The sequence below is a fragment of the Anabrus simplex genome, chromosome 5 (genome assembly GCF_040414725.1).
Source record: "Anabrus simplex isolate iqAnaSimp1 chromosome 5, ASM4041472v1, whole genome shotgun sequence".
Taxonomy (NCBI): Eukaryota; Metazoa; Arthropoda; class Insecta; order Orthoptera; family Tettigoniidae; genus Anabrus; species Anabrus simplex.
The window spans coordinates 435,228,925-435,289,872 of NC_090269.1; the positions used below are offsets into that span (position 1 = coordinate 435,228,925).

The 60,948-nt window shown below is 38.1% G+C and overlaps 1 protein-coding gene across 1 annotated transcript; it reads left to right on the forward strand.

Annotated features, from left to right (window-relative positions):
• Positions 1–22,172: 22,172 nt before the first annotated feature.
• On the forward strand, positions 22,173–53,848 carry LOC137501027 (gastrula zinc finger protein XlCGF8.2DB-like). The gene is made up of 5 exons (XM_068227883.1): positions 22,173–22,244; positions 28,430–28,525; positions 30,110–30,183; positions 39,907–40,279; positions 53,804–53,848. Exons 1-5 carry the CDS (start codon positions 22,173–22,175, stop codon positions 53,846–53,848), a joined length of 660 nt encoding a protein of 219 aa, XP_068083984.1.
• Positions 53,849–60,948: the final 7,100 nt, after the last annotated feature.

The following is a 60,948-nucleotide window of genomic DNA, read 5'->3' on the forward strand; positions in this document are numbered from 1 at the left end:
CTGGTTTTCATACTCAGATACTTCACCTCGTAATCCAGCAACTGCACTTTCTTATGCATTATTTCCATCTCCTCCCCATTACTCTCAACATTTTCTTTTATCTCTTTCACTACCATTGTAATGCATTGTCTTACGTCCTTTAGCTCCTTTTCATGATCCCTACACATTTTCTTTTAATTGGTCTATATGGCACGCCTTTCTCACAACGTTCTTCATCGCCTAAATTTCTTCCCATCATATGGCGTCCACTGAACTCGACCTGAGTAAATTTCCACACCTTCCATTATCAGCAACGCTATCAGCACCTCCACCAGTATCCCTGACATCTTCCCTATTTCTTCTCCCTTAATCCTCTTGCATAATTCCGTTGTCTTTTTCACCTTACACTGCAAAATTCCAATCTTCAGTCGATACAGCCCCAACGCAATACCTATTCCTCAGCACTCGCTCAGCATATCCGTTCACACTGCTTACTCAGTCCAGACTGGGCTCGCCATACACTTTCGACGTAGAAAGGAAATGCTCCTCTCTAAGGAGACCAAACATACAAGTCAAATGGACAGCCTGTTTGCCACCCTGCATGGTAAGAGGCAAATTAAAAGTAGAACATCCACATAGTGTTAATATAAGTGAATCTAGACTCACAGAAACATTCAAATAATAGATAGAGCCATATGGAGAACGTTAAATTAACACAATGATCCAAGAATATAACGGAACTCCCGCTAGTAACCATGGTTTTTATCTTTTCTCGGGTTGACTACATTTTATAGCGGAATTTAGGATAATGCTGTGTAGTTTAGATACTGCACTATCAATATCATCATCTTGGACATGTAGGGGCACCATATCTAGTAGTGCATTAGATTCTGATATTAACCTCATGTTGATTTTCCTTGGTACTACAGATTCAAAGATGAAAGTGAGCAAAAACATGACAGTCTTCGTTAGAAAAGCATTAAAAGTGAAATTGACTCTATTGCATTGATAGAGCTTATAGTTTCAAAGTTCTTCAAAAGATAAATAATGTCAATCTTAAACATAACCGTGGTTTTTCAGGAAAGGACTTGTCCATGAATTTCTTATTATAAAATAATAAAATCTGTTACCTGTCACACGTTTTCTTAAATGATTTACTCCCCTATGCATTTCAAAGACCTTGAGCAAATCTATTAGTATAGAGGGGTCCAGAAAATTATAGACACTTTTTGATAGTCAAATTTAATGGAACAGAATGAAATACCGTTACAGTTTTTGCGCGGAGCGAAGGTTATTTTATGCGTGTAAAGAAGCCCCCATTAGCAGCCGAAGAACATCGATGCCATTGAACTGCTGATCGAACTGCAGCTGTCATTGTTGCCAGTGAGATATCTGCATAGGAAGCCTCGATGTCTTCTCGTAGCTCGTTCACTGTAGCTGGCTTCTGCCGATAATTTTGGCCTAGCTCAGCGGAGAATCTATCCATCGTCCAGGCAGATTTTCACCCAAGTAGGCTCTGACATTTCTGTGGTAGTGAGGCTGAGCACCATCTTCTTGTAGGTAAAATCCTTCGTTTCCGAACACCTCTCGGATGGCAGGTAAAATCGAAGTTTGCAGCATATGAAAATACACATCACCAACTACAGTACATTCAAAGAAGAATGGGCCAATCAAACTGCGTGATGACAGACCAAACCACACATTAACATGTTTGTCCACGTGAACGTAAGGGTGTTCAAGAATCCAGTATACGCAGCTGTGGTGGTTGACAATATAGTCTGAATTGCGCCTTGTCAGACCAGATGACCATCCCTCCAAACCGTTCATCCTCGCGAACCGTGCCTTCAAATCACTCGCAGTACTCCATCCTTCGATCCGGATCATCCTCGTTCATAGCGTGCAGCGATCTTGGAATGTACACTGTCCACTTTGCAGCCTTCATAATTTCCTCCTACGCTTGATCGGGTTATCCCGCTCTCAGGTTTACCCTGATTCACAGATTTCCTAGTTGACCTAGTAAAATGTTGTAACACAGCCGCGGTGGAAGCTGGACTTTTAATGTTTTTGCTTGGCCTGACCTTTTCTTATGTACATCCTAAACAGTACCGTTAGCTTCAAACGTATTACGAATACAATAAATTGTTGTACGCGTTGTAACCGAGTTCCGTACGCATTACGCCATTGCCTTTGTACCTCCATCATGTTTTCGTACTTCGAGTACCACTTCAGTGTGGTCTTGGGTTCTTCAAACGATAATCTTCTTTCACTCACTGCTGCACTGTCATATGCTGAAAAACTCGTGCCAACGGTATCGCGCCATTCATGTGACCATCATCTGTTGGGAAAAGAATGGACTGCGCTACCGTGCAAGAATTGCAATGATATGTCATGTTGTTTCAAAGAAATTAATTATCAAACAGTGTCTACATTTTTCTGGACCTCTCTGTAGAACTTTTGAATGATAACAGTTTGTTTCATAAAGAATTAATAAACATTGCCTCTATCTCGACAAAGACTGTAAAAGCCCAGAATATTTTATAGATAAAGAAAATCCATCTCATTTCATATGATACAGGCCAAGCTACTCTCCTTTAAATAATATTAACTAGCAGTTTCCCGCTGGCTCCGCCCGCAATGTACACAGTATGGTGTTGTTCGTTACTATCCTCACGTATGTGTTTGCAAAGTTTCCAGTTAATGAAACAAAGCACACGAACTGCTGTGGTAATAGAATTTAATATTATGTCAACAAAACACTTGAAAATACATCACACAAAGAAATTGATTTAAATGTTCCATGGAACAACATTACGCACCGAACTGTTAAAAAGTTCTTCAAACTCACAACTCTTCTCAGAATCTACCAATTTAAGTAGTTATACTTCAAAAGAAAGCGCTTGATCTACTGAGTCATTTGGACCAAAACAAACTCCGTACCTCAATTTGACCCAAAGATATGATTGCTTCAAAGAGACAAAAAATTGAAAAATCAAATAATTTTAGGAAGGCGGAAGTTAAGTGATTTACAGTACCTGATGACAAATGTTTGCATGAATATCTTTCAGTTAAAATAAAAATGAAGGAAATCGACTGGATAGAATGGCTGGACTGACTGACTTTAATTTTCATACATTTTTTAATATATAGATTTTGTCAACATCTGTCTCACTTGCTTTCCTCTTTCCTTCTCATATCTGCTTCTGTAAACATGATTCAGTCTACAAGTAAATACTGATGCAAAATTAATTGAATGAGCGAGGCATAATGAGATTCCTCCCTGGTTTCACGGCAGTGAACCAATGACGAAATTCGAAAAGTAAACAATTTGGCAACAAACTTAACACCTCAGTCTGAAATTCAACATTACTATTCTCTCATGCTTTTCAAGTAGTTTGTAATTATTTCTGAAAACTTTTACATAGTTTTATTACATCTTGAGATGGGTTCCGTATGCACTGGTATTAGCCCATAGAACCTCCAAACATTGTAAACTTTTCAACTTCTTAGTTGCCTGACGAACTACACTCCCTGTAATGTACTCGACTACATTATTAACATATACTGTATACAGTACTAATCGAATCATAGTTATGACTAAAATAGTCATTATCCAGTTCCGGTGCAGTTAACCTAAATCTGTTGCTGATTGTATTATGAAGAGAATTGTTGATACCACTGGCAGGGACAAGGACATCGCAGTGAGAAAGTTCACTCTTTGCACTTTCAGATGGCTGCACTCGTGCAATCAAACATTTCCTTTACGCTGACCTAAACTGCAACGCATTTGGATTATTCCTTTTCCCACCTCTAGAGCACAAAGAAGAGAAAAATAATTCCAAATTGTCTTGGCTCAACCTATGTCTCAGAAAATATTTCAAAATAGGGTCATCGATTATAGACAGTTACTCTGTTCTTTCCGGAAATGGGAGATTTTGTGCTTTACCCACTGGGTGACAGGAATTCAACATATCAAGTACTCAATCAATAATTTTTAGAGAATTAACAGTGGGTTCACATCCTGCAAATTTCTGAAGCACTAATGATTAAGGAATTATATGGCGCAACCCATTGACCTGCTAAATGTCTGGGCAGCAAGGGAAAATTTCAGTTCTTGGGCTTCATAGTAGATATGTTGTCGTCTCACAGCATGTAGACCCTCTTTTCCCTGTAGAGTAACTAGACTACTATAATACTCCCATTTAATCGTATTATTGTCACCTGCTTGAATAGTGCCATCAACGAGAACGTCCCTATCTGCCAGTAAGTTCCGCATTAACTTTAACATATGTGCAGCATCAAAAAACAATACACTTTTCCCTGCTGAAAGGATGGTTGATGGAAGCAGCACGGTATATTATCACCAGGAAAAGTTGCACCTAATTTCTGCATAATAGATTTATTTGTATGTGTTTCATCACAGACTACACATATAATTCTGACTCCCGTTTTATGCAGTTTGATAAGATACTGCTCTATTAAATTAGCTTTCATAGAAGTTGATGTTCCATCTACAAGGCAATAACTAACATGTATCTTCCAGTTACAATTTAAAGTTGTAACCATAAAAACAAGAGCTTCCCTGGCCAAGGGACAGTCATCACTTCCAATAAAACCCTGCCCTAAATTTACATAATAACACATTTGATTACCGTCCCACACAAGATCTTCCTTCATTGACATTTCACCAAACATTAAAGATGCAAGGATGTGTTCTGCACTTCCCTCTATATCCTGTGTAATTTTTATGGCACATTCCTCTGTGAAGCCAGGATTACCATCCAGAATTCATGCCCAATGCCGGAGAGTCCTTGGATGACGTTTAACTTGTTTCCTGAGGTAGTGATAAGCTCGTGAAGAATAAAACTATAGTGTCAAAAAAAATCTTATCTCCTGAGTATAACTCTGACCACAACCCTTGATGTGCAGTTCTAAAATTTCCTTCAGTACACCTGTAAACACTTGTCTGAAATTTCAGAGATTGATTCACACAGTCTTTTATTAAGTTGCAAGACTAGCTGCTGACAATTAATTAAATTACTATTCTTTCTGTTAATGTGCTGTGAAGACATCTCACCCTTTTCTTTAAATTGGCATTTTCTTCTATTGCATTCTTTCCATTTTGCGTGGGCGAGGTTTACAGTATGATCTTGTTGATCTTCAGTTCAGCACTTCCTGAAAAGAGGAGAAAAATAAAAGTGAAACAAATGAATACACATAATCCACTCTTAACATTACTACTAACAAATAAGGACTAGATCTTCCCACAAGGGAATTACTTGACAGTTACCGGATGTAGGGCAGTCTGAGGGACTATATCTCTGATGCCCTGAGACATGCTAAAGGACAGCTATACACAGTCTTCACGGACTTTGCAAAGCGTTTGATAGTATTAACAGACAACAATACGTTGAAGCAACTATGATAGGAAAGGACCACGTAATTACTAAAATAGTTACTTGCTAGAAAATAATAACGAAGTAATTGATGATAGTGTTACTCTATCACAAACAACTCGGCAAACAATCGGGGTTCCACAGGGGGATCCTCTAAGGTGCATTCTTTTTAATATGGTTAGAACAAGTATAAGTTGCATTACTAATTCCACAAAAGTAAATATTCACACATATACGGGTGACCTTTCAACGTCAAAAGAAGAACTGCAGGAATATCGTAATCATTTTGCAGCATAGGCAATGGCGGATGAATTGGAAATTAACCTCAAGAAAACAGTGTCAGTTGAATTTTGCAGCAAAGGATGAAGATTGGCAGAAGGAGATAATGTACAGATACAAATTTTAACTAGTAAATGTCAATAAATTAAAAAAGCTTGGGTTAACTCTTCAAACTCAGGTAATAGTTTTCACAACCCACATCAAAGAAAGAGTAATTCAAGCTACTCGAGCAATGCAGGTTACATAACATTTGTCCAACCTAATTCTTGCCTCCGCAATGAATTTTTCAAATTAAAAAAGGTCCAATCTCTCTTAACATATGACATCCATATATTCTGGGAATATCTGCACTACACGAAAAACCGAATACTGTAACAATCCATCCCATAGTGATGATTAAAATAACAGGCATACCACGTCGTATGTTTACTCATTTGAAATAATTATTGTGTTAATGTTAAATATGTTAAATCTCATACTTACTTACTTACTTATCTGGCCCTACAGTCCTTGAAGTACCTGGCCTTGTCGATTACTTGTCTCCTCTAGTCGTCTCTCGAAGCAGCCAGCCTTCTCCAGTTCCGTATTCCTAGCCTTCTCAATTCCGCCTCTACATCATCCAGCTTCGTAATCTTGGTCGTCCCATTGAGCGGCTTCCCTCAGGCTTGGTGACTAAACCTTCCTTGACACTCGCTGTTCCTCCATTCGCTGCAAATGTCCCTACCACCGTAATCTTCTAATCTTTATATCTGCAGTTATTGACGGATTCTTATAGAGTTCATACAGCTCTTTGTTGGTCCTGATTCTCCAGCCACCCTTCTCGTATACTGCACAATATATCTTCCTCAACACTTTTCGTTCCCATGCACCCAAGGTATTTCTGATTTGCTGTGTAATTGTCCACGTTTCGATCCATACATAACTACAGGTTTTATAATCGTTCTCTACACTGTCAACTTCAGCTGCCTTGAAATATTTGACGATCGCAACAAGTTATGGAAACTATAATAGCATCTGTTGCCTGCCGCTATTCTTGTCTTAATCACTACTGCTACTACATTATCTTCTGTGACTCTTCCTCCCAAATACTTTAACTGATTTACTCCTTCAAACCCGTCAAACTGCTCTTTCCCTCTCCAGCTGCTTTTATTTCTAGTTTTGATAATATATTTTGTTTTCTCCTTACTTATGACCAAGCCCAGATGTAGCCGCTTCTCTTTCCAGAACTGTGTAGCTCTAGCAGGTACATTCTGTTCCTCCCAAGCTTGGCTATATCGTCTGCAAATGCCATACTCTGGAACGTTCTGTTGAATATAATGCCATCTAATTTGCCTGGCAGTTTGCGCATGATCCCATGCAGTACCAGATTAAAACGTGTTGGTGATACAGAATCTCCTTGTTTTAGTCCTTGATTGATTGGAAATGTATTGGTATATCTGCGATTTGCTTTTATTTTGCAACTGGTGCTACTTAGAGACATTTTCACGAGTCTCAATAATTTTGGTGGTATTCCCAAATCCTGTAACACCTTAACACGCCCCCTTCTATTAACACTGTCATAGGCTGCCTTGAGTCTACATAAAATTGGTGAACCGTTACGTTGTACTCATAAGACTTCTCCATTATTATTTTGACGGTGAACATCTTGTCCGTTGTTGCGGTTTTCTCCCTAATCCCACACTGGTATTCTTCTGTAGTGGCTTCTGCATATGGTCGTAGTCTCTTGTTCAATATCCTAGTAAATACTTTGTATGCTTTATTAAGCAGCACTATTCCTCTATGATTATTACACTTTGTCCTATCACCCTTTTTATATATTGGTACAAAAATGGCTGTGTTCCAGTTTGTTGGCATTACCTCGCTTCTCCAGATGTTCTTTATCAATCTATGCATTTCCTTTAATAACTCTATATCACCATACTTGAACATTTCACCTCGTATTTTATCTTCTTCCATAGCTCTATTATTTCACATCTCCTTTGCAGCTTCAGTTACCTCTTCCAATGTTGGTTCTTCTTCTTCTTCATAGCTGTCCTGTTCCTCATCTTTCCACTCCTGGGTTTCATCCGATTGCAGGAATTCTTTGAAATATTATTCCCATCTTCCAATAATTCTCATTTCATCACCGATCACCTTTCCTTCTTTGTCCCTGCATATTGTTGTATGGGAATTGCCATCCCTGTTTTTATCTCCTTTATACCTCTAAACATTCTTCTTACGTCCTTTTCGTTTCTACATTCTTCAATCTCTTTCAGTCTGTTTTTCTCAAATTCTCTCTTTTTCCTTCTACACATAGTTTTTACTTTCCTTCTCTTTTCTTCATAGATCTGTCTGGCGGCCCGTGTATCCTTTTGGAGCATCTTCTTCCTTGCACTATTTCGTTCTCGAATTGCGTTCTCACATTCATCATCATACTACTCCTTTCGCTTATCTCTATCTCCCTGAACCAGCTCTGAGTCCATTGTTTGCCGTATTGCTTTTTCCATTTTTTCCCAATGTATCTCAGGGCTTTCCTCCTCCTCAACCGTTATAGCTCTTATTGCTTCTTTCATTCCTCTTTGAAATTCCTCTCTTTCTTTTTGATCGGCGCTGATTCTAGATACATTATACTTTTTATCCCTTTCTACTTGGTTATAGATGGTTGTTGATATTCTCTGTCTGAACTTAACAAAATCTCATAGTCAGTTGAATTATTCAATTCCGTATTTGTGGACGAAGATTCGGATAGTGGTGGCGTGGGACTGGAGGCTTTCATATTGCTTCGGATCGTTGGAGGAGGTCAAGTACTCTGTTTTCTTAAGATGACTGAGATAATAAAAAACTGTAGGGATGGCTGTGGAGAGCAAGTGTCTTCTGTCACTGTTGATCACTATGTATTTTTCTTCAAAATATTGTGAACACAGAAACTCTGCTTTGTGTGAAACAATTTATCACGTTTCATATTTATTACCCCATTGTTTCGAGAGTTCCTTATCCTTCAAACCGAAGCTACAAGAGGAGAGCATGGATTGATTTACAGACAGTGGCAACGAGTAAACAAACTCTGCTAATCACCAATAATTGCGCTCTTTACTGAAAGAACTTGAGCTGCCGCTTCGAAACCTGCAGTTGCTTGCTGCACATATAGGCGGCATAACTTATGCAGTTAATTTATCCGATTCAGTGCAATCATCCACGATAAGAATCACACGTTAACTAGAATAAACCGTAGTTGACAGTCAGATGTAATATGGCGTTGCTATTTCGCCTTGACACCACCCAGAGCGCTGTAGCAGACCTGGTAGCTACTCTATAGAGTGCTCTCTCTAGCTCGTTGCTCGTTTTTGATCGAGGAGCCACGACATCAGCTCAAGAACTACCTCGTTCATTTGAACGACCCAAGCTGACGAAAGATATTAAACGAGTAAGTGCCCCGAGTGACCAAGGACAAGTTCCGCTCACCTAGTGATCACTATATTCGACACCCTTGGGAGATCTACGCGTCTGGAGGTGAAATGATGATGATTAGATAGGGTGAGAGTGATACCCGGTGTCACATATAGCCTACTCCTGACGAATATCACGGAGGGTCTGCTCAAGGTTCAACATCACCATCAGACGGACGAATCACCATAAAGAGCGTCGTATGTCCTCAGTCCATAAGAACTAAAGAACTAAGTACTAAATCCAGGCTTTTGGCATGCAATGTAGTGAATAGAAAATGCGTACCACCACGTTTTCTGCATTCTGATTTTTAAAAAATTCTAGGAACGAGACTTGAACTTACCGGACGAGTTGGCCGTGCTGTTAGGAGCGCGCGTCTGTGAACTTGCCTCCGGGAGATAGTGGGTTCGAATCCCACTGTCGGAAGCCCTGAAGATGGTTTTCCGTGGTTTCCCATTTTCACACCAGGCAAATGCTAGAGCTGTACCTTAATTAAGGCCACGGCAACTTCCTTCCAACTCCTAGGCCTTTCCTATCCCATCGTCGCCATAAGACCTATCTGTGTCGGTGCGACGTAAAGCCACTAGCAAAAAAAGAGACTCGAACCAGCTAATACAGTGTCACACCATAAAGACTTGACACCTTAACAACGACAGCCACACAGGGTCTGTCTTACAAGAGCTGCACCTGACACACGGAGTTTTTATTAATATTATTTTTATAACATCGAGCAGCTAGAAGAGAAGGGCACTGCTGACATCACTGTTGACGAGGTCAAATACGAACGACGAAAGGAAGGAGCAACGACAGTCTCCACTGCACTCACGCACGTCACGATGGGATTTAATGATCAAGGTAAAGTATGTTTTGTATCCAACCTCTGATGTTCTCTCAGTTCCCGCACCATGTCTGCTCCGCGTGGTCCCTTCTTATTATCTGAACGATACAATATAGCATTATGAATGCGCTTCTTTGAGAAAACGTGCTGTGTAAGTCAAGGCAGAAAATAATTTCAAATATGTGCGTATATCCAAGACCAACTACAATGTTATCGAACATCGATACGTGACAAAATGGCTGCCACATTGGGCCACGTGTTAGCCGGCGTGTGGGGCCATGTTTACATTCAATTTGATTCGCTTAGCTTTACGAGCACGTGTGTGGTTAGTTGAGGTTATCTTGCTACTGGAAATCGCGATTTAACTATCCACCGAATATTTTTGTGTGTTGAATAGTGTTGCAGTGTCCTTCTACCGGTTCTTTTATTGGTTATCTATATATTTTGAATGTGCTAGCGATGTTTTTAGTATTTAGAGCTGATTTCAGTAAGTGGTTTTGAAAGTGACAAAATTACAGATACTACCTCATTCACTGTAATAGTGACGGAAGATTGTCTTGTTTGCGAAGCTGGATGATAAATCATTTATTAATGTTCCATCAGTGAGTTTTAAAGCTACAAGTTCATTTATATTGGAATATGATGCTTTTCCAACTCATTGGATGAATGGTCAGCGTTGAGGCCCTCGTTTCAGAGGGTCCCGCGTTCGATTCCCTGCTGGGTTGGGGATTTTAATCGGCTTTGATTAATTATTCTGGGCCGGGGACTGGGCGTTAGTGTTTGTCCCAACACTTTCCTCTTCATATTCAGACAACACACTATACTACCAACCACCACAGATATACGCTGTAGTGATTACATTCCTCCACACAGGGTTGGCGTCAGGAAGGGCAGGCAGAGGCAAATCCACATGTGCGACGCAGATCGCACCGCCGACCCCACAGATGTGGGAAAAGTGGTAGAAAAGGAAAGAGAAAGAAATTGGAGTGTGATGCTTGTGAAGACCTGAAAAGTGGGAGATCAACACAATTTGAGACTTTGGTAAGTCATTTCACAAGTTATTCTGATGATAATCTTGATCTCACTGATAAACTTCCTCTTTTGATGAAACTTTTGAAAAAAAATTGAGTTAGACTGTGAGTTAAATGCAGAGAGAACTAGTAGAGTAAAATTTGTTGTTGAACAGTTAGAGCTGTCTATACTGCAACTGATCAAATAAGATACTCTCCAGAACTACTGATATGGGCTGTGACATTCTCTTATTATACCAAACGTTAATAAGACTTTTGCTATTTTAAGTGAAGTGGTCAATGTTGATGTTGGTACAGAGTCAGTCTGTACATTTACAACTGCTAAGGATCTTAGGAAGCTGTTTCATTTAGAGGAAAGGTTGTTGCTATAAAGTGGCTCTAAATTTATTTACAAAGACTCTGTACCCAATAACAATATAGAGAGAATAAATCATTAGCAGTAAATTCATTAGTCGTAAGAATGTTGCTGGTTTGGAATTGCTTGAAAGTCAAGGTGTGGATGTTTCTGGTAGCACAATCTAGTTTCTAAAATTAATTCACGAGTGGTGGTCAGTTTGTAATGTACAGCATCACATGAAAGGCACATATACCAGAAATGAAGATGCTGGTCCTGATGACATGAAACTTTAATTCCTTACATGTTTAAAAGCATGCACGGACTTATGACACACACCATTACTACAGTGATAGTACTCTGGGAATATATTTTCAATAAGTACTAATGATCTTATGTGCTTACTGCCAAATTGCAGGCAGGCAGATTAGAGGGATGATTTGTTGCGTACAGAACATTGAGTGGTTCCACTTATAATGCTTTTGAGGAACAAATTCTTGAGTCTGAAATAAAGCTCAAAGCGTTTGGTGTGGGTATATAAAATGAGGTCCGTGAAAGTTGGTAATTTTTTAAAAAGTCTTTGCTTATAATGGCTATAGCAATAGCCATGATGGAATTATTTATAATTTAGATGCATTAGAGCATGCATTTGAAGTAGTAGTTCACATGACAGTTCCTCTTGAAACACTGTGGATTTTGGTCTGCATTGCTAGCCGCATCTGATGAAGTCAGAGCAACTGTGAATCAGTTGAAAGTCAAGAGAGCTCCCGGCCCAGATGGTATTCATACAGAACATCTCAAAGAACTTCAAGAAATGTTACTGCCTTTCTGGACGAACTTATTCAATGCTTGTCTAAGATCTGGAACTATACCTGAGGAATGGAGGAGATCATTAGTGAAAATCCTATACAAGGGTAAAGGACAGACAAATGATCCCAATTCTTATCGAGGCATTGCTTTGGAGAACATCCTCAAAATATTTATGAAGATCCTTACAAAGAAATTGCAAGATTTTGTAACAATTCCGGAATGCCAATTTGGATTTATGCCCGGTAGAAGCACAATTCGCGCTGTAAAATACCTGCTACAGGATATAGAAGGAGCATTAAGATTACTCGAAGGAAAGTAATATGCAGTCTTCGTGGATTTCACGAAGGCTTTTGACTTTGTAAATCGAGAAATTCTCCTAACGATGATCGAAAACATGATCAGCGAAGCTCATCCCCTTTTTAAGTTGGTAAATAACATCTTGGTAGTGGACTACATAGAGATTGAAGATGGAGTCTACACTTCGGACCCGATCAGACAAACGAATGGTGTACTGCAGGGTGACCGGTTGAGCTCTTTACTGTTCAACATCATCACTGCCGACATTACGAATACAGTACAATCTTCACCCGACACGACAGTTATCCTCTACGCAGATGGCATGGTACTAGGGTCATCAAACAAAGTGAGCTTACAAGCTTCCTTATTAGAGTTAGAAAAGTGGGTTAACGAAAATCAGCTCACGATCAATCTTCAGAAGACGGTCCAAATTACCTTCAGAAAGGGGGGAGAGACTTTCTACAAAAGACACTCTTACCCTCTGTAGCAACGATCTAACAACAGTCAGAAAATTTAAGTACTTATGAATAACTCTTCAAACCACAGCACTGTCCTTTAGTTACCACACAGAAGAAAGAACTGCGGCAGCGATAAGGGCCATCTACAAGGTAAAAGATCTCGCAGCACTATCTTTATCCACGGCAATAATGTTATTCCACACAGTAATATCACCTGTCTTGTCTTACGGATTGGAACTAATTTGGGACCATCTCAAACTCAGAGGTCTCGAAAAGATAGAGAAAGTAAAAGCATGCTTTCTTAAATGTACTTTACAAGTTGGAAAATCGGCTCCTTCGCGCCTAGTATATGAATTGGCCAAAGAAACTTTTTACGTTCAGGACCTCAGAATGAGACTCCATCTGCCATCTACTGGAGCTTACAATGAACTTCTACGCAGAAGGGAAGAAAAGGAAAAGGAAATCGACCCCGACTTTTATACCTCAGATGCCATGTTGGTGAGAAACTGGACAAAAGAAAATCAAGATCAAAGACATATCATAACACGTCTCTCATAATCCAGAATCTTTTCATAATCCAGATGACAATTGTATATGCGTTTTATGTGGCAAACAGTGTGACAGGTTACCACATCAAGAGAAACATGTCGATAAGTGAATATTGTAAATCTTAATGCCCATTCGGGTGCCCTTTTCTAATAATAATAATAATAATAATAATAATAATAATAATAATAATAATAATAATAATAATAATAATAATAATAATTGCTAGCCACATTAGTTTACAAGTGATTGAAATACTATATACAAAGTGTAATGTCTGCATTGAAATGTTGCAGACTTAAAATGATTTTTTTGGATAGTGACAGGGAAATGATGATGTATTTTAATCAAGCGAAGAGAGGTGGTTTGATGTATCCATCATAGATGGTCATGTCCTTGTGTTGTAACTTGTTCAGACTTTGCAGGTGTTAATTAGTGACTGTTACAAACCAGAATTTCTTAAGTTACAAAATCAAGGAGAGATACTGCTAGTGTTAGGATTTCAGTTAATTGAGAAGAGTAGTATATGTAACCTTAATGGTGAGTGTCAGTGCAGTTTGAAGTTGAGAATGATGATTAAAAAGTGCATTAAGGTGGTAGCAAATCTTCTTATAAATACACGTTTAATTGTATATTTCAAGTGGGAGTATGCTGATGAATGTTGACAACGTTATTACAGTGTGCTGTGTAATTTGAGTTTTTCTTATAATATATAAGCTACTGACTAAGGTCGACAAAGGGTAACCACCCCACAGCAGGAGCGATATCTGGCCTTAATCGCCCGACGAAATCCGAGTGCACCTGCAAGACAATTGTCGGCGGAGCTTGCAGTCGTTTCAGGGGTTGCCCTTTCCCGGCAAACTGTGTACTGGAGGCTTGTTTGCCCGACGTCCAGCGGTGTGCGTCCCGCTCACTTCAGCACAGAGACGGGCCCGGTTACTGTGGAGCTGTCAACATCGAAACTGGACCATGAATGAATGGAGGCATGTGCTCTTGACACATGAATCCCGCTTCAGTTTGCAGAACGATTCCCGTCGCACATCCATCTGGAGAGAACCGGCTAGCCAATACAACCAAAGGAACAACTAAGTTTGGTTGAATTTTTATCATTTTCAACTGCATGGGTTGTAGGGTTATATTAGTGAGTCATGTGCATATATAAAGTAGTCTTGCTTGCTGAATATCTTATTTACTGAGTATGATATGTCATTCTACTCTTATGGATGAGTTATGTTCTTTCTTGTAATGTGTTGTGTTGTTATTATTGTTGTTTTACCAACGAATGTTAGTTATATTTTGTCATTGTCAAATGTACTTTGTAAGCTGGTCGAATACTTGTTTCGATTTTCGTATATTATTATAAACTGTTTCGTGTTTTTTAACTATTAAACATGATTTATATTTCATATACAACTGATTTTTCCTTACGAACATTATAACTTTATCGGCGTTAGTTATATTATTAGGAATGCATCTCCAGCTGCGTTCCACAGCAGAAATTGGGCCCAATTTTTCTGCCATGTTGGATTCTGCATTATGGTCTGATAGGTTGTAGTTGGATTTTAACCTTCATCAACATCCCTGCAACTCACACACCACTAATCCTCCACCACAATACCACGCAGTTACATACACATGGCAGATGCCGCCCACCCTCATCGGAGGGTCTGCCTGATAAGGGCTGCTCTTACAGTTACCGTATTAATGATTTCAAAATAAACAGGCTCATCTCATTTATTGTCGCTCATATTAGTTACCGGTACCGTAGGCCCTATTCATTCGATATTTTAGCGTACAGAGGCGACTCAAATATCTTCACGCTAATTTCAGTTAATAACACTGAGTTACAAAATGAATTTGTTTCAAGGCTTTGAGTTTTGATGGGTGATTGTAATATAGTTTTGCCTCCTGTTTATGAATCTGAAATCAAATTTTATAAATCACGTAAGGATTTTACAGAATTTCAAATTAAGTATTTACTTAATCTATAATGTCACTTACAGCGAAGTTTGGGAATTAAACTCCAGTAAAGTAACTATAACTAACTTAAAATAAAAAGAATCCAGAAAACAACTTATCATTTACCTTGTTTGTGAACATATAAAATTAAATTCTACAAATGGCAAGTCCACGATACAATTTTCATGACTTAAACTCTCCTCCTTTTGCTGCGGAAGTGTGATCTTCGTGATCGTCTGACGTGTTGCAACTCCGGATTGTGCCTCTTCATAGACCAGCAATAGTCAGTTAACATCACAGCATTCCACCTGCCCTGATAACGTGTTTCTATCTCTTTCATGTCCTGGTGGAACCGCTCTCCATGTTCTTCACTAAAATCTCCTAAGTTTTCAGAGAAAATGTCGAGGTGACTATGAAGGAAATGTAGCTTGATACTCATATTACAACCCAAATTTTTCATAGCTATCAACATATCTTCTACGATTTTCTTGTAATCCGGGTGCTTCCTGTTCCCCCAAAAACCGTTTATCACATTCTTGAAACCTATCCAAGCCAATCTTTCCTCAAAGGTCATCAACGTCTCAAATTGTTCATCTGTCGTAAGGCTCCGTATTTGTGGCCCCACAAAGATTCCTTCTTTTAGTTTCGCATCAGACAGGAAGGGGAATTTCTGACAGATGTACTTAAAACAGTCACCATCTTGATTTAGTCCCCTTACGAACTGTTCCATGATCCCTATTTTAATATGGAGAGGTGGCAGAATGGTTTTTTCTCGTTTCCCCAAACATGATCTTAATATATTCTTGTCTCCTGGATACATTGTTGTTCTAGATGGCCGTTCCTGTCTAATCCAGTCTGCATCACGTCTACGGCTGTCCCACAGGCAGAGGAAGTATGGATACTTTATGTAACCTAACTGTTGTCCGAGAAGCATTCCTATAACTTTTAGATCACCACATACAATCCATTCGTGCTCTGAATACTTAATTGCCGTTAATAACATTGCAAGGGTTTTATAGTTTCCCTTCAAGACGTAAGAATACGCTACAGGTATCGAACCATACTTATTGGTGATGTGTAAGTGTACAGCTTTGATATTGTTTACGGTTCCATCGATAAATAACCTCCATTCATTCTTGTTGCATGTAATTCCGTATTTTGATACTACTCCCTCAATGTTCTTAGAGCAAACAAGAGGACCCTCGTCAGTGAAGTACTCACGAAATTCTCCTTTTTCTCTTTCGGTACCAGGAAAATGTTGTACCTGGAGCTAGCAGTCTTTCTCTCCTTTAAACGAGAACCCAGCATTTGTGACAACTCCTTTGAGAGACCCAGATCTCTTACCAAGTCGTTTAGTTCACATTGAGTAAACAACTCCGGTTGTAGCTCTTCTGTGGTTATCAAGATTTCATCGCTGTCACTAGAACTAGACGATGATGATGATGATGATGATGACGATGATGATTGCAGGGTTGCTGGTGGGTTACGCACAGGAATGTCAGGTCCATGTGTTACAGGTCTGATTGCTGATTTCAGGTTTGGATATGCAATGCTTTCAATACTTTTCTTGTTATGGCCTTCAACTTTTACAATACAAAAATAACAATCATCCGTGTGATTTTTTTTTTTTTGCTCTCTCTACACCATCGGGATTCCTAAAGGTAACGACTTCTGCTTCCCCTGAGTCCATTTTCTTAATCCCGTAACACACGTATGACACACGCTATGCGGCGCAAACTTTTTATCTTGAGATCTGTACCCTTTATTTACAATCATATTTATGTCATTACCCCAATGAAGATCTTTCCTTATATTTATACCTAGGTATTTACAATGATCCCCAAAGGGAACTTTCACCCCATCAACGCAGTAAATAAAACTGAGAGCACTTTTCCTATTTGTGAAACTCACAACCTGACTTTTATCCCCGTTTATCACCATACCATTGCCTACTGTCCATCTCACAACACTGTCGAGGTCACCCTGCAGCCGCTCACAATCTTGTAACCTATTTATTACTCTGTACAGAATAACATCATCTGCAAACAGCCTTATCTCTGATTCCACTTCTTTACACATATCATTGATATATATATAAGAAAATATAAAGGTCCAATAATACTGCCTTGAGGAATTCTCCTCTTAATTTTTACAGGGACAGATAAAGCTTCACCTACTCTAATTCTCTGACTTCTATTTTCTAGAAACAGAGCCACCCATTCAGTCACTCTTTTGTCAAGTCCAGTTGCACTCATTTTTGCCAGTAGTCTACCATGATCCACCCTATCAAATGGCTTAGATAAGTCAATCGCAATACAGTCCAATTGACCTCCTGAATCCAAGATATCTGCTATATCTTGCTGGAATCCTGCAAGTTGAGCTTCAGTGGAGTAACCTGTCCTAAACCCAAACTGCCTTCTGTCAAACCATTTATTAATTTTGCAAACATGTCTTATATACCGGTAATCAGAAAGAATGCTTTCCCAAAGCTTACATACAATGCATGTCAAACTGACTGGCCTGTAATTTTCAGCTTTATGCCTAACACCTTTTCCTTTATATACAGGGGCTACTATAGCAACTCTCCATTCATTTGGTAAAGTTCCTTCACATAAATATGATTGTAAATAAAGGGTACAGATGTCTGCACATGGTTATGAGAGTATTTAGGGATTGTAGTAAGGATCTAAAGGAGAGAGCATATTTGTCTCTGGTGAGACCTCAACTTGAGGATGGTTCCAGTGTATGGGACCCTTACCATGATTACTTGATTCAGGAACTGGAAAATATCCAAAGAAAAGCAGCTCGATTTGTTCTGGGCGATTTCCGGCAAAAGAGTAGCGTTAGAAAACTGTTGCAAAGTTTGGGCTGGGAAGACTTGGGAGAAAGGAGACGAGCTGCTCGACTAAGTGGTATGTTCCGAACGGTCAGTGGAGAGATGGCGTGGGAGGACATCAGTAGACGAATAAGTTTGGATGGTGTCTTTAAAAGTAGGAAGGCTCACAATATGAAGATAAAGTTGGAATTCAAGAGGACAAAATGGGGCAAATATTTGTTTATAGGAAGGGGAGTTAGGGATTGGAATAACTTACCAAGGGAGATGTTCAATTTCCAATTTCTTTGCAATCATTTAAGAAAAGGCTAGGAAAACAACAGATAGGGAATCTACCACCTGGGCGACTGCCTTAAATGCAGATCAGTAGTGATTGATTTATTAGATGAGTGGCTAATGCACGGTGCAATAATTACACTGGGTAACATCATTTTCGGGCTTTACATGAAAATCGCAATCCACCCGCCATCCAGGCCAATGGATTCGGATCCAAGAGGCCGGATGTCAGTGGTACATTGTTCAACTTTCGGTGTAAAATATTAGCATAACACGACCAAAGAATAGTCTTGTAGTGAAAGCAGTTTTTAGTGGTTTCTCTAAGTGTTCTACCATGTCAGGATATAGAGAGGACTTCTTCTAGTTCATCAAGCTGAAATTCTGTTTTCTTCTGTCAGGAGGTAAGTTCGAATACGTTGCGGATATAATAATGTATTACTTTTGGCAGCTACGTCAAGCAGTTTTGGTAATAGACGCGTAACGGTTACAACTGGTGGTGATTGTACAATTTATTTATTTCCAAGCCAGTAATAGTGCTCGTCACAAACTTAGATTTATAATGGGAGATAAACATGTGATTTGCTGTGGAAGTGTTACTGTCACAACTTTCTTCTACTTCAGCATGTTTTTTACGATAATGTTAAATTGAAGTTCTGTAGGAAGGAGGAAGTTTCATCTCGAGCTGGCCGTCATGCTGTGTAGAACTCGCCGGTGACTGGTACAGCTCCTATCCGGCAGCAGAGTCACGTTCTTAATCGTATGATTTCAACTTTCGTTTCAGTCATTAATAGAGGGGAAGGTGGTAATACAGGACGGGGTTGGAACATGGGACACATCAATTCCAGCTATTCTAATGGCGTGAACGTATTGTGGCAGCGCCATTTTGTTTCTGATTCTATATAGCCTTGTCAGAGAATGTAGCGCATCAGTCGCTTGAGGGCTGTTGTTGTGAGAGGAGGGTTTAGATTTTCAACGAGTTGAAAGTTTTCTCAGACGGATATTTCCGCTTGTGTTCTTCAGCAATTAGGTAAGGTACAGTTATTTCATTTCTGCTATTGTACAGAGGATAGTAGTAGCTTTATAGTTGTTACATGTTTCGCCCTCTGAATAAACGTACGTTGGAATATTTTAAGGTTAAATACTCCTAGGCTATTGGTGGCATTATGGGACAGACATGTCCCATATTACAACTACAATGTTTATGTGTGCAGGTTTCGACCGCTCGCTGGTTAGAGATGCGAAGGACAAAGTTGGGGCCTTCACCGAAGGCAATCCGTAAAAAGTGGAATGAAGACGACATGAAAGCTGCAATTACAGCCGTGAGAACAAAACAAATTAAGTGTGCGACAAGCTGCTAATCATTACAATGTGCCAAGATCAGACAGGTGACATTGCTGTCTACGGAATCAAAGTCACAGGGATTTATCCTCTGGACAAAAGTGTTTTCATAGAATCTGATTTCATTGATTGCCAACTCCAGTTCAACCAAGATTAGATCACAGTGGACAGAGCAATTATTTTAGTCCTCAGGATATTGCACCTGTTCTCATTCTGAAGAAAAAGACAAGTAACAGGGGACGAAAAGCATCAGTATCCACAGTGGTCACAGGTTCACCGTACAAGACATCACTTGAAATTTCTCGACAAAAGTAAAGTCCCAAAGATGCCCATCAAAATGAAAGACCTAGTACATTAGGATACCAGATAACTTCGAACAACCCTTCTAGTGCTTCAAACAGGCAAAAATCAACTTCAAATGGAACCTCTGCTACATTGAAGACGAAGACAACAAGTAGACCTAAGCTACAACAATAATCTCTACGTGCAAAAAGAAGACTGCCATTCAGAGAAGAATCTTCTGACTTGGAAGACAAAGACGTGTCAAATATGGGGAATCAGAATTATCCCTTCCTCCTAAAGACTCAAAACCAGGAGAAGATAATGCAGAATGCATCTTCTGTAGTGAGATGTTTAAAGACTCGAAAGCGGGAGAAATGTGGATTAGAGGCATAGTTTGTAGCAGATGGGCTCATGTGGATTGCTCAGCATGTGAACAAGCTGTTTTTATTTGTGATTTCTGCACATAGACATTTTGTTTCTTTAAAGAATTCTGTTGTCTTTTCTTCTGATGACATTTCTTGTTATGAGAGTTGTGACCTTTTTAAAATGAAAGAAACAGTCAAGGAAAGTTTGAAAGACTGAAAGTGTGGTTTCATACTAGTATGTATACATTTCTAATGTTATAGATTCATTAACTACAAAATTATAGTAATGCTACATTGAAATAGAATTTCACTCTCTGTGTCCCATATTTCAACCTCAAATTCTTAGTGCTCATCTTTGCAGCATGTTTACTTTTTTGGAAAAATGACTATAAATATTTGTAATTTGGTATTTATTATCTTGGAGGTACGAAGTTAAATGATATTTAGATTGGGATTTACTGTCAGTTACCTTGTATAAAATAAATATTCGGTGATAATGACTTAGGAAAAAGTATGACCCATACTACCACCTTCTCCTCTACATCGCTGTGCGAGTGCAAGTCTACGGTATCTGGTAAATCATGTTATTGAGAAAATGGGGGTTTTAAGTTTTCTAAAGGTTCCAAACAATGCCCGTGCAAAACCGTGACAACTTCGGATATCGTGGTGAATTCTCTTTCAGTTTCCAGTTAAAACCCATGTATCTGTACATGACACTGTTTTGTACTGAACTTCGTACCGAATTTCTTTAAATAAGCTGAACTCCAGCGTTATACAACTATTTTAAGGGTCTAATGTTACATACTTACCATTGTTCACACTTTTACGTTGAGATCACATTAAAATACACCTACTGAACTGAAAATGGACTTATCGTGGTTTTGGTGGCGAAATATCAGTGTATGACTTAAGGAGGAATGCTGTCTGTTGGTGCTTGATCTTTGTTTACACAGTAGGCTACTTGTTTGTCCGGTGGAGATACAAATTGATAGGAATTAATTTCTGGTATTAAGATTTCCTGTCCATATGTGACCTAATTATTAATTATTTTGACAGAATATTGTTTTAGTTAGGAGAGGGGGCATTATTACCTGAATAGCTGTGGCTCGAATTCTTGTACTTACTCTGTTGGAATTTTCACCTGAAGAAACAGATGGTATTGAGAAAATGTCTGCCGTAAAATCCATACCAAGAATAATGAAACCTCAGAGTCTAAAAGTGACATGTCACAGCGTGTGCAAGATGTAATGGCAGTTTCAGTGACATAACTATCAATTGGTCTTGTCACTAGACAATACTGTTATAGTGGATGGTAGGAATCTGTGGGCCATTTTGCGAGTCAAACCTGGGGCTAATGGTCTTGTCGCTAGCCAGACATGTCTCATATTCTGTCATGTTCTTATCTGTAGGCAGTGAAAGAATAGCTCTGAACTTGGCAACATTGTGCAGCACACTGTGAACCATGCCATGTTGGATTTTGATCTCTCACCTTGAGTTAGTTACTACAATTTTACTGAAATCCTCTTTGTTTTATTCTTCTGACTAGAGTTAAGGGAAAAGGGTCACCTACCTCAGATTTACATCCCCTAAAATCTAAATCCCCTTAGTGACATGAACATATATCAGGGGTATTATTGCAATTCCCAATGTTTAATTCAGTGATTGAAGATGATTCCCAAATTGTATGTGTATACAATTGCTTGTATTTTGCAGGGTATTTTGTCATAAAGTATGGAGGAACCTGTCTTTGTCAAATGTGAGCCATGGTGGTCTTTAAATACAGAAGATGAACCCCCAAACCTTGTAAGTTGATTATCATAAATAATATTTAATAATTGAGAATGTAACATGGAGTCAATTGGATGAAAGCCAGTGGAGTTTTTTCAGACCACAGAGGGGCTGTCAGACCAGCCAAGTAACTGTAAAATACTATGAGAAGAGTAGACAGTTACTCTTATATTTTGCAGATTTAGAATAGGCATATTACAATGTACCAACTAAAAGTTGTTGGTTGTTAAGCATAGAATATTACAGGCTCACTGTAGTTACTGGTTATTCATGGTATACATGGATCATTATATAGCAAGGAGGGATTGAGGTGAGTGGAAATATAGTAAGATTCTTGACTATGTGATGGATTTGGTCAGAGTGGCAGATCTCCAGTGTAATGTTTTCGAGCTGGAAAGGAGGTGGAGTGAGTTAGTATTTCCAAGACTGAAGGATGTCTGTTGGCAACAACAAAAGAAAATATATGGAGACTGAATGTCTGTTAGAAAAAGTGAATATGAAAAAGTAGATCATTTTAAGTGCCAGGATGGTGATATGTTACGTGAAATTGTATGTAGATGTAACAGAGATGTTGCAGTGACCATTGGTATTCCTCAAGAAAGGACTCATTTCAACACTGTTTGACATCAACTTTGTGGTATGGGAGGTAAGCTGGAAGGACTCAGAATATGTTATTCATAAGCAGGAAGTAACTACACATGAAAATATCAAAAGTGATTGGTGGTACAATTACGGGTTTGAACAATTGCAGGATGGTACTCAGACTGAAAAGAATAAGGATAAGTTAGGAATGCTGTCAATGATAATTGTGTGCATATAAACCTATGTCCTCAACTGCATTGATCTCATATTTATCTTCTTTCTCACCTCACCATTTGGTTCGTTATTACCCTGCAGATAGATTTCATAAGATCCTTGACAAGAACTAAATTTAACCTTGGTTATTGCGATTTGCAATGGAATAGTTTTTCAGTTTGAATAACGTAGTTGAATGTTCATGTTCGCTTATGTTTCTACAACAGAGCTTTGTTTGAATACAAAGGTAAGTGGTTTCACATGAGGAGAAGGTGCGTTCTTGATGCTGTGGGTGTAGCACAAGATGGTATCTGCTGAACTGCATTTATAAAATAAAAGGTGAATTAACAGGACACTCGATCTCTGCAATTTTGTCACATATTTATTTTGCCCCCTGTCTCATTTAATTGGCATCCCTTGGTAGGGGTCTTAGTGTTGTGCCATTTTACTTTGTATTGTTTATGGTGTTGCAAATTAATATTTTCTTTCATTTTGGTTCTGTTCGGCTTACAATCTGTTTGGAGTGATTTTCAAGCTTAATGTTCTTAGATGATGTGAAGCACTTCCCAAAAGGGAGCAGCTATACTTGTTTTATTGGTCATATGCTCTTACTCAATCCCACATTTTTGCCCTGTTTTACCTTTGTCTTACTTGATATTGGTCTGCATCATATTGCAAGATCTCTCCAGTTTTTTTGGTTACTCTTGCTGAAAGAAGAGATGTAGTTTCGACTACATACTTTATTTTGGGGTGCATTTTTTGTGGCAACATTCTCTACTACCATTACTAAATGAAAGGCACCAAAACCCTTCATACACATAGTTCATTGTACTATTCCATCATTAACATCAAAATCTCATTTTAAAAATATTGGGTGGTTGAACAACACAGTCCAATTATTGTGATGTTTTCTGCTAAATTCCAGTTGTTCTTCCAGGGGTCCCGGGCCTCATATCTCCATCCTTAATTTTTATCCATTCTTGGCAGTAATTCCTGTTAGTTAACTGTGATTAGATGGAAGGGAAGTTTAGTTTATGAGTGAAGGCAGTATTTCATGTTCATTTCAAAATATCCGTTTGAAAAATAGGAATTTGGTGATGGTAAATTTAGGCCTCATCCCCGCCCTTCCTATCTTATATCCCCGTATTCATCCATTCTTGTGATGATATGATTTTTTTGCAAGGAAGGCTGGGCACACGTGCCCGAGCACCGTGAAATTCCTATCGATTCAGTTCTTCCACTTCCTTGCCATTTCATGATGTGTTGAGTTTTACAGCTAGATGCCATTCCCAACTTCATTACCATTGGCATGAGTGGGGTAGCAAACAAATGAGCCTGGCATGAGACAGATGGAATTTAATCATTGATACAGGAATGAAAAAAAAATAGGAACATTTATACAGAGAAATATTATCTAACACTCAATCCATGAACATTATTTTGTTTCTGTACCTATGAGCCATAGCAAAAACTTTGTCAAAATAAAACTTTAACACAGTGGATGCTTTCCTACTAGACGCCTCTTTTTAGATGTAAAAATTTACAATAATTCCAAAAGTAAAACAACTACGTAACTGTCACTTAGTACCATGTATTGTAGAAGTTGAAATTTGCTGTCTTACCTCCTATTGAGAACAAACTACATGACAAGGATGCTGGTGTATTCTGCAAGTACAAACACCCTAAGCTACTCATAATTGAGTAAAACAGACATTTCAATTCTAGAAGATGAAGAAGTATTTGTGTGCAACATTTTCAAAAAAAATGGGCATGGTACCATACCGCTCAGAGTATGTATGTTGCTTAAATGATTCCCCCAACAGCCTTACTGTTCTGTTGAAGTAACAACTGTAGATTGCATTGTTGTGTCATTGTGCAATATAGGGATAATTTTTTTAGGGTAGTCATCTCAATTAGGAACACCTGCGCTAAATTTCAGCTCCTCCTCTTGTTGGAAGTGACTTATTTTAGGATGTATTTTTAATGTACTTGGTTCGATCCCCATGAAGAAACTCTCTGGTATCATAAAGTTGAACATACAGGGGGCTCAATTAATGTTTGCAGTACAGTATAGCATTGATCACGCATTGAGCATAGTAATAATAATCGTGAGGGAATAACAATATTGGAACCTTTTACATGACTACCCAACAACACTTAAATGGTTGTCAATCATTAGGCTTGAGTGTAGAAGGGAGGGTTTAAAACAAGGATGAAAATTGTAAGATCATGATCAGATACCTTGAGAAACTACTAAACTCCAAATATCCATGATAAATGGCAAAGAAAAAAATCTGAAACAATGAACAAAATTCAGTTGCACCGGACAAACACAACTTCATAAAATAATTGCAGAGCTGAAGAATAACAAACCACAGGTGAAGGCTTAGTCACAGAAGAGATTCTGTAAATTGGTGGAGAAATCACATGTACAAATTTAAGGCAAGAAATGGAAAGTATCTGGGAATCGAAAGTAATCCCTGATGATTGGAAAACTACTTTCATTCATCCTTTACATAAGAAAGGTGGTAGAATGGATCCTAATAATTAATATTGTGGCATTTTGATTGTTCCCGTACTATATACGGCATTATCCAAGGAACTGCAGATGAGGCTAGTGGAGCTAATACATCAACAGCTTGGAGAATATCAAGCTTATGATTCAGTTGACAGGGTATTGCTGTTCGACATACTGGTAGAAGTTGATGTAGATGCCAAAGTAACTGTATTATTCAGATACTAATGGACACCCATTCCAAGTAAACTTCACGGAGCAGCTCTTGAAGGAGTTTGAAATCAAAACGGGGGTCATACAGGGTGATGAGCTATCACTGGTACTCTCCAGCTGTGTTTTGGAAAAGATCATCTGCAAATAGGAAAACAGGATGAGAAAGGACTGCTCAACCAAGTGTACATTGGAGGATCATAAACAGCATCGAGATCAACTGCCCTACATTTGTATATGATCTTGTGATCCTGTCTCGAAACTCTAACTCAGTTAAATACACTTAAAGCACAACTCCAAATTTCCCTTGAAAAAACCAAGTATGTGACCAACATCAAAACAGCCCCTATCACTTCATGGTAACATAGCAAGAGTAGACAGTTTCAAGTACCTCAAGAAAATCTACACCTGACAGCCATCAAGAGAGAAGCCAGCTGCACCTAGCAAGAGAAAATTGCAATTGATTTTTTGCAGGACACAGGCTTTATACAAGGAAAGACCAATACAAGTCAAGCTGAAGTAAGACACTATGACACATTGATTAAAATGGAGTGTCTGTATGCTAGTGAATGCCTCCAATGACAGGAATGTCAGGACTAAGAGAAAGAGAGAAATTTGAAATATCCAGAGGTCCAAAAATTGTGGGTGGCCAGCTTATGGGGAAGTGGAGAAGTGTACCAGGAAAGCAAAAGTTTGACTCAGTCATTGAGGAAAAGAATACTCAAATTTAATGGACATCTGTTTAAAATGGATGAGAAGAGGCTGACAAAATAAATTTGTAAATGATTTGGTAGTAGACATAAAATTTCTGACAAATGGGTCAGGGAGGTAAAAAATGATCTTGAGCAGTCTGAATTAAATGAGGAAGTTATCCTAAAATGAAAAAGTATAGATCAGTGATTGACAGCTTCAGTGGTTTCCATGATGAATGGAAACTGAATAAGGGATGGACAGAGGAAAGATGACAGGCTGGCAGAGAAAGAATGCAAAGATTTTGGGCTGCAAGGAAGGCTTCCAATAATGTTTGATTGTTGCTTGACATGGTCTCAAATAGCCATATATGAATATAGTAATAATTGGCAAAGCAGTAGGGATTTCATGCCCTTTTGCTGAGTCAACATTGTTAATTGGTGCAGTATATGAAAGATCTATTACCTCTCTGACTTAACGAAGGTCATCACATCATAACATAACCTAACAACCTCTCAGTTTCTCTTGGAAGAGCCCTGTAGGCCAGGTTAGAGACCAAGGGACTCTCCCCTTGGATCATGCCCCTGTCCACCAAACATTAGCTGGTCTTCTTGGCTGTTCACCTCTTCCTCAGGCTTGAAACTGGACAGGTGGATCAGTTTGAGAGACCAGATATTGGTATGTGAGGATCTTGTAAAGAACATGGTCTTTTATACTCAGTGTGTGGAGGGTAAATTGGAAGTTGGAGGAGGAAAAGAGGGCAAAACATATCTGAAGACAGCAATATTTAAAGGTGAAGGAGAATAGACCGTGTCGCACTATTGAATTGGTGTGCGGGTATAGGCTTCACTAGTTTGGTGACAGATGGCAGCAGCTGTATGTAGTTCATCTCCTTTTTATTAGTACCGGAGAGCACCACCATGAGATATTTAGGTCATTGTGTATGTATATGAAGGTTTTTTTATATAGACATGATAGGGATTGTGCAAGTTAACTGAGTGATTTGTGTTGCAGACCTGTCAGGTTAAATTAAAATTGTAATCAATACAACAACAGTGTTCTGTGTTTTAACATTTAATTTTAAATATTTATGGGTGTTAATATAAGTTAGATTAGGATGTTGTGATTTGATATATGTAAAGCTCGTTGATGAAAAAAGTGGATATCTTTTGAAACATGTACAAGTATTAATTGTATAAAAGACCTGTATAAAAATATTGAGAGGAGTATATAACTCCCTGTGAAATTTTTAATGAACTTAGAGACCAAAAAGATGGTCAAATTCATAGACCTGTCAGGTTGCATTTGGGATGTAGTGGTTTTGAACAGCTTTGCTAACAGCCCTGAAGTCAGTGTTCTGTTGTTTACCATTTCCATACCTTTACTAAGGCTACTGCCTTCTTGCAACTCTTTTCTGTCCTGTCATTGCCATGGGGCATGTCTGTGTTCATTTGTGTAAAAAAATAATAACAACAAAATCAGTGGTTATACTGGACTAATGTGTGATAGCACTTTCTGATCAAGGGAGCAAAGTAATTGGGCACTATGTCACTCTTCATTTCTGTAATATGTCTCCATATTAACACCTTATCTCTCTGCTGCAGTTGATTATAGAATAGTTGATGATCCAACCAGTTTTTTGCTGGGGACTCAACATATAACAAGTGAGATGGAAGAGATATCTCATGATGGCTGTACTTGCTAGTACTAGTGCTCTGAATTTTTAAATATTGAGATGAGTAAAATAATTATCAGTATTTATGCACACTTTTCCTGATGTATCCCTTGCATTATAATAGGATGGTTTTCTTCTACTGAACTGCACCCTTTAGCTTTAAGGATCTCCTATTTGTAGAAATGTTCTCTATATTTATAATTCTTTTAAATTAACTCATACACTCAAAGGTAATGAATTGTAAAGTTTATTTGTAGGTGACTGTATTAGCAAATGTTTGGAAATTTCATGCCTGATATATATTAATTTTCACAGGAACATTCTCAACCTGTATCAGAAATGATACCTCTGAAACAAGAAACTAAATTAGAGTTAATGGAGCCTGGGCCAACACAGGCAAATTCATTTGAGGTAATGTATATAATTTAATAAGCCATTGTCTGATAATGGAAATAGTGAGAAGATAGCCAAACAGATTTCGCTGTGTGACCCTTTATTTCTGTACATACAATTTGAATGTCCTTTTATAACCAGACTTTCATATTTGCTTTGGGTTGTTCCAAGATCTCACACTAGGTATCATGGAGCAGATGGTATATTTGCAAAGGCCTCCACTACCTATTGTGTAGGAGCTGGTATCATTGCTACTAATGCTTTTGACTGTATAAATATCTTTGAACGCAGAGTTTCTGTACATTTTTGTTTGTTACTGTTATTGGTGTTGAGTAGTATAACATGAGAAAACTACAGATTTGATTTCAAAGAGGGACTCCGTATCATAGGGCACTAAGTCAGAATATGTTCTAAACTGTCGTTTTTGTAGGCTTGTTAGGTATTCTATACAATATTCTAATTTTCTTCACACAGTTTCAAGGTTTTCACTAGGTGTTGTAATGCATATTTAGGTGTTGTGTGACAACTAGCATTTTTCCAAGGCCTATAGCTCCATACCATACAACAGCTGAAACAGTTCCAAGATATTTTGCAATGTGCATAGTGCATGGCAGCTGGCATATTGCAGGAATTGCCTATTCATGGCCGTTTCATATTAGCTTGATTTCATGACAGTTGTGTGAATTGTGTATAACTTGCTTCTTGAAGTTTTGATATCATGAGTTGATTGAGTTATCTTCACTACATAAACTCTCACATGCAAATTAGTTTACATGTGTTGGGATACATCCCCATCCCTGCAGTTGATTCTGCAGAGACTCATCTGAGGAGAAACTGTTTGGGAGGACTAGACCAACTGCATTGAGATCTGGTAGAATGATGAGTGAAGGCAGTAAACTTGATGATAATTGTAATCCTGCTATAATATATGAGTACATAAAATAAATACTTTTTTTCTGTAGTTTTAAATGTAACATGGTGTATCACAGTTATCAATTTCAATGAAAGTAACATGGTCAATGGAGATGTCAAAACTTTGCCTAACTCCTGTCATTGTTATATAATAATATGTTTTGTTGGAAACAATGTCTGCAGAAATATTTATCATTGGAAGAAAATGAAATGGAAATGTTTTCTTTCAAGAAAATGATTAGGAAACTGTCTTGGAAAGGTGGTAAGCAATTCATAAATGCGGATAGCTTTGTTGGGATGAGGACCATTACATGTCTACTTTACAGTTAGAATCCTCTTTGCAGTGGAAAGAAACAAAGTGACAAGTGAAGTCATGAATAGAAACATTGCAACAAGGAATGGTGCACCTAATAGGATAAACAGAATAGCTTTCTTTCGTGGAAAGAGGAATGTCATGTCCCTTCAAGTTTCTCCTTTTCTGTTGCCACCAGTTCAACTGCTACTCTATGATTTTGTGTTCCTTTTCATTTTCCTACCCCTCCATATAATTATGACTTGATTTAACCCTTCACATCTTCTTTTTCATTTCCATTGGAAGATGCATTGATTATTTTTGTGCTAGTATGATACTTATTTTCTTATCTGCTTCTTGTATATATATTTTACCCTTCTCTCCTTATTTATTTATAGCCTTGTAAAGATATTAAGGAAGAAATCTTCATTGAACAACATCAACCTGTTCCAAATACCAAAGAAGAAAGCAAGTAAGTACATCACTAAACCTACATAATATGAAATATCTCCATTACGTATTTACTAACATACTCACTTGCATGTATTTTTTATATTCATGTAGTGCCCATTTTCATCAATTTAATTTTCTCCTTACAAGGTTAAGGTCGGATAATCTTAAAAGCTTCTGGTTAGAACTAGGTGAAATGTTCAGGATCTTTGAGAACATGTTTTATCTGTTTATAGTTTTAGCAGGAACAGTCTGTGAAATGTATGCGAGATAAATCAGGTATTTCTGAATTAGGTTCGTTTCATTTCTTTGAGCAACCGTGAAGCTTGTCTTCAATCTTTCACTGTCACTGCAGTATAAATCATCATATTTTTTAATATCGGAAATGTGATTTGCAAATATTTCCTCCAAAGCATTCTCAACTTTCTCAGAAATATGGACTTTTATACCTACCGTTTCACACAGCGATAGATTGTCCACTAAATGTACAAGTTCAGCATTGTTTGATTTCATATATAATGAAAGAGAATTACTTCAAACTATGGTAATTAAATACAGAAACTTGGTCAACCATTGTTTTGTTGTTCAATATATTTGTTTGGTACATTTATTTATATTGGCTTCTTTTCTAACACTTGACCTCATTATACAACTGTTGCCTGCAGGTGTATTAACTTAAAATGTACTAGAGTTGCAGTATACTCAAACACACACTCTCACCTTCATAGAAGAATTTTTTTTTTTTTTTTTGCTAGTTGCTTTACGTCGCACCGACACAGATAGGTCTTATGACGACGATGGGACAGGAAAAGGCTAGGAGTAGAAAGGAAGCGGCCGTGGCCTTAATTAAGGTACAGCCCCAGCATTTGCCTGGTGTGAAAATGGGAAACCACGGAAAACCATCTTCAGGGCTGCCGACAGTGGGGTTCGAACCTACTATCTCCCGAATACTGGACACTGGCCGCACTTAAGCGACTGCAGCTATCGAGCGCGGTATAGAAGAATTTATATGGTGTACTGTACACTAACCATTTTGAATATCAAGTAATCTTGCTCTCCAAGAATAATTATACATGTTACATAGCAGTCAAGTAGTGAAGATGACATCTGATTTAATGTATCAGTGTTCTGTGTTTTTATGAGAATTTAGTCTTGTAATTTGTTCCTACAGGTGTCGTCTTTCTTTGAATGCATTTGATCCCAATTTGCAAAGGAAAAAATCTTGACAGAAGAAGACGGATTAGGTGCATTAAGGAAAGATGTGTCTGAATTTTTAAGACAGTGAAGACGAGTTTTCAGTGAATGAATCTGTGAAATCCATTCACAGTGATGTTATGTTCCATCAAAAACAGTCACATGACAACTATCGTTTTCCTTTTCATTTCATACTTGTTCAGTAACTTTGTACATCTAGAGTTGGCATGTGTCATAATTTGCTGAACATGACCTAGTTTTTATAATTTGAATATCTGAAAGGAAATAAAATTTATTTTCAACTGCCCAGAATTATCTAGTAACACTCATGTTTACCAAGGAAGCAGTCCAGCATAAAATGATCAAAAAATAAAAATAAGTCTTGAATAAACAAATACAATTTTGTATTCCACAGTTAGAAATGACAGGCATTGGAGATAAATAACTCTCTTTCAAGCATGATTGCATCATTTCTATCATTCATTAGAGCAGCAGCTGACTGTGCACATGATTTTTGCAGCTCTAAAATAAATCATTGAGAGTTCCATAATCCTTCAGTTTTGCTTGTTGGGTTGTAATTGTAATAATGAAAATAACAAAAATGTCTCATTTCCTCAGTTTCCTGATGGTGAGAAGTCACCCAAACAAATTGAATCATAGATAAGAATGGGTAAAAGAACTCTAAACCATACAAAGAAAGTACGAAATGTCCCAAATACTTTAAGGTGGAGGAGTTGGAGACTTGAAATTGCAATGAAGGAATATAAAATTCAGGCAAAATTGAAACAACAATGGGCTGACTCATTATGTGATAGGAAACTCTTCTTACTTATCTAAATCCAAGCTTGAAACCAGTACTTAGTGAGAAAAAATTGTTGCCAAGGGAATATATAATGCAAATAAAGATCATTTTGTAATGCTATCAAATTGCATAAACTGTTCCCAAATGCATGAAAAATAATCAATCAACTGAATGTGAGATGGGAGGAGAAGTTTTGTGTAACACAGAAGTAGCAAGGGAAGTGACGCTATTGCACCTGGACACATCATTCCAAATTGAAGACTAGGAGACAAAAGAATTAGCAGCCACAATCAAAGATTGGATCTCCATACCTAATATTTTAAATGTAATTATCGATTCAATACGGACCGTAAAAATGAAATATTTGACACTAAACTACTCTGTTTTAGTTTTAACACTAATGAATTAGCTGTCACACTCCACTCTGAGAGATATGCAATATTCAGGAAAAATGTACTCAGAAGTGGCCACATTTCACTTTTATATAATAATGCATACAATAGTAAGATGTAGTTACCCAATTTTGAATCCTGTTCCCAATTGTGATATGAAAATTGGTCCTGCCCTGCACACTGGTTGATGCCATATATACCTTTCCAACTTTACCGAGATTAATCAAGGTGTTTTCAGACTTTATTTGGATGGTTGTTGCCATTTGGTTTCAAAGTATTTGAAACTTCTGTAATATAAAACAGGTCAGTTTTTCTGTGAAAGGCAAGTAAAAAGTAGTATTAAAAATGGAGGGATTTGTAAATTAATGATTTATTTTAAGGTGAATTTCTGCTGTAACTCACATTAGCAAATATATATGGTAAATGTAAATTAGTTTTATTCCTTCTTCAGGAAAATGAATGAGTGAATAAATGAGTAACTTTGTTTCAGTTATGTGACCTGAATCATGGGCTAATGGCATGTATTTACACAAACTGTGCTTTTAAAGAATTACTTTACAGCATCATTCTGATATGGTAGGCACCAAGGTAATCCACAAGTTACAAGAAGGTATTCCCAGAATATTGTTTTCTCTTTTCAATTCCTTCTTTTCATGCATTGTTTGCTTAACTTTTCCACTCCAGCTACCACTCCCAACGTATGTGTTGCTCTTATGAAGTAGCCTAAATCTCTTCCTCTTGCAATTTGCTCACATTACGCCAGGGTGAACACCGACCTGTTTTACAAAGACTTTCTCTGTTTGCTCTATTCAGTATAAAATTCCTGCAGTTCTGCTTCTCTATTTCTTTGACAAACCTTCAGCAAACATATTGCAACACTTGCCATTATTATTTCAGACACGCTCTCTTTCATTATCTGTCATAGCTTGCAGTGATTCAGGAATGCAGGTCTTCCTTGACCCCTACAATGGTCCAAACTCCAGAGGTATATACATCACATGACAAAACTGACATAAACCTATCCCAGTCTGTAAAGGAGTAGCTAGCATCATTTCAATTGAGAGAAGTGGGCTATTAGGTGTAGAACTACTGCTCCAGGATCTGGAAAGGATTAAAATCGAAGAAAGCCACAGTTCTATGTTTTTGTGGCATGTCTTAGAACTCGTGTGGGACAAAATTCTGTCTGTCAGACATTTAAAATCTATACAAATAGATGGGACATTGTAAATAATAATATTAAATGTTTCATCTATCCAAGTTCACATCTTCATGTCACTCAAATTGCTTCAAACCAGATAAAATTATGTACGTCTTCATCATAGACTCTTGCGGCATTTTGCATTAGGTCTGTGAGCCTCTGTGAAATAAAACATTAGTAACAATCTTTTTTAACAATGTAGTGAAGTGTTTACTTTTAATCTATATTTCACTAAGCTATTGCAGACTGCATTTATCAGTTGTTGCCAATTTATTTTCAATTTCTCATACCCTCTAAGTCAATGTCTGCTGTTTTCTTGGTTAACCTATATTGTTCCGTTTGGCCCAACATGACAGCTCTGTTAATACACAGAGTTTGACCCATGGAGTTCATATCTAGCTAATCCTTACAGTATATCTACATTTAAATACCCTCCTACCACTGTTCCTGCATTTTGTCATAGCCATCATACTTCATTACTTCACGTGTTACTTCCAATATGAATAAAGTATTCTGAATCCACCCAGCTATCACTCCTAAAGAGTGACGTCTGTCTGAATACGAACCGAGGTAATGGCAGTCTTTGCCAACATCTTGACAAAGAAGTGAATCATCATCTACCGAGATGTGCATGGGTTCTCATACTCTTATTACATATTATAAATCTCATTTTTTTGTCTGTATTCAAAATTAACAGTTCAATAAATAATGTCTTCTTTAATCCACCTATTCAATACTTTAATTTCCACTTATACAAACAAACCAAAACAAACCCCATGGCACTACAGCCCTTGAAGAGCCTTGGCCTACCAAGTGACCGCTGCTCAGCCTGAAGGCCTGCAGATTATGAGGTGTCGTGTGGTCAGCACGACAAATCCTCTCGGCCGCTATTCTTGTTTTTCTAGACAGGAATTTCCACTTATAGTGGTTACATAAACAGACTATCAATTAAATGGGACATGTTTATCCCTTAATATAGGGCATCTTAGGCCTAAAAACAATCTTCAAGAGTACACCTTATATATTAATATAGAAGCTAAAAGTTAGTCTGTTTCTAAAATTCAGTACATAAAAATGTGAAAAATGATACATTATACAAACATGTAAATGGAAACACTGTGAATGATTAAACCATAAACTCTTGTCAGAGACTAAAAGTTATTCCGTTAAAAATTCTAATTAAAGTGGTTCATTTAAAATTGATAGTGGAATACCAAAGTGACAATGACATAATGCCGACATGAGGGCATGAAACACAAGTACACATTTCTGCTGACCATTCTAGAACCCAAGTGCAAGTTAACAAGATTTGGTTAAATAACAGAATTAAGTTCCTTCATAAGAAAAAATCTTTTCTAAACAGCCGACTCTATGAGTCTCACCTTGAAGCAGCTCAACAACTCTCAAGCGCTCAATGGGACGTATTTCAGACCCAGGCTGACAACACATTGTTCAATATACTATCTAAAAACAGAGTACCTTAGTTAGAAAGCTCAATACACTCAAAAACAACTCAGTGCTAAGCAGAAATGTTACTAAACTAATAAAAAAATGGAACAATCCTGACAACATAATAAAGAATTTCCATCCACCTGTAGTCAACTTATCAAAAACAACTCTAGATTATGATGACAACTCGATCCTCTATTATGGCCCTAAACATAACTGGCCCAACACAAATAAAGTTAATACATTTTTTAATTTAGTTACAGAATCTGAAATAGCCATCAGTAAAATGCCCATAGTTTTACAAGATGAAGCAGGATTTGATGTAAAGAAAAAATAAAATAAGATTCACACCACAATTACAAATACAAAACCTACTAAAAGAGACACTTTCCATGAAAGGGAATTAATTTTCAAGCTTAAAAAGGAAAAAAATAATAATCTCATCGTTATAAAAGCTGATAAGGGTAACATAACAATTGTCATGGATAAAATTGAATACATTGAAAGAACCAAAAACTTTGTCAGCAAAAATTATTTTTCAATATTTAAAAAAGACCCAACTCAACAGATTCAGCATCTTCTTAGGCAAACATTAAAGAACACATCATTCCTATTTACAAATTATGAGAAAACAAAATTATTGAACATGAATCCGGGTCTACCAATTGCAAAAACTCTCCTTAAGATCCACAAGGCTGATGTCCCCATTCGCCCGATCATTAATTACAGGCCCAGTCCGCTATACAAATTAGCCCAATTCATTCAGAAATTTCTAAAGAATAATGATCAATTTTTTATCAAAAATATCTATTAAAAGTACTATTGAGCTAATTGAAAAACTGAACAAACTTCAGCCACACCATTCTTTACATTCTTTTGATATTTCAAACTATACCCTTGCATTAATACCAAAAAATTATTTCCCATTATCAAAATAAATCTGAATACATACAGTCACCTGAGTAAACTTGAGATTCTTGATTTCATGGCTGTCTTAAAATTGGTAGTCTGTAACAATTTTTTCACATTTGACAATATAATATACCAACAAGATGGCTTGGCAATGGGATCACCAGCATTGGCAGAGATATACCTAGATTTTCTGGAACACAATTTTATTGACAATGATAATTTCAAGAATATTCTTTTCTGGGCAAGATATGTGGATGATACATTGGTAATTCTAGATGATAGGATTATTAATGCATCCTTTACACTTAATAATCTCAAGAAGATTGATCCTCATATTAAATTTACACTTGAAAGTGAATCCAACAGTTCAATCAATTTTCTAGATATAACAATTAGCAGATTACCTTATTCTTTACCTTATGTGATTTATAGGAAACCCACACAAACAGCTACAATCATAAGGCAAGATTCCTCACACCCACAATCACATAAATGTGCCACTTACAACACTATGGTTAACCGTGCTTTCAAAATACCTTTATCTATAGAAAATTTAAATAAAAAACTTAATATCATATGTTCCATCGCTAAATTTAATGGTTACAGCACATTTTTTATAGAATAATCAAAAAACACCAAACAAATACAACACTATCAAATGACAATCCTAAACCAGTAGCTTACTCTAACTTCACTTTCAATGAAAACGTCTACTGCATAGCCAATATCTTCAAAAAACGTAATTCCAAAATTTCCTTTCGAACTATCAATAGAAACATGGATGTGATTTATAACTTCAAATCTATAAACAAAACTAATGTATTTTCAAACTCTGGTGTATACTGTTTTAAATGCAACACTTGTGATTCTTCTTACATAGGACAAACTGGACACAATTTCAAAATTAGATATTCAGAACATGTTAACACAATAAAATACAATAAATTCTCAGCAATAGAGCAACACATGCAAGACGTAAAAGATCATTTCACTACGTTAGATCAAGACATTGAAATTATCAGTACCCTAAACAAAGGCCCTCTTCTGGATATCACTGAAAATTGTTTAATACACCTTGATCAATATTTTAATCCTAACCAAAACCTTAACGATTTGTCTAAAAAATGGAACACTCTTTTTGACTTCCTTATCTTAGTTTTCAAAAGCTTCAAGTTTACAAGTTGGCGTTCAATCTTCCACATAATACACAACACCTCGCGCTACTTGCCCTTACCACAACACCCCCTGACCCACCTTAAACTACTCCCCTCACTCCCTTACCCCTTCCTCTCCCCTACCTATATTCAATTTTTGGTTCTTATTTCTTCTTGTACTTCATGACAAGGCTAAATTAAAGTGAGCCTCATAATATTACTTACCTTACCATTTTCACTTTTCTGTCTCTTATTTTTAATTTCTTTTCTTTTCCTTAGATCTCATAAAATCCATACCAGTAATAATAGTCTCATATTCTAAGAGTTTTTATATATACCATTATCCACCTTTTGAAGTACTAAAACAAAATCATATCATTTGTTACCTAGCAACAAATTTTATTCCTTGAATAACAAAAATTGTGAATTATATTGCATCAATTTTTTAACCTCAAGATCTACAGCAAGAGTGCTCGAGAACCTCTACATGAACATCTATTTTTAATTCAAGAAAAGTTTCATAAATGTTAGAATTGGGTTGACTTCTTGCCATTTTTGTGTCGGCTGATGATGACATGGACATATGTCGAAACCGGGCCATAACATATTAAATATGTTGCTACATTAATTCGTGCAACAATATTATTGTATTGAATAGATGGAACATCTTTCTCTTTTTAGCATTGTAACCACTATAAGTGGAAATTAAAATATTGAGTAGGTGGATTACAGAACACCTTATTATTTATTGAATTCTCATACTCTGACAGAAATCATAGGGCTGATATCACAGATATGCCTACCTCTCTTTCATCTCACTATCATGTTTGACCGAGCAACTGGTTCCACGCTTTGGGTCACGTAGCTATCAGATTGCATTCAGAAGCTGCTGGGTTCAAATATCACTGTCATTTGCCCTGAAGGTGGTTTTCCATATTTTCTCATTTTCATACCAGAAAAATGCTGGGACTACATTAATTAAGCACCTGGTGGCTTCCTTCCATTCCTAGGCATTACTATCCTATCGTTGCTATATGACATGTCTGTGTTATTTCGACAAAGATTTTTTAAAAATCTTTAGAATTTTACACCAGCTGGAGAATGTTGGCGAATTCTTTTTTGAGCCCCCGTTGATTTTTTAGAATAAATATCATCTTGAATCAAAGACTGTAACTGGCTGAATGCTATTTATCAGTGGAGTCATCACTGAAATTTTATCGACTTTTTGATCGATTAAAACTTAAAACATTGTTTAATGAAGACTCATACCATAATGGTGCTGACATTATTTTGCAGATTTAAGAACATGCATAATGGTCCTAGCATACTTAGTTGATTTTCCTGAAACTGTGGACATAAGGTTCCTAATTACTTTATGATAATTTAGCTAGTAACTACCTGCATCTCTTTTGAACTCCTTGACTTCTTGGCAACCTGCAACTGCTGTTTCTTATGATACTTTATCTAGTAACTACCTGCATCTCTTTTAAACCCATTGACTTCATGGCCACCCACAACTGCTGCTTGAATATTATTCATTTTTAAATGCCCAATTTGTTTTTCTTACAATATTACAGTCCTCATTTAATAGGAATGTGGGTTCGTTACAGGAATGTTTTAAAATATTGATATAATTCAAAGCCAGTATTTGTGACTTCAGTGATTTTTATTTCACGTAAAGTTGCTAAATTAGCTCCAGAGGCTCATACAGAACTTAACTATAACAGAAAATCACACTAATGTATTTTATGAGATAACATATAATAAGTGTTTGTTTGGTTCCAGCTAATTAGTATTAAAAGTTTGTCCATTATTGCTAAGCTATTGTAACCTGGGGAGTTCACCTGGAATGTGGGAGCAAATAGGCACATTTGTCAATTCCAAATAATAGTACTTGATTGAACTGCTGGGACATTAAATACAGTACCATTTGAAATAAGTGTGATATTAGCCTGTTAACAATAGAAGAAAATGCTCTGAGTGTAGCTGTGTATTGTGCTTTGTGAATAAATATAATAAACAAATACCTGTATTATAGTGTTCGTCATAAATAATATGCTAGTCCCATGTGGTGCAACTCAGCTCATGCAAAGAAAGTCGACATTGCCTTGAACGAATCCTGCAGCAACACCCACGCAAGAGTTGTATTCACTTGCAGGTGTAGTCCCATAGCCCATCCCCTTCATGCAGATCAGCCACCACCAGCTTGACTGAAGTCCAGGAACAGTTTTCTGCAGTCTTCTGCTCCACTTGATGCTGACCCAAGGAAATGTGAGGGTTAAGCTCTGGAAACAAAGTTACCCAGATCATCCAGAACATGCTGAAATTAAAGAAAAGTTGCCACCTGGTCACAAAGAGGGATGGTGTATAAGGAAGTCCTTAAACAGTCTGTGCACCGCTATTGCACAATCTCAGGACAATCTCATGAAATGGGCACAATGTATGGTGGTGTCATTGTGTGGACACAATGCCATCAATGTAGCCAAATACCCGTCACTTCTGTAAATATTGTGTATACAGTGTAGATATTTTGTATTGTATATATTGGTGCCCCTAACTTGAAAATAATAAGTACCTGTATTCAACTTCCTACCGTGACTATGTTCTGTTCCTCTGAAATAAAGTTACTTTGTTTTCTTTTCAGTGCGCAGAATGCTGAAGTATTGACCGTGTACACTGATGAAGGGTTGCATTATTGCACAGTGTGCAATATGATGTCTTCTAAAAACTGCACCCTGAGGAAACATTTGTCATCTCACTGTATAGAAGCGTTGTTTTCTTGTAATGAATGCAATACAACTTACACCCAGAGTAGTGAACTCGCAACTCACATGCTTACTCACTCTGAGGCAACGCCTTACCACTGCATGAAATGCAATAGCAAATTTGCCAAGCGTAGTTATCTTCGTAATCACATGAGTAGTCATTCAGAAGTAAGACCTTATCGGTGTACAGAATGCAATAAAAGTTTCATCCGGCGATTTCATCTCCGAACCCACATGGTCGTTCATTCAAAAGTAAGACCATACACCTGTAAAGAATGCAAGAAGTCCTTTGCCCGGCAAAGTCATCTGCGGACTCATATGCTAACACATTCATTGGAAAAGCCGTATCATTGTGATGTGTGCAACGTCACCTACCGCCACAAGTGCAGCTTGAAACAACATCTACAAATTCATTCGCGAAAAAGTATTTACAAATGTAAGGAATGCAACAGTACCTTTAATCGACGTAGGTACCTCCGCAACCATATGCTGGTGCACTCCGGTGAGAGACCTTATCAATGTAATGTCTGCAACAAGAAGTTTACACGCCGTGGTCATCTCCGAGGCCATATGGTAGTACACTCGGGTGTTAGACCGTTCAAATGTGGGGAATGCAATAAATCTTTTACACAGAACAGCAACCTTAAAACACACATGTTTACACACTCTGGAATAAGACCATTTCGTTGTGATGAATGTAATAGTTCGTTTACGCAGCGTAGTCACCTTAGGAGACATATTGTAATTCACTCACGAGTATAATTTTACCGCTTAGGACGCAATCATTTATTTCCGCACTTTTCAAACGAATAAAAGAGTTCATTTTCTCTAATATGTACCCTACTAAGAATACGTCTTACTTCCCTGTGTAAAGAAAACCTTCCGAGGATTCCTTAACGCATGCTGTAGAGAAATGTTTTTCCGGTACATTGTGTTGAAGAGATGTCGAGATTAGACGTCCGGGCTTTTCTGAGCATATTGTTCAGTTCATTTCAAACATGTACTCCTTGTGCGTAATATTTGCGGAAAGCTTTCCAACAGCAGGCTCAGTTAGACCGTTATTTTCGCGGAACTGAATTTGGAGTTGATGGTGTACCATTACGTTACATTAGCGGCCGTAAATGTCATGTAAACAGTGGACAAAGATGGCGGACAATAGCTTCAGGTGCAAGTACACAGAGTAGTGATCTAATAAATCGATATCGCCCGGCCGCAAAGGAAAAAGAATTTCAAGAATTAAATAATGATGGACTGAAAAATTTCAAAGAAAACGATTCTTGACTACTTTGTGAAGATAGAGTTACAAGTTGAAGGGAAGTTGCTCAGCTTATAGAAAGATTTCAAAAAAGATCAACACAACATCAAATACGAAAGTATTAGTAAATTAACAGTATAGAAGACTATATCTGCAAGAATATAAGGCAGAAAAAGACTAGATTTGAAAGAAATATTCGTCACTGTGAGACCTGAATTCAGAAACGGAAAGGAAGCTTCAGCCGAGTTACACGTTGCCGAAATTAGTACCATAGCGGCATAATTTATTGTTTCCAGGAGGGAGACAATATCTGTTTAAGCAAAGAAAGAGCAAGGAATAGGCCAAATTAGAGAAATTTATAAATTTAAAGAAAAGAATATTTTCGTCTAACACGAGTTTCCAAAAACAAATATTGCGAATTGAATTGCCTATTATTCACCAGTATACTATGAATTCTACTATGTATTTGTTCTTTTATGATTGCATGATGACTGGTGACAAGATGGACTCAGCTTAAACAGAAGGAATGTTTGCTCAAGACTGATTAGCTCAAGCCAAGACCCAAGCCGAAGCTGCAGATGACGTAATCTTCGGATCGCAGTGGTTGCCTACTCCAGGATGCCGTAGTCCAGCAAAGATCCAGCGGCAAAATCCCGTTACGAGATAAGTATTATGAGTTGCATCGTAATGAATTTCAAATCAATTGATGAAAAATATTTATAGGTGTACAGGAGTGCTAGATATAAGAGATCAAGTGCCAATGAAAGGATATATGAATTAAATGGCAATTATTAGCCGATGAAATGTGCTATTTTGTGCTATATAATTACAGTGCTAATGTGATAATTTTAAGGTTACTGGAAACTAGATCTGACTGAGTATTTGTGCATGTTTTGTGCCAATTAATACGTGTAGACCGTGAAGCGTTTAACCTGTTATGGATGTATAAATATAAGCGAGATGTAAGACGTAACCTAGAACTTCAAGTCAATATGTATACCAATCATGGCCAGTTCGATAATAATATGGTAAAGAAGTGTTTGAAATATTACGAAGTTGCAGTGTATAAGAGAATAATCAGGATATTGAATATTGCGTCCGTAACACAGAGGTTATTCTAATGGAATTGAATGATGATATTTTTTAAATATGGAGGAATATATATATATATAAAGGAAATGAAATGTTAATGTGGCATGTTATAAGTAGAATGAGGAGATATGTTTCTGTTCGTTATTTAAGAATGGGATAGATAATTGAAATGCGAATTCCTGTGTTACATATTATATTTAGATTTGGGTCAGCACTGCAAGTAAAGGATATAGGCCATGTTGAGTTGAATGCATGTCTCGAGCCAAGCACTATGTGTTTCGTTGTAACTTTCAGAGGAAGATATGGAGAGGTTACGTGTTTGTTATGCATTACGTTATATATATTGATGATGATGATGATGCTTGTTGTTTAAAGGGGCCTAACATCGAAGGTCATCGGCCCCGTTATATATATTTGGGAATAGAATGGAATCTCGCACATTTACGTATTTGAAGGTCAGCACGTTAGCGCTTATACGGAGTACGGTTTGCTTTATCGAAACTATGGCACAGCGAAGAAATATTTGGGAGTATATAAATATATTGGCACATGACTAGAACTGTATCGCACGATTTTCGCAGGTTAGAATGACGTACCATCAAATCTATGGCACTCTGTACTAATATTATTTGGTTTATTTTGTACATATGGTGATGTACTGATTTAATTTATTCATTTTGGGTTATGATAGGAATATTGGTAACTGTATGGGTGTTTTAAACCCATATTTAAACATGCTAATGCTTATCTCGTAACGTGGTGAGTCACAAACAAGAATCCAAACATGCGTCTAAATAAATTTTGGTCAAATAGACCGAAAACCAAAATGAAACTTAACTTATGCCCCAAAGAAAATCCCGAACAACATTAAATGAAAGATATTCCACTCATCCTTGGTTAAATAAAGTTCTGATCCCTATTTTTCCCCTTATATGAATTTAAACATGGAAGATATGGTATAATTTGATAATTAACAAATATGTAAGCAAATATGTTGAAGATTTAAAGTTCTTTCAAATATGTTTATCCCGGAAACCAAGCACTTTGAGAATGATACTTATAATTCCATGATTTTCCTTTCGTTATTGCCAATGAATATATATTATTCAATTTTATTATACATTAGCATGCTAATAAATTAGATATAGATTTGATTTTTGCATTTCTATTCTTTAAGTAAGGTATAGTAGGTAGTAGTAGGATAGTATACGGAATTATTGAGTTAGCTTACGCTGAATATTAGGTGAGGATCGGATGATTTCTTTTGACATAAGGATATGGTATGAATGTTTCAACGGACGGCGACTCTTCAACGGAATCCGCGATTTATTTAATGCATATGGGAACAACGAAGCGAATTTTTACCCTGAGAAATGATTATATGCCATATGCTGGAATTTATGTTCATAAATACTATTCCAGTTTGGAATCTTTGAATGACTTACGACCCGATGCTTAGAATTTTGTGGCCGGAGCAATATTTAAATATGTGAATACTCAGTTAATACTCCAATAACATAAGACAGAGATGCCGGTAAAGGTCGCTAATCAATAGTATGGCATAATGGTGTGCTCCAAACCAAGGAAGACAGTGCTAATCCCTTTACGTACTAGTTTCAGAACAGCTCGTAAATGACGTGGCTTCCTTAATTTTCAGGAAAACGATGGAATGTCTACTTGTTGACATAAGTAATTTTGACAAATTATCGAAATTGAACATATATTGCATTTTATTTTTGATCTCTTTCAGCTAAATTCTTTCGCATTATTTTAGAACGTATCTTTAGTAAAACATTTTCTACCAGTCTCTGATATAACTTGTATATGGAAAGCCGGTTCTGAGTCAAGGCTGTCGATTTCAGTTTTGCTGAATCATCAGATTTGATTGATGTAGCGTCAGCAAGATCAATGACCTATGACCTAATCATGACATCACAGATATGATGTTACAATAAAACCCTGACCCGACAGTCATAACCTAACGTCACAGGCTTCATGGAGGACCCCATCAGTCATGTTGGTGAGTGATTTTGAGGGAAATTTTCCCTCTGGACCTTAGCTGTCCTCCTGTCCGACTTAGCCTTGTTGCGCGATATTGGTTGACTGCTTAATAGGGACCAGCTCTTTGTTGCTCACCCGAAGGTGAACTGCAGGTGTTTTTCTACCGCTATGAAAGATTTCATTCCATGACGTCAATGGGTTCGGCTGGCCTCGGTTGGGATGTGCAGCTGTCTGAGCATGGAGCATGTAGGCTGAAATATTTTTTTATCTACCAACTAATTTTTCCTCGTGTTCTTCCGTGAAGAGTTCTGCGAGCAGTGGCGTTGGAGGGTGATGCAGTGTGCGCCAGTAGGTGGAGTGGAACATTGTTCACTTGATTGTCGACCGATTGAAGAAAGTGTTCATTAATGTGTGTGGTAGGAGTTCATTGGTTCATATCTAGAGGGTGTGTGGCGGTGTGCAATAATGCTTACTTTGAGGTAATATAGTGGCAGCAAGGACGATGATGACTGTATGTTTATGAATTTTGCGGCTGTCAGTGTGCGCGCGCGCGTTTTCTATATTTCACAGATAATCGTACAGAGCATGTGCTTTGATAAATTTTACAAACCGAATGCATTTGAGTGCTCAGTCTGAATTTATTGACGACTATTGCGACCGCATACAAATGAGGTGGAGTTCATTAGATTACCAATAAACAGCAGATAGAGTGCGAGATTTCTTTAGTCGACAAGCCGAGTTCGTATCGAACAAAAGGAGGCGGGTTTGTGAATTTACAACCACATGCATATGCGAAATGATAGTTAACCCCGAGTGTTGGAAATATTTGAAGTCGGTGATGTAACCGAAATTTTGTTCTTCACGAGCTATTTTATGTACTGCTAAGGTACTGATGCACATTCTAACACTATCAGGCTGAGTCAGTATTGATCGCTTTGACTTAGACTTAGGTACCCATTGCTTTGAGATGTCAGGGTGCCGACATTTTATCTGGCATGCGTTATTTTATGTAAGTCTGTGGGGCTAACATATCTGAGCACCTTCAAAAAGTACCAGACCAAGCGAAGATCGAACATATTAAAATAGACTTCAGGACTTTGAGATGACAACTTTCCTTCTTGCAGGATTCCTTTTATATTAATCTACAAGGCCGAATTTTAGTAAACTGCATGTGCTTTTTATGTTTGAAGTTGGTATTTGAACTCCTTTAAATACTGCTGAGCTACTATTTGTCTCACTAACTAGAGATTAGAAATTCCTTGCTTTGAGACATCAAGTGAGAACATTTGTTTCTAATGGTGATGGCTGATGGGGAGAGTTCTTGCACAATTCTAGTCTAAGCTAGTCATGTGACAGTACACATTTCGAGGTTTACAGACACACAGAGCACTTGCTTGAGTTAATGGTTGCGCCTTTTGTGTGTACGTGATTTTTGACGCTCAGAGTGACTTCTCGCAATGATCACATGGCTCACTGCGCTAGCCCCAAAAGACTATTAGGAGGGGGAGAAGGCTACATACGTGCAGCTACTGCGTCTATGAAAACTAGGAGATGGCTACGTATGCACACGCTACTAGATCTGCGAGGAATAAGTGAAGGCTACAAATGTACACATATGTGGATGCTATTAAGTCAATGAGGACGCTGTTATGAGTAAGCATGATCTTGCCTAATGTGAAAACAAACCTGCACTGGAATGTGTAGTTACTGAAAATCTGCTTTGAAAAGTTACACACCGTTCAATGTTATCTAAAGCTTCTAGCTGTTGCCTGACATTTAACTGGTTAAATTAACCATATATATTCTCCAAGTCTAAACCTAAGTAGTTGTCATAAGTTTCATCTTGACTATGGGAAATAGTAAAGAGGACAGTTTCTTGTTTCTCTGTAAGAATAATATGTGCTAATCTTTTTAAAGACACTATCTATTGAAGTTATTAAAGCTAAGCCACTTGCCATACAGTTAATTACTACATTAAGGAATAACATGTTGTATTACACACTGAGCAAGACACTTTGTTTTCTGCAGCTCTTCAGCGTGATGACACATCTGCAACAGAAAGTGCGATGAGCTGATATATGTAACTCTTTTAAAAGTCTTGCTTTGAAGAGGCATTACTCAGTTATGCACACATATTTGTTCCTAGAATCTCTGATTCATGCTCACCGTGACCAGTATCTTCAGTGGCATGTAGCAGTTGCAGACTTTAGATGTATGCACAAGGGCGTTTGTACGCACAATTTCACGTACGCCACTGCTCGGTTTCCGCTAAATAAGAGCACACTATTAACCTCACATGACCTTACGCTGGTAGGTGCCTAGGCTTAGCCTTATAGACCTAGGGTTCAACCCTAGGCTTAAGGGCATTTACCTTAGAGACACAAGTTCGATGCCTAATAGTGCAAGCTTACCCAAGAGCCAACGGCTAAGAGGGCAAGCCTAACCTAAGAGGCATGGCATGATGTCTAGGCATGATATGTCTAGACTTAACTTTGCAGATCTTGGGTTCGACCCTGGCCAAAGGACGTTAACCTTACAGACCTAAGTTCGATGCCAAGGCTAACCACAGAACAGAGTAGGCTTAAACTTGTTAATGGCTAAGAGTGTAGGCTTAGCCTCTTGCTGACCAGGCGTTATACTAACTGGTTCTCCTTCCCTACACCCTGGCTAAAAGTGCAGTTCTAATGTTACGCTGACCTCGCTTAACCTAATCTAACTCACACCCTGGCAAAAAGCGTAGGCTTAACCTTACGCTGAGGTGTTAACCTAACTTAACCACCCCGGATTTGGAGCCGAACTTGGGAAAAGATGGCGGCTTTAAGACTTAATACGTATGCATTATTCATAGGGGTGTAATATAGGAAATGGGCGTAATGTTCGAAGGTGATTTCGGGGTCTCAGAGCTGAACTGGGAACCAGATGGCTGCACATGGGACTGGGGATGTGGTGTAATGCTTAATAATGTAATTTATTCATAGGGGCATAACATTTGGGAAGCATCCTTGGGGCTCGAAGATGAAACTAACCTCCCAGACTAACCGCAAAAGAATGTAAGCTGAACTTAGCAGAATATAAGTTCGACACAACTAACCGCATAAAATCGCAGGCGTAAAGCTACATTGACCTTTCATAATAAAAACCTGAGTTTACATTTTCATAATAAAATATTTAAATTACCTCAGTTTACATTTTCATAGTGAAGCCTCCGTGGCTCAGACGGCAGCGCGTCGGCCTCTCACCACTGGATACCGTGGTTCAAATGCCGGTCACTCCATGTGAGATTTGTGCTGGACAAAGCGGAGGCGGGACAGGTTTTTCTCCGGCTACTCCGGCTTTCCCTGTCATATTTCATTCCAGCAACACTCTCCATTCTCATTTCATAGTATCTGTCAGTCATTAATAAATCACTTTCGGAGTGGCGACCCCATCGTACCAATAGCCTATATCTGCTTCGTTCATTCCATCCCTGACCCAGTCAATGACTGGAAAACAGGTTGCAGGTTTTCATTTTCATAATAAGGATATTTAAATTACCTCGGTTTACCTTTTCATAATAAGAATATTTAAATTACCTAGGTTTTCCGTTTCATAATAAGAATATTTAATTTACCTCGGTTTATATTTTATAATAAGGATGTTTAATTTTCCTCGGTTTACCTTTTTCATAATAAAAATATTTAATTTACTAAAACTAAAAGTCTTTGAGGATGAAGGGGGACCATGATAAAAAATTGAGAATATGTACAATACCTCAAGACATCTGAAGTGCGTAAATTTAAATCAAAGCCAATTAAAATTACAACCCATTGATCATGCAAAATTAAGCTCACTGACATACCAAGACCACGCCAAAAACGGACACTAACCGAACATTAGCCAATAACAAGGAAAATTGCAACCTACATGCCTGGTAAACGAAAAATTAAAATGACGAAATAATGTTAAGAAATGACCCACTTCAGTATGCTTTAGAAGAAAGAAAATATAACAAATTTATTATAAATTTCCTATTTACTACAAATACGTATGTGTGAGTGTCCTTAACAGTTAATGCCCTTAAGCAGCAGACTGTAAATATTTCCTTTTTTAATTGCTTGGCATAAAACCACTATTATTATTATTATTATTATTATTATTATTATTATTATTATTATTATACTGCAAGATACAACTCTATTGTTGCTAGGTTTTGGAAATTATGTTACCTTAAGAATGTTAGTGAAACACGTTCATGAACCCCAACAGGTTCATTGTGTCTTGAGTGAACACCATTATATAATTATTAATCTGGACTAATTTAAATACTAGACTTTCATAGAAATTCACACGAAAATAGTTTCTTAATAATATGTGAATAAGCATGGTTTTTCCCAAGACTGAAGAAAAGGTCCACAAGACGTCTCTCAAAATATTAATTTACGACATCATAGGCGGTAGACATTTTGTGTAGGTATAGTCACTGCATAAGCATGCACCAAAGTTTACGTGGATAATGTATGCAGGAGTTAATATCAAGCCTGATGATAAGTTACCAAAGGGTGATTAACAATTTCGGAATACTGAGCCACGCCTCGGAATAAGCTTGTCGTTTTTCATATTCTTCAGATGCCGTGGCTGCCTGACATCATGTATGCCATGCCCGATGTATAATGTTTCCCTATTTAGACAGATGACAGCTCATACTGTGAAGATAGCCAAAGCATTTCCTTCTGTCTTATCTGCATGTTGTGTGATCTTTGACAGTCGGACGGTGAGAAAGGATGTTTTGTGATGTGGCTTTCGTCTCTTACGGAAGATATTATACAAGTTTAAAACGTTATCCTGTACGATTGTCAGAGTTCGGAGTCGGAACTATGATTACTATTCTTCTCGAGGTAGTGCTTGTTCCCACCATTCTCGGTCTGCCATAGTTAAATTAGCCTGTTTATAAGGTGGTCTCTAGTTCTGTGTTATTTCTTTTATATATTGTTGAAGACTTATTTCCCATTACCTCTATTCCTTTACATGTCTGCTATTTAGAATCGCCCCGTTCCTCTGATCGCGTAGCCGGTGCCGTTCTAAGTCAAGATGTGTCTCGTCGTAAGTTGTTGAATTCTGTTAAGTGTTTGAATTGCGAAAAGGAGGGACGCGTTTCTAGAAACTGCATGGCTAAGTCTTCCGTAAAGTGTCGTCAGTGTGGTCTGATAGGTGTGCACCGTAACATCTGCCCGAGGTGCAACGGTAATCAGGGAAACTAGTTTCGCATCAACGTGATGGCCCGTCATTTGTGCCAGGTTGTAACTAGCAAAATTTGCGGACTCCCTTCGTCTTCACCCTGGGTGAAGGTTTCTTGTGGTTCGCGCGCCATGTACATTCATTTAGACACCGGGTCTTGAAGTTCCATCGTCGATCAGTCTGCAGCTTGACCTAGCCTTCGCAGGTTATTACCAAAATCTTCCCAAGATTTCTTTTTGGATTCAACAACTATTTGTTTCATTCTGTATCTTTCACCTACGTACAGTTCCATGTCTGCCTGGGCGCTTGTTTGAAGCCATTTCTGATAAGACTTCTTTTTACGTTTACAAGCTGCTCTCACTTCATCGTTCCGTCAAGATGTTCGCCCTTTCCCATCTTCACACACAGTTGTTCCTAGGCGTTCCCTTGCTGTTTCTACTACAGCATCCCTGTATGCCACCCATTCTCTTTCTCTATACTGAACCTGCTTATCGTCTACTGTTCGAAACTTTTCAATAATTATATCCATGTACTTTTGTCTAATTTCCTCATCCTGGAGATTTTCTACCCTTATCCGTTTGCAGACAGATTTCACTTTCTGTATTCTATGACTAGATATACTTCGTTCACTACAGATCAGATAGTGGTCTGTATCATCGAAAAATCCCCGGAAAACTCGTACATTCCTAACAGATTTCCTGAATTCGATGTCGGTTAAGATATAGTATATTATGGATATGGTACCCCTAGTCTCCCATGTGTAGCGGTTAATAGCTTTATGCTTGAAGAATGTATTCCTATCTGCCAAACCCATACTAACACACAAGTCCCGCAAACGCTTCTGATTCCCATTAGCTTCCATATCTTCCCCACATTTACCAATCACCCTTTCGTATCCTTCAGTTCTGTTTCCAACTCTCGCATTGAAATCGCCTATTAGCACTATCTTATCCTTGTTGTTGACCCTGACCACGATGTCACCCAATGCTTCTTAAAACTTGTCAAATTCATCCTCATCTGCACTCTCACATGGTGAATACACTGAGACAATTCTCGTCGTAATTCCTCCAAGTGCCTAATCTGCCCACATCATTCGCTCATATACGGGCCTAACAGAAACTATGTTGCGTGCAGTTGTATTCCTGATAAACAGCCCTAACGCATACCCTGCCCTTCTCTTTCTAACACCCGTCAAGTACACTTTATAATCTTCTTTCTCTTCCTCCTTATCTCCCCGTACCCGAATATCGCTTGTTCCTAGCACATCCAGATGCATCATCTTTGCTGACTCAGCCAGTACTACTCTCTGCCATAAGCCCCATTAATATTAATAGCTCCCCATCGAATTCCGTTTCGTTCGCCAAGTTGTTCCCGGGGAGTCCCTCGCCTGTGAAATGCGAGTGGGACTCCGTTATTCCCATAAGTCCGAGGCTTGCTTAAGATGTTCTGAGTTTGCTATATTAATGAAGCAGGATTCTACCCTACTTACACATAGTCCAAGTGAGGATCTCTCCTCTAACGGGTTATGGACCCCCGGTGGATTGTATAGTCCTAGCCGCCTGAGCACAAGGAGGGTCATGACTCAGAATATGTCCGAAATGCCCACTCGCATTCCATAGAAACTGGTATCCCGACTCTAAGGACCACTTACTAGGCCACTCAACCATTGCCCATGGTTCACGAATTAAGACGTGACTACGGTAACCCACACCATGAAATATTATTATTGTTATTATTATTATTATTATTATTATTATTATTATAGGGTGTAGAAAGTGAGTTCAGCAGCCGTCAGGGAAGTTAAGAGGGACTAGGCGTGGAGGGGATCTAATGATGGGTGGAGATGAAGCTCTAGTCATGGCTGACTTAATTCTCAGGCATGTAGCGACAGTACATGGAGGAAAGAGGTCCAGGATAGAGTGTTATTCCGGAAAGAGTTTAAGGCGAAGGTTGAGGAAAATATAAGGGAGGGACAAAGGTAAGGAGAACGTGGTAAATTTGATGTTGGAACCAAGAACGTAAGGCAAGTATGAATTGGTACTAACATAGTTGGAGATGTTTGAGATCTGGTGACAGCAGGACGGAAAAACGTTTAAGGAAACACTTTCAGTTGGATACAGTGCAGGAGGAATACTGAATGGAGGGTAATTGGGGATGGATATGAGGGAAACTGGGTGTGAGATTTGTAGAAATTAATGGATGGATAGGAGTGAGGGATCTATTGTCAAATGACCTTCACTTGAATCGCATTGGTACCTATAGGCAAATACTGCATAGACAATGTAGGACACTTCCTGATTTCATCGTGTTCAAATGGGAGAAAAATAGCAAGCGACCCTCAAAGTGGCGTGACTTGCAAACTCGCGCCGAATTCAAATATCAATGGAAACCGCAATATGGATATTGATAAATAAATCACATCTAGAAAGAGAGTATTATTAATATTGGCGTATGGCAACAAGTTAGATACATATATACAAGTATGTAATATTTACCAATATACACAGACAAGAAACATGTTTTGTAGCAGAATGTCCAGTTGGGTGATCCACTGTATGGCTTCCTCCGTTGGTTCCAAAAAGTCGTTCGGGCTACCTGTGTAGGAACGTCGTGTACATGGGGGATCGTCCGCCGAGATGCACCACAGTTGCACTCTGGCGATGAAATAAATTTTCACTTATATATGGCATCCGTGCATCGTCCACGATTTGTTCTCACCCGATTCAGAGTGGTCCGAGTCTAACGCGCTAGATGATGTTCACCAGAAAAGATGTTGCGCAAGGAACTGTCTGTGGCATCTTTCCAGCTACTTCTCCATTCTTCTAAAGGGTGAAAATTCCCATCGGCAATGTGACAGCATGACGCAAAGATGGATCACGTGACTTGAGCCTCGTTATCTTGAGAACAGGAATATCATCTAGAACAGGCACTTGAGGGTTCATTTCTATCTGCCCGAACTCTCGAATGAGAGCATTTTATCTTCTTAAATCAGGCGGCATTATACCTGACAGAATTGGGTGCCAATAAAGCGGTATGGATTGGATAGTACCAGATATTAACCGCAGGCTAGCATTCAGTTGAATTTCAATGAGTCTTGTATGTGGGCTATTCAGCCAAACTGATGCACAGTACTCAGCACACGAGAAAACAATTCCCAAAGCAGATCTAAAAGTCTTTGCTGATGAACCCCAACTAGAGCCACAAAATTTCTGAAAGATATCATTGCGTGCTTTGTTCTTTTTGGACAGATTCATAAGGTGCTGTTTGTAAGACAGTGTGCGATCAAGTGTAATGCCCAAATATTTTGGATGCCAGCTGTACCGAAGTTCACGATGACAAAAACGTATGTGAAACTTAATGCCAGCTTGGCGAGTATTCTGGTGAAAACATGACACTTTTGTTTTGATAGAGGTCCCTTTGTAGCACCTCTTCTCTCACACTAAGGTCTCGATGTAGAGTAGCTAATGTTATATAATCAGCATAACAGAATTTTCGTGATCATGTTTCTGGGAGATCGGAGATATACAAATTGAACAGTTGGGGAGACTGTACCGATCCTTGAGGTAATCCCTTTTTGAGCTTCCTTTCTCTATTCATACTGTTTCCCATACACACTCGAAATCTTCTGTCATTGAGCATATTATGTATAACCTGCACGATGGTCCTACAGGGTACAATTCGGAGAAGCTTGTAAATTAATCCTTTCCTCCAGGCTATGTGAAATGCTGCTGTAAGATCAATGAATCCAACTGAGGTCTTGAGTTGTTTCTGGAAACCTGCTTCAATGTGGGATGTCCGTGAATGTACTTGATCGCAGCAGCTGCGATTTGGCCTGAATCCGGCTTGATCAACTGGAATATGCTGAAAAATAGTTGCGTTGATTTTGTGGTAGATTAGCCCCTCAAACAGTTTATAACAACTAAGAAGGGCAATTGGTCTATAAGTGCTTGGGTCATAGGCAGGCTTACCTGGTTTCAAGATGGAAACCATTTTCGTTCGTTTAAATTCTGCCGGAGTTGTCCATTCTGTAGAAGGTCGTTATAAAACCTTGCCAGCCAACTTCTTGCATTCTTCCCTAAATGAATGAGAAATTCTGGATGAATGCTATCGAAACCTGGAGCTTTATTTGGTTTAACGTCTTTGAGATCAGCATTGATGTCTTGCACTGCAAACGGTTGTGAATACCTTGATGTGGGTGGTGTTCTTGATTTCAGGGTTTGGAGCTGGCGCAGTATGTATTTGGTATGTTTCTGATGTGATGGAGTTTGGGAAGTTGTGACGATATGAGATGCTACTTCATCTCGAGTAACTCCAGCCTGTTGCTTCACCAAAGGTGTGCTTCCTCCAAGTTTTCTGAGGAGCCCCAAGCTCTTTTACTGGAATGGGTTAGGTCGATGTTCTCAACTGTTTCAATCCACCGTTCTCTTCGGGTAGTATCCATGCTGTAAATAGTTTCATCAACTATGTCTTCATAACCACCCTGCAGATATTCGTTATAGAGTGCATCAGTCTCAACGTATTCTTTTTTATGGCCTCTAGGTACACTCTTCTTAGCCGCCATCAGAACTGCACCTATGAAACGCTTGTAATTTTTGTGCTTGGTAGCAAACCACCGAACGCATTTATCCAGTTCAGTGGTGAATTTTGACCAATTTGGTTTCCTGAAATTCCACCGAGCATGTGGTATTGACCATACAACAGGAATTTTGATGCCAATATCCACTATAATGGGACGATGTTGACTGTGGGGAAAATGTCATAACACTTTACGACTGGTATGTAAGGGCTGTCCTCCCTCATTGCAGCTAACAAATCACAGGTCAGGAATGTTCGTTAAGGAGTGCTGAAATGAGATATATAGTCAAGATACGAAATGCGCTGCTGCAAGGACTACTTTTTTCTTTAGCATTCCTGCCTGAACATTTAACTTAGAGTTGTCTATTCCCTCATATAAAAGGAATGTTTCATCACACTGAGACACTTGTCAATATACAGATGGACACATCCCTGTCTCTTTCTTTTGGAAGGGCGGTAATATTTGATGCCTTATTCTTTGGAGATTCTTCTTTGATACAGATGACGACTTTAATCTGAAGAGCTGGAATAAAAGAAATAAAAGCACGCAAATGAGATCGACGTTTGTGTTTTGAGGATTATTTACGTATAATTAGGGTAAGAATAAAACATACCGTTCGCAGTAAAATCGGGCTTTGTAAAATCTGGAAATGATCTAAACAGATCTTATAATTCTTAATCAAGCGTAACGTCCCTTCTGTCTTGTCACTTCTCAGACATTTCAAAGCCCACAGATCACACCTACGGAAATCATCAGAATTAACTGTGTGGATAACAAATAATAATGTTGTTTTTTACGTCCCACTAAATATTGTTTGACGTACTTCGGAGTCGCTGAGGTGCCGGAAATTTGTCCCGGAGGAGTTCGTTTACGTGCCAGTAAATGTAACATCTACCGATACGAGAATGACATATTTGAGCACATTCAGACACAACCAGTCTGGGTCACGATAGGACCTGCTAAACTGGGATAAGAAGGGTTCTCCTTCTTGTTCTTCTTCTTCTTCTTATTATTATTATTATTATTATTATCGTTAATGCCGTGGCTCCGTGGCTGGTGAGGAGATCACTTAGGGCAAACATTTACTTTCACAGAAACCGGAAAATTGATTTATTTCCTTTCTTAAAATTCAGGGAGATTAATAACATAAAAAGAAACAGTTGAAATATAACTTGGGAATATTTACATTAACAACGAGCTCGTTAGCTCACGCAATGCATTGGACTTAGAAGTCCTTAATCAGTTACAGTATTAATTGGGAAAACTCCCAGTCGTTGTCTTACATATGAAAGAGCATAATGCTCTGAACAGACGGGACTAAACTCCAAGCAACAATAGAGGGTAGCCTCAATAGAGCAGCCAGATGCTATTTACGATCTCAATTACACTCGGTAATCCCTAGGGTGATCCCACTTCAGAGTGTTCGTACACAGTTTGCCCCATGCTGGGTTCATCTATTACAAGGTAGCACAGTCACGTAAAGTATTGTTTCTCAAGGGAACCTAGACGCAGACGCGTTTACACACAGAACAATAAATAATATAGGGCACATAATTACCAATACTACAAGGCCATAGGCATAAAAAGAAAATATTACGCGAACCAGTCCATTAAAAAAGGCAAGGAATTGAAGCACCAGCACTCCTTAACGAACATTCCGGAAGAGGTGAGAACCTAAGTGGGCTTAAAGCCCAATGATACAGAGGCGAATCCCATACTAAAAATGGTAACTAAAGAGGGAAAATTTAAAAGCCGTGACAAGATTTCCAAAATTTAGACGTTGAAAACTTCAGTCCCCCAGCTCAAAAGTGGAAGGGAAGAGTACCGAGGGTTCCCACTCGTGCTCCCGTACATAACATGTTTTCCCAGTAAAATATATAAATCCAGTAGGAAGACTGCGCAGAAGGTCCTACATTTGAGCCCAGAAATAAAGATTACGTGTTAGATAATGGGAAAGCTGATGAAATATTCCCCTCGAAATACACGGCGGCAAAATCACGTGTTTAGTTAAATTGTTCCAATACTTTTTAGCGATTGATCATCTTCAAGCCGACCGCGCCCTACCTCCTGCCCTCTTTAACCTCCGTCAATTCGCATCCTCAATAACCTGAGCAAATCACACAAGACAGCCCTAAAGTGCTCTCCTTAAATAGGTCCGTACGGGAAAGTTGCAGATGAAATTAAAAACCAGAGCACTGATACGCTAAATTTCCGTACACACCCCTGCGTTTGATTGGCTAGAGAACTTAGTTACGGGCATGTGATAGGCAGATTACATTACTGGAGGAACCAAATGAATTAATGTCAATTTCGGTACATGAAGCACAATCATCAGAAAAAAGTTCACCAACTACAACAACTGAAATATATTCTGAAATTAATTTGCTTCTAGGCCACTAGAAAATAAATGGCAGTACTATTTAACCACCGGAGAAGAATGTTTTAGAAAGTCTCCGAAGTTCTTGGTTGCTGTCATAATGGGAATGGAGAAGGCGCGTAGTTTAAATAGCTGGGGAAGATGTAACCCTGGTACAGGCCTACCCCACTAAGGTTTTACCATGGAGTGAACAGTTTTGAAATCTTGAAGCACAATTGAATTTTGGAAACATTGAAGTTTAGAAATACAGTGACAGTCTTGATTATATCTTAGTTAAGGGTCCGTTCTTGTGTGTTTGTTTGTTTGGTTGGTTGGTTGGTTGGTTGGTTGGTTGGTTGGTTGGTTGGTTGGTTGGTTGGTTGGTTGGTTGGTTGGTTGGTTGGTTTACTTTGCTTTGCTGTAGAAGTGCTGTGATGTTTATATCATAGAAGTAGTCCAAGTCCGGGCTGTATTGCCCAGGGTTGACGGCAAGTGTAACCGCAGCGCCGATGTCCTAACGTGATGCTCAGACACGTTAGGTTCCCTGAGATACCATTCTGCCAACACTATGAGGGCTGAAGCCGGATTGATGAGAGGCCAACTTAAAAGAGCAAGGTCCTGCCCAAGGATTGAGTGGAAGTTTGAGTATTGCATCCCATCATCTTCCCACGATGACAGACCCTAACGAGGTAGAGTTTGGAGTCTTAGTCGGCGCAATGCGGGCCCAAACTCCGCGCAGGTATCCCTTCCAGGTCGTCTGCTCGTGTCATCTGGTGTAATGTTGGGCAATGTAACAGCGAAATTTGGTGCTCGAAGTAACTGTCATAGAAGATGGCACATATAGTCTTTAACGTGACTGGCGACATTGGAGGAGGGTAAAACTGAGTGTCTTCTTAAGTTTGGAGGCAGGGGTGGCTATGGCAGAAAACGTAGAAAAATGAGAAGGAAATATTTTACAATAAACAAGTTAAAATTTAGGATGCAAGCTAATCCTATGAATATATACTAGTTTACATACATAATTTCTGATGATCAACAAAGAACAGAAGTTCTGATATTTACTTAACACTCAACAAGGCGACACAAACTTTCCTAATAATACTTACACTTAGATTTATTAAATAACCTAAGGAAAGAAAAAGTCATACCCCAGCAGTGTAATAAGTGGGTAGCATTTAACTCATGGGGAGGACCTTTATACAGGCCTGTTTTCATAGAGGTGAACATGAAATAAATTTTCAGTCTCCGAATCAACTCAACAAAAGGGTGACAGGAGTGAATTAATCCATAATTATGCAAGGTCTATCATATCAGGGGCAAAGCTTGCCCGAGGGAAATCATATTACTTAACCATGACCTGATCTCAAACTTTTAAATTGGTGGGTTTTCGTCCACAGTCATAACTCGTTTCTACTCTCCTATCAGCGGCTTTAACGCTATTCCTAGCTTTCTTCTATAGATCCCAAATATTTTCTGGATCCATTGTCTCTGGTAAGAGATAGACCAGAAGTTAGATAAGGCAGGGTTTGGAATAAACTTTAACATAACTGAAATTGGGAAGAAAAATTTTGGGTGACCCGCTCGGCCAGATAGGGTTGGGTGTAATAGGCAGAAATAGTGACGTGTGAAATGGAGATCAAAGCAGAAATTTTGAGAGTGCTTTATATTGAGATGGTAAAATGTAGATTTGTTTTATTGAAGATTTCAAATTACTTAATATATTCCTTTATATGGGACATTGAATTGATATTGGTAATGCATGTCGGTCGTGTCTTCTAAATATCTCTATGGTATGATAATCGTGGGAGTATCGACGCACTCTGATTTTAAAGTAAATTTGCATGAGTAGAGAATAGAGATGACTATATCAATTTGTGTGGTGTGTGACAAGCCCGGACTCGAACGCACGTCTTCCCATTTTAGATGGGGTTTTACTTCTATGTCAAGAAGTATACACTTTTCTTTCAAACTATAATAAAGTTCAGATCCATTTGAGAATTTCTTGTTTGCGTTCAGAATTTTAGGAAACACCATAGGCTGATTTATCTGTGCGAACTACTAGTTGTGAATCCGGGTATTCCATGTGTATGGATGTGACATTGATAAGATTAATTGGGACATGAATTAAAGCTACCCTAAATAATTGGACATATTTATTGTGTATGGGGAGTTTACCTCCAACTATCACCCTTTCACCTAGGACCGCTTGGGCCTAATCTGCATAAAATGAATACTTCGGACTCACCTGAATTTATGTTTCTCGTTTAATTGAGGTAGATGCCATGCCATTGTACCGGAGTTTTCTTCACGACTTACATTAAGGTAAGAGGGACAATGTGTGATAAACCGCGAATCCTATATATTTTGATTAAGGGCCACGTACAACTAACATAAGCAATTTGATTATTTGGCTTCCTTTTTTTTGCCTATATCAGTCTGTGACATTTTGATTTTCTCTCCTTAACAAACGTTTTTACCTTTTACTACTTTAAATTCGTTGTACCGAGCTCGATGGCTGCAGTCGCTTAAGTGCGGCCAGCATCCAGTTTTCGGGAGATAGTAGGTTCGAACCCCACTGTCGGCAGCCCTGAAGATGGTTTTTCGTGGTTTCCCATTTTCATCCCAGGCAAATGCTGGGGCTGTAACTTAAGTAAGGCCACGGCCGCTTCTTTCCCATTCCTAGCCCTTCCTTGTCCCATCGTCGCCATAAGACCCATCTGTGTCGGTGCGACGTAAAGCAGCCAGCAAAAAAATCGTTATATCCCTTACATGTGTATTATTTGTCTAAGAGGGCCGAGTACAGTTCCTGGCAGACTTTGCCAGTTTTGACCAAATCCACTTTATTGGGTCTTCATTGTTTTCTTAGTAGTAGTGAAGTTTTTAGAGATAAAAGCTTTAGAGATAATTGAAAGGAATATGCTGTTTACGGAATATACTTTGAATCAGTTTAATATTATGTAAAAATTGAATTTTATACACATTATGTAGAACTGTTTAAAGATTCTATAATGGAAAAATTTGCAAGATATTAAAACGTTCACCTCTAATAAATGGAAGCTGAAATGAGAAACAAAACTATTAAAATCGTGAAGAATATTAGAAATTTTTAAATAGAAAAGTATTCTCCTCTTAGGAAAGTTGATTTGATTAAAATCATAGTACAGAAATTACAAAAAATATGCAACTACGTGAATAGGAAAAATATATAAAAAGCAATCTTAAATTTACGAAAGCTGATTTGATCGAATTCATTTTAGATTAGATTGAAACAAATCCCTCGTTTTTTGAAAACTAATATAGATAAATACTTTTTCTAAACTAAAATGTACAATAGAGATTTATTAAACTTTTGAGGATTATGATTTCAGTAAGATAAATGTAATAATTAATAGAAAGAGCAACAGCATTCAAATCAAGAATAACATTTGAAATTAACAATGTTGATAATACTGTAGAACCAGGATCATATTTAAATCAAGGTAAAGATATTGTTTATAATATAATTACAAATTTGTTAAGAACAGAAAAACATTAAAAGTAATACTAGATTTTATTGTAGTTTGTAGGATCGTACACCAGGTCCAGGTCTGTTCAGCACGTGATCGCTCTTTTCTGAATCCGGTTTGGTAATCACCACTCAGTGGAAGAGTTTGCGGTTGTACCCTGTTTAAAAGTGCTTTGAAGAGGATTTTGTAATCAACCAGGAGTAAGGAGATTCCTCTGTAATTGCTGATGCCCGTCTTATCACCCTTTTCTTGCAAGGGGTGTATGAGAGCACATTTCCAGGCTTCTGGCATACGCTATATAGTCCATGTGTGTGAAATTATGTTATGAAGTTTCTCCGTTAGTGTAGGATCGTTTAGTTTTCAAAGTCAGAAATGATCCCATCTTCTCCTGGTGATTTGTTTTCTTCAGCAGCTTGAAGGTCTCTTCAATTTCTTGAGGTCGGGGGCTTTTGAGTCCGGGTGTGTGAACACCGAAGGGATGAAGACAAGTTTTCTTGGGGTGGTTCGCAGTTAAGAAGGGAGTTGAAGTATTTGGCTAAGATTTCGTCGTTATTTTTGTGTTGGTTTCCAATGATCCGCCGGGTTTTTTTGAAGCGCAGTCTGGGCACCTGGAAACCCTGTGGGGCGTCTCTAAAGGTTTTGTAGGAATATCTTGTATTATTTTTGCTGAAATCTTCCTTAACTTCACGGGGTCGGTTGTTATAATATCCTAGTTTTTCTTTCCTAATTATATTTGAGGCATGTTTTGCAATTTGGAGTAATTTTCCCAGTTTTCCTCGGTCTTTTGACTGCTAAACTTCTACGCAATTATGCGGCTGTCAATTGCCTGTTCACAAACTGCGTTCCACCAGCGATGTTTCCTGGTGCGGGAGGGTTGCTCTAGCTTAATGACTTCCTGAATTTTCTTTATTATTTTCTTCC

Excerpts from the sequence above, each read along its gene's own strand:
- LOC137501027 (XM_068227883.1), top strand. The coding sequence starts at position 22,173 with ATGGAGGAACCTGTCTTTGTCAAATGTGAGCCATGGTGGTCTTTAAAT. Across the intron at positions 22,245-28,429 it reads AAGATGAACCCCCAAACCTT|GAACATTCTCAACCTGTATC; the intron begins GTAAGTTGATTA and ends TAATTTTCACAG. Across the intron at positions 28,526-30,109 it reads CACAGGCAAATTCATTTGAG|CCTTGTAAAGATATTAAGGA; the intron begins GTAATGTATATA and ends ATTTATTTATAG.